The sequence below is a fragment of the Tursiops truncatus genome, chromosome 6 (genome assembly GCF_011762595.2).
Source record: "Tursiops truncatus isolate mTurTru1 chromosome 6, mTurTru1.mat.Y, whole genome shotgun sequence".
Taxonomy (NCBI): Eukaryota; Metazoa; Chordata; class Mammalia; order Artiodactyla; family Delphinidae; genus Tursiops; species Tursiops truncatus.
Window position 1 is genome coordinate 74,843,252 of NC_047039.1, and position 72,089 is coordinate 74,915,340.

The following is a 72,089-nucleotide window of genomic DNA, read 5'->3' on the forward strand; positions in this document are numbered from 1 at the left end:
ACCAAGACATTAAGTAAAAGAAAATAATCTGAAAAGGCTACATACTGTATGATTCCAACTATATGACATTCTGGAAAAGGCAACACTATGAAGACAATAAAAAGATCAGTGGTTACCAGGGACTTGGGCAGAGAGAAAGGGAAGAATAGTGAAGCATAAAAAAATTTTAGGGCAGTGACACTATTCTGTATGATACTATAATCATGGGTACATGTCACTATACATTTGTCAAAACAGTAGAATATACAACACACAGAGTGAACTCTAAGGTAAACCATGGACTTTGGGTGATACTGATGTGTCTGTTTAGGTTCATCCATTGAAACAAATGTACTCCTCTGGTGAGGGATGTTGATAGTTGGAGAGGTTATGTTTGTGTGAGGGCAGGAGGTATATGGGCTGAGCTTTTCCTTCCTTCAGATTTCAGCTGAAGCACCAGCTCTTTCCGGGTCTTGAGTCTGCTGGTTTTCAGGCTGGGACCACACAATCAGCTCTCCTGGATCTCTAGCTGGCTGGCTGACATCTTGGGGCTTGTCAGCCTCCATAATTGTATGAGCCAATGCCTTAAAATAAACTATTCATATATAACGTACATCGTATTGATTCTGTTTCTCTGGAGAGCCCTAATACAATTTCTTTTTAATAAAAGGTGTGTCATGGCACAGATACTAGCCACTCAAAACCTAACTTTTTAGAAAACATTTCTTTAACCTCATCTAAATTAACGTTAATTCTAATGTCACAGATACAGGATATATAGCTCTGAAATTCAGAAAAGCAGTCTGGGCTGGAGACTGTAAATCACCAGTCAAAAGTTCCAGCATCCACATTTTCCCTCTTTGGAGAACAATGTTTACCATCTCCATTCCACAAATTCTCAAATGTTCAAGTCATCTACAAGTTTGTCTGCCCCATAACATATAATTCAACTGGGCTTGGAAGTCTGAAACTCAGTTAGCATGTCCAGGTGCTTCCTTAGTCTACTCTTCTATTTAATACTTTAATTTCCTCTTTGAAATGCTTTATCTATCCTCCTCAGCTTGAAAATTATTCTCCCTCAGGAGAAGACAGAAGCAAAATCATGTTTTGAAAAACACATGGATTTTGAAGATAGAGAGTCATAACTTCAGGCCCTGGAACTACCGTTAACTCATTGTGTGATCTTCAGCAACTTATGCGGCCTTTCGGACATGCAGGTTCCCTACTACAAAGTTGCATCTAATAATATTCAGCAGCACGATGTTTAATCGGAACAACATTGCAATGAGCAGAAAGACACCAACAGACAAGAGAGTCAAGTTCCTTTAATGTTTCTGAAGAGTAAACACAATTGACTTAACACAGATGACTTCACAGGTCAGAAGAAATAGCATCAGTCCCTTTGGATAGGCAAGCTTCCCTGATCTTCAAAACCCCATAAAGACACCCTACCACCAAGATATCTCCTGATCATTGTGAAGATACTTTCAAGTTCTTAAAGAAGCTTTCTTTGCCATTTCCACCCTTTTTTCTTTTCTTTTCTTTTCTATCTTCTCTATGCCTTCCATCCACTAGGTACAAGTAACTAGTACCACCCATAACACATTACTACAAGAATAAGTCCAGGGGAATTCTGCTTCTCAGGGTCAATTTCCAAACTAGGCATCCCCTCTCAGGTTAAGGCTTTAGGTTTGCTGAAATTTATTGCTGTACTTTCTACTCTTGGAGATGCTGTGAGGATTCAGATGTTCTCAGAAAATTCAAAAGTACTCAGAAAATAAAACTTATCTCCCCAAAATATTAACTTCACCATGTTCCCTGTTTTCTGATCAGTTAAGATTTTGGTTGCAAGCAACAGCAAAATCTGACCCAATTCAAACAGTCTTTAATAATAAAGAGTATTTATTATCTCACAAAACTTAAAATTCCAGAGGTAATTCTGGCTTTAAGAGAGAAATGATCAGAAATTCACTAGATCCATTTTTTTCTCTTTTCTTTCCTTTCTGTCTTTTATGGTTTTCCATTCAACTTCAAGGCTCTTCCCACTATGATTTTTTTTTTTTTTTTGCGGTACGCGGGCCTCTCACTGTTGGGGCCTCTCCCGTTGCGGAGCACAGGCTCTGGACGCTCAGGCTCAGCGGCCATGGCTCATGGGCCCAGCCGCTCGGCGGCATGTGGGATCTTCCCGGACCGGGGCACGAACCCGTGTCCCCTGCGTCGGCAGGCGGACTGTCAACCACTGCGCCACCAGGGAAGCCCTATGTTTTTTGTTTTTTGGTTTTTTTTAATGGCTAGAACAGTTCAAGACTTCACACTGTTTTAACACCAACTCATCTAAGAGAAAGAGAGTGTCCGATGGCTCTCACATATGTCCTGGAATCCACACTTTCTCACTGGCCCTCACTGGGTCAGATCTCTATCCCTGAACTAAACTTTGGTAGTCAGAGGGAGGGGATAAATTGATTGGATTAAGTGAATCAGGACCCAGCTCTGGAACTGAAAATGGGATCATTCCTGCACAAACCTCCTGCATGAGAGTGAATTAAACAAAGGAAAATTAGGGTACTATTGAAAAGAGATGCAGGGGATAAATGTGAGGGAGACAACAAATGAATGTCCACTGCATGGTTATTTTTTCTCCAAATAAAATGGTTAAAGTACTTCCTGACTCTGGCTTCAGCCTTCATGACGCCTTTCTTATAGGCATCCTGTTCTCTTGTATTTCTCTTTTGGTTATCTGGCCGCCCTCTTTTGTCTGTTGTTTGTATTGAAAGCTGAATCTACTGGATAATTTTTATGCCCCTTTGTTGATTTCTGGAATTGCTCCCCCCTTCCCTTTCTTATTGGGTTAATCAGGATTTATGTGAATTACATTTTAGAATGACATCATCTCTTATTTGTGTTTTTTCTATATATTTCTCCAAATAACTGTATTGTTATTGGGGGAGGTATAGCAAGCATATCAGCTGGCTCCACCTCTCCTTCTATCAATATATTATACTTCGTAGGGATGGGGCATAGGTGTGAATGGATCATGGGAATAAGGTTAGAGGAAACGTGGTATTTTCTTTTTGCTAAAGGAATAAAATTTACTTAGCAGTCTTTACAGGGGTCAGATAAAAAAAACATCTGATTCCTAACCATCAGCCTACAAATCGTTCTCCAGATTGCTTCCCAGGCCCACCTCTCCTCTGATCAGAGTTTTCTATCTGTGAAAGAAAGACACTTTTGTGGTGGTGAGAAAAAAACCCTCAGGCTGATTGGCTGATTGTACGCCATTTTGTTTTATCCACACTTCATTAGCCCAGGTAATTGAAAGTTGCCTCCATTTTCCTCTCCTTTTGAGGCTCTTCATTCTCTCTCTCTCTCTCTCTCTCTCTCTCTCTCTCTCTCTCTCTGTCTCTCTCTCTCTCACACACACACACACACACACACACACACACACCATCCCTCTCACAGTCTACCTCTTTCATCTAAAAGTACAAGGTATTTTAAATATTCCTTTTAGCCAGGAATCACTTGACAACTCTTAATGCAGTGCGTTGGGAATGCAGGAAAACATGGCCAATGAAATTTTGGTTCAACTGAAATTTTTGTGGGTCTTAAGGAACTAGACTATGTGCATGTCTGTTCATCAAGGGTACTTTCATTATTTTTTTAATTGCTACAACTTAAAATCTTTAAAAACTAAGTAGTGAGTTATTTATAAGAAAGAAGTTAGAGGCAGGATTTGAACAACCATCTTTCCTGTATATGTGTTCAAGATATTAGGAATATAACCTTTAAAATTGTGAATCACTGTGCAGTACATATGAAACATATAATATTGTACATCAACTATACCTCAGTAAAAAAAAATCAGGAATATATCTTACATCATCAGTCCCCACCCTTACCCCACTCCACAAAATACCCTGAAGTTTCTGAGATATATATCTGATATTTGTTTCCATGAGATACTTAACCATATATTATGATGTTCCTCACAGACTTTGAAATTCACTAAAAACAACTATGAAATATATGTGTGTACCTTCCTCCTCAATTTTTGGTATAAATTTTCTTAAGATAACTTCAACCAGGATTTCATTTATCTCCTAATAAAAGGTTCAGTTTTCACAACTGAATTCTTATCATTAAATACCACTTTTTATTAAATTAGCACTTACTTTAGCTCAACAGATACCTTATAGTAACTAAATAAAACACTTTGCCGGTTCTTTTTATCATGACTGAGGCCACTTGGCCATATTCATTGTGCAGGTGCCAAACATGTGATTGCAATGGGAGGTTTGGTTCCAAGCCAATAGTTAACTGAGTCTTCTAAGAAATGACAAATATTAGGCCTTAACCTAATATACAAATATATGGCAAATTATTTCATTGATATTTTACTTTAAAAAAATAAGTGATTGAATGATAACACTAGGAATCTCTGTTTTAAGCCCTATAAAGCTCTGCTTAATTGTTTCCAGATAAAATGCGTTAACATAGCGTAATCTTACGGGATTGCATTTCCAGTAAAAAAAAAAAAAAAAGTATTGCCTTTGTTGCTTTTTTTAAAAAAAATAAAGTATTTTTTTAGTTTATTTATTTATTTATTTTTGGCAGTGTTGGGTCTTCGTTGCTGCACACGGGCTTTCTCTAGTTGCAGCGAGCAGGGGCTACTTTTTGTTGTGGTGCGCGGGCTTCTCATTGCAGTGGCTTCTCTTGTTGCAGAGCATGGGCTCTAGGCATGCGGGCTGCAATAGTTGTGGCACACAGGCTCAGTAGTTGTGGCTCGTGGGCTCTAGAGCACAGGCTCAGTAGTTGTGGCACATGGGCTTAGTTGCTCTGTGGCATGTGGGATCTTCCCGGACCAGGGCTTGAACCCGTGTCCGTTGCATTGGTGGGCGGATTCTTAACCACTGTGCCACCAGGGAAGTCCACCTTTGTTGCTTTTTACCATAAGTATTTTCAAAAGGCTCTTCAGAAATAGAAAGGAGTTGTATTCTAAGGGAGCCCATGAGACCTACCACATAATAATGGAAGCAAGACAGCGAAACTGGCTGATAAGATCAGCTGTCAGGGAGCTGGAACTCAGTGACAAGTCCCAAAGCCAAACTCCAGAAGATTTAAGAGGTAACCAGAAATGCCACATATGGGGGAAGCAGAGTAACATTTTCAAATCACAAAGCCGTGGGCTAACTCATCAGAGACAGATAGGCATGGGTTAATCAAAGAACATGGAAGAACAGGAAGTCAAATAGAGCCGCTTTGGAAGAGTGAGCTTCACCACTCCCTTACACATGTGCATTGTGCTTCATTGGCTACTTCTCGAGCTTCAATTTTATAAAACTAATTTGAAGAGCTTACTATGTATTATATAACTTGTTGCTAAGGGAAGTATCACAAATAAGTTTAAGATATTTAAAGATTGAGAAGCAGTTTGGGGTCAGTTCTCTCCTTCCCTCACCAAAAAACAACCCAAAATTTATAAAATGTATCACCCATACAGAGCCCAACCATCTCATGACCCCTTGTGGGCATAATTTCATGTTAAGAAAGCCTTAGTCCAACATCCAAAATATTTGAAAAATCATGTAAATTTTTATTGCCACCATTCATAAGAAATGCCTAAGAGGGAATGCATCCAGAAAAACTTTAGAAATACTCTTTCCTATCCTGTCAACTCTTTCTACATGTGGCAGCTTCTGCAAAGTCCCGGCTCTTCTCCGACGTAGCATCTCTTGTATCCTCCCTGATCTGTCTCTGGTGCAGCCTCTTGAATATGTGGCTCATTTTAACCTATCTGGTTTCTTTCAAGTCCCCCGTTCCTCCTTTACCAAGATTCTTTAGAGCAAAAGAATAAGAGCATAAGAACTCACACAGCAAGTAAAAAATTCTTCTTCCTGTTTTCCAAGATGGTTTGTTGAGGTTGGGGAGAGGTTGTAACTTGTAACTTCTTTCTTTTATCCTGTCTCACCAATGACAGATAGGGTCTTTCCTTTTAAAGTAAGTTTGTTAAGTAGCAAGAGTATAAAGGAAAACTAAGGTTTTACTTTTGATTTACAGAATGCAGGCAAAGCTTTCATATGAAAGACAGCAAAGCCCAAAATCCAGGACCATGTACATACACCAAGGAGACTTTGAATCCAACTTTACATATACAAGTTGAGAGAACAGTCAAGTCAAGCTCAGAGATAAACCAGGGTTAGACTTCACGGTAACTCAGAGCAGATCTAAATGTGTATATTTCCTTTAGGAACTTGTTTTTTGATGTTACAATTTTTTATCTTTCATGATAAATATTTTTATTTGAATTAACAGTTATCAAGTGGGCAGACTTACTCATTTATCTCAGTGTTACCTGTGCTTAAAATATGGCTGTTTGGACCACAGACTCCTAACTAGGTCCAACTACTGGCAGAACATTGTAATTTCAAGTAAAGAAAGAAGAATCAGAGTCACTTAAGTGACAAGTCATCCCCAAATCTGATAAAATACGTGCAAGAGTATGATAAGAATATTTGAAAGTTAACAAACTTTCACAGGGATCATTTATATTTTGTATTTCTAGCGGTGATGTTTCTTCTTTATTTCACTCATCACAACACTCTTCCTTAAATCATGTCACTATCCATCATTGTACATAGTGCCTCACATGGTGTCTGTTAACAAGGCATTTATGTCTAAAGTAGATAGGCAGAATGGAATCAAGGGTCATGATAATGAAGGCAAGAGTTTCCCATAGAAGAAAAATGTAAAAAAATAAAAAATGGGTGTGGAAGGCACATGATGAGAAGTGTTGTTATTTGATTGGTGTTTAATCAGCAAACCCAAGAGAAGACATGAAAAGTATGGGCAAGAATTAGTGAAGGTCTATGGCCAAGAGCAATTTGATTGTGCAGACAATGGGAGGGGCAAATTTAAGGTATGAGCAGATTACCAGCATCAAAGTCAGGAGCAAAGGAGATAGTGAAATTACAGTAACTGTATCTGTCTTTTGTTCTGGTATATTAATTTTGCCTAGCTCAATACCTGGAGTATAGTGGGTCCTTGGTAACTGCCAGTTCATTTTTCCTTCCTCTTTCTTATTCTGGATTTATTTCTATGCTTAAAAAGTGATCACTGATAATGTATATGCACCAATTTGCTGCCTAGCCAAAAGTAGATATGGTTCAAGTTACAAATTCCAAAAACTAAATTATAGTTCCACCAGTGCTGTGTAACAGCTTAGATTAGCCTCATGTACTCTGTCCAGTGAAATCTTCATCTTTCAATATGGGTAATGGCTGCATAGAACTACACATAACACAGTGCTTACAGCATGACTTTTAAACTAGAGTAGATAATCTTCTCTCTTCCCTCTTCCAACAGATATGGTGACTGGGACACATGAGACTACCCCCTGTATCAACTGATAAAGGGAAGGAGATAGATGATGGAAATAAGATGGATAAACTAGTGTGGCCAAGGTAGACTATACCTGACCCCGTCCCAGAAGCCTACCCTCTGGCACTATAGCTATTTCCACAAGCAAATATTTTGGAGGTATCTTCTACCTTGGCTATAATCACCTGTTTCTGTTTAATTCTAGCTGTTTAAAACAACAAATATTTATTACGACATAGTTTCAGTGCATCAGGAATTTGGGAGAGGCTTATCTAGGTATTCTGGCTCAGGGACCTTCTTAAGGTTACAGATAAGCTGTCAGCTGGGGCCGAAATCATCTGAAGGCTTACTTGGGGCTGGGAGATCTGCTTCTAATATGGTCACTCACCTGGCTGTCGGCAAAAGGCCTCACTTCCCCTCTAGCTATTAGAAGGAAGGTTCATTTCCTGGGCCTCTTCCTAGGACTGCTTGAGCATATCTCAGAATGGTAGCTGATTTTCCCCAGAGACTGATTGAGAGAGAGAGAGAGAGAGAGAGAGAGAGAGAGAGAGGGAGAGAGAGAGAGAGAGAGAGAGAGGTAGCACACAAGGTAGAGGATGCAGTGCCTTTTATGACCTAGTCTCAGAAGTCACATATCATTACTTCTGCCATACTCTCTTTGTTAGAAGCATGTCACTAAGTCAAGCCGTCACTTAAGAAGAAAAGAATCGGGTTCCACATTAAATTGGGAGAATAGTCAAAAATTGTATGGATATATTTTTAAACCACCAAACCTACAAAGAAGCGTGAGTCTTCGTACCCTAGAGTAATTCCTGATTCTGTGCCTTATACACATGGTCCAAGATTTCATCAAAGATAGAATTATAATACAGAATACAAGACAATATGGTAACTACAAGAATTTTTTTATGGTAAGGCTGGCATCACAAGTCAGTAGGAAATTAAGGATTATTTTAAATTATGTTATTATAAATATGTTGACGACATTATATGTACAACTTATTGAGCTTTTATTTTCTTAATACTTTTTGGAGTAAGAGCTAGAGCATATAGTCACATTTTTTTTCTCAAAGCAGCATTGTTTATCTTGTATTTTCTCTGTAATAAGTGTGAAGAAGCTTACACTTCCCTTTTTACAGTGCTTTTCACAGCAACATCAATTGACCTACATTTGGCATTCTTGGTAATGACCATGTTCCAGAGATTGCAAGTTTAGTACAGAGGAAGATGGGGTGGAAAAAAGGCAAAAGGTGAAAGAGGCATTTTACACTTTTTTAAGAGCGCCAGAAAATACCAGGTTATACAGAAAGGGAAAGGAAAGAAAACCCAGGAGGGTCTAGAAAGACAAGTCACACAGAGGAGATCCCTTGCAACAAGAGAGCACCAACCACCAGAGACAGGAGAGAATGGCCCAAAGCCACTGGGAGTACTGACAAGAGAAATTGGTGAAGGTAGAACAACAGAGATAACATTTGCCTTTGGAATCTAAATTAAGTATGTGAATGAAAGAAATAGTCATTCAAATTCAAACACTTCTCAGGATAAGAGAGTAGAAGCCGTCAATTCTCTGACTGTTCTAAGAAGATGTCATAGAAGAGGTGGGGTTTGGAAAACTAAGATACTGAAGATCTTGTTAGAAAGTACAGATTGGAGTCAAGCATGGATGGACATCAAAATTGCCCACATAATTTGGAGCTGTCTCCAAAATTACTGTATGTGAAACAAACTTGGAAAGTTGAGCCCTAGAGATGAGTCAGATTTGAAAGAACCACTTCCAAGTTCTCAAGCTTACTAATATTGAGATAGTAAAGAGGTTGCAGTGCTATTACGTCCTTCAAGAACTTTAGCAATAGCTGTTGGGACTTCAAAATCTGTTCTTAGAGTTCTGTAAGGCAAAGGGAGTTCACCCTGTGTGTACAAGTCACTAAAGAAGAAGAGAACCAGGCCAATGACTGTTTTTCTTCTGATCTAAGACACTATGTATTCATCATAAGATGCACCATTATTTTATGTAGTACCAATGCTAGCAATTAAATTTTAACACAATCTTTTTTCTCACTTAAGAAAATGTTACGCTTATTTAGACAGAAATTTTGTCACCATATTATTCCTGGTGACTTAAAGAGAATTAATGATTCCGAATTTTTAAAAGTACTCTGCTGCGCTCTCCAATATTTTCTTCCAGGGCACCACCCACTTTGTAAGTTTTGACACCAATGCTTTTCTAACTCAATTAAATCATTTTTTAAGCATAGAAATAAATCCAGAATAAGAAAGAGGAAGGAAAAATGAACGGGCAGTTACTGAGGACCCACTATACTCTAGGTATTGAGCTAGGCAAAATTAATATGATGCTGGAAGCTAAGCAGGTTCTGTTCAAAGTCAGCAAGTTGTTTCTGATCATTTAATGCTTTATGAATAGTCCTGCACAATACATGAACCAGTCACATATGTTCCTCATTGCTTTGAAACTTCTTACGTCTATTCCAGAGGATTTGGCAATTTCTCCTGTCTTTAATTGCATTGCTTAGTGCGTGATACACAGCCTTTTCCATGTGTGTAAGTGCTTCATCTGCTAGGAGGCATATTCCTTGCTTAGGTCACATAACGCACATAGGTGTTTCTCTTGCTAAATAATATGAAACCTAAGTCCCTCTTCCAATAAAAAAGTATTGTCTTCTGTTTGGTTTTCACATATGAATTTATACTAACTCCTTTCCAGTGCACAGAGTATAATCTTGAGAACATCTTAAATTGTACAAATTCAACATATGTAATATTAGCAATGCACAAAATGTAATTGAGGTGACAGCAATAGAAACAGCTATGACCACGTTAGTGCATGTACTTATAACTATTTCATGACTGCTGTTTGCTAACATTGATTGCAGGACAGATCTCAATTTCAGAGGTGAAATTCAAAATGAGTACATCTTCTAACTAAAGAAATAAAATTTTTCATGAAAGAATGTGAAATTTTTCATGTTGGAAATTCTGTAACATTAGCTACTTTGAGAACAGTATTCTTGAGGATGAGGGAGGAGAAGTTATTCAACTTGCTTTAATAAATGGATTATATTATAATGTCATAACTATTAAAATTCAATAACAATAAATAAGAAGAGTCAATAAAACAGCGTAGAGAGCCTCCAAAAAGACTTTGGCATATGTTCAAATTATGTACATGGGGACTTCCCTGGTGGCGCAGTGGTTGAGAGTCCGCCTGCCGATGCAGGGGACAAGGGTTCGTGCCCCGGTCCGGGAGGATCCCACATGCCGTGGAGCGGCTGGGCCCGTGAGCCATGGCTGCTGAGCCTGCGCGTCCAGAGCCTGTGCTCCGCAATGCGAGAGGTCACAACAGTGGGAAGCCCGTGTACCGCAAAAAAAAAAAAAAAAAAAAAAAATTATGTACATGGTAAAGATGGAATCATGAGGGAAGAGTAGGAGACAAGTTGATACAGAACCATTTTCAAAAGGTAATATTTTTTGAATGTTTGAAGTAATTATACTGTATTACAGGTAATTTTGATTTATTTCTGATACTTTTCTATGTCTTCCAAGATTCCTACAGTAAGTATGCATTATTTTTATAATGAGGACCTGGCAAAAAGGGGAGCACTTTGGTCACATAATAAGAAGTCAAAAGCAATGCATTCTTATCAGATAATGTAATAGGTAAAAGGCACATAACACAGATATTATGATAATTGTGATCTACAGCTGCTTCCTGTGCTTGATAGAATGAAAATATTATCACTCTTGTTTCGGTTTGTGAAGCGTAGAAAGACAGTATTTCATTGGTAAGCAAAGAATTCATTTAAGTATATAATTTGATGAGTTTACATAATTGCTATGAACTTTTGGACTTTAATAACATTATTTCATAATGTAAGGTCTTGAAATGACAATTAGCAGCCTATCATATGCTAATCTAAGACTCTTTCATTATCTAAGGTTTAAAGAAGCACCCAAATAGAAAAAAAGAAAATGCATTGTCCATCAGAGGAGTTTAGATATTTACTTGCAATTCATACAGACAGTCTGACATGTAATTATAGATAATTTTAAAATAAACCAAATCCTTCTGGTACCAGAATTGGGAATACGCCACTAGATACACAGAACTGGAATGCTCATACCAAATACAAGCAAGTTTTCTCTAAGACGGATTAGGAAATAAACTTGTCATCTTAAGGGGATGGCTTTTCCACCCCGTTCCTCAAAGGTACTTCAACTCTGATTACCTTCTCTGGGATGAAGGTAAGATTCAACCTACATACTCATTAAATTGGGAGATATTTTGAACAGCCTGCCACTTTTGTCAGCTGCTGGGAGAGACAAAATTTCTTTTACTTTTTACTAGATCACTGACACACAGCGAGAATTCAAAACCTCTCCCCAGAGGCTGGAGGTCGAATGCTTAGGTGGATTTTTGCTCTACTACCTGACTCTGAAAACAATATTTTTTTCTAAGTGGGTGGAAAGCTGAACGAACAATTCATCTTACTTTGACTGATGGATTTATCAATAGTCATATAGAGGTTATGTAAGTAACGCAGCTCCCCCAATTGTGTTATTAAATGACAAGTACTGGGGAGAAAAAAAAATCACTCTTAGCAAATATAAAACTTTAAAACTGTTTCAATTTCAGGGAAATTGAATGGTTGTTTACCTATGCCTCATGCTGCGAGATTTAACATACTTCTTTTATCCAAACTATATAATTTTAAAGTGATGTCTGTCTGACTGAATGTGTTTAAGTGTCAAAAGATTCCCCCAAACATATCTCATTTGAAACCACTATCCGGGTGGCAGGAACAATGGCATCAATTACAGAAATGTTACTGACAACAAAAACATTCAATTCACCAACAAAGGTCAGCAGTAAACCTCTTTAAAATATGTATAGCTCATAAAAGTAATGAGTTTGCAACTGTGATCCAAAAAGATGTTCATAAAATCAGCATTTAAACATGAAACACTGTAAAATAAATGAAGATGAGATTAATTGAGCAAGTTAATTCTAAAGCTGAATGGGGGAGGAAATTAACACTAAGGCATACTTTTCAACGTAAGATGAGTTGCATGGTGAAGACAAGAATACTGTAGTGAGTTAAACTCGAGAGCCAATGAAAGGTCTTATGTAAGGAGTGACTTGAATATGGCGTAGACATTTACTTTTTACTGTTTTATTATAGCAAATGACTTTGTATTCTCTGATTATGTCAATATATAAAACATTAAAAGATAGAGACGTTTGGTCAGTTTCTTTTCTTCATCAGTTGGAGATGAGAGAGTTTCATCTCAACTAACTGAATTCCAGTTTTGCTAAAATACCCATGAAAAAGAAAATAATACTAGATTTAACAATGATTATTTTCAAAAGCCAAAACTTGGGGGTGCAAAGGTAGCAGTACAACGAAAGCTGGAGTTCTCTAGAACACTTAGGGAGTATTTAAGAATGTCTTTCCCAAGCAGGTGCAAGCAATTATCCAAGCCTCATAAACATGTGCCTATAGCCCAGCTCTCGCTGTTTGCGTTTTCTTTCTACAAATCAAGGGATGCTGCAGAAGGGTCGTTTCTGGGGCAGAAAGGCCGTGCCCGCTGCTTTACATATCCACACACAGAGCACAACCCTGAACCCGCAGACATTTCCCATTATGCTCCTGGGTGTGAAGTAAATCTTGAAGGACTTCTTCAGTGTGTTCTCACCACTAGTAAGCGGCAGGCGGAATTTGGGTGGCCTGGCTGTGTTTGGGCCTCCTGCTGTTGGCTGCAGTCTTTCTTGTAGACACTGATGAAGGGCATGAGGTCAACACTGGCTTTAAATCTTCATAAAATAAAGACAACTGTGACTGAAGTTTGATTTGGCCTGCTCACGTAAGAGAAACGTGGCCAGAAGTGTTTTGTACAAACCTTCTGTCCCCACAAAGCAGACAAAGAAGTTAGCACTGGACTGGGGCAAAAGGACTTGGCCCCAAAAGGAAGTTTCTGAAAGTTATTCTCAATGAAAAATTGATTTATACTCAAATAATCCTTTCAGTGACCCCTATAAGAATGGCTCCTCCCAAGACTGTAAAGCTCGCTCCTACCATGACAGTAGTTTTAGTTGGGGTCTTTCTTTACGATTTTTGACATAATTCACCATATAGCTCAACTTGGCCAAATACATCGGCACAGATATAATCCCTCAAACAATTAAGATGCGCCTCTTTAAACAAAAGCCAGGTCTAAAGCCTTCAATAATTAACTATGTTGGACTTCTTCTTGAGTTCTTCTGTGTTTTACTGACTGATTTCTTCATCCATATTTTGACCATAAACTTGATCTCATTGAAACTGAACAAAAATACCAAATTGATCATTTTTCAATGTAACGATTTAAGTCGATATAACTAGCTGATGTCAGTTAACAGCATGTATTGATCTAGTACTATGAGTATAGCACTATGATAAATGATGGGCTGGACTGCTGGGAAGAAAGAAAACGAAAAGGAAGGAGGAACACTGTATTAGTCTTACCCTCAGGAAGCCCACCATATAACTGGTAGAAAATAAATAAATAAATAAGTGAACTGAAAATTGTTTCTTTTTTAACAAAATATGTACTTTTTAATATTAGAAAACATTTTTTCTGGTATTAGAAGTAATACAGATTCATTATACCTGTATTATCCAACAATTCAGAGCACTCAAAAATACAGAGAAAAAAATTTTTAATTACCCATAACACCAATACTCAGAAAAAAAACAGTGTTAATATTCTTAAATAAACTTTTTTTAAAAATAGTTTTAGATGTACAGAAAAATTGTGAAGATGCTACAGAGTTCTCATATATTCTACACTCCGTTTCCTTTATTATTAACATCTTACATTAGTATAGTATATTTGTGATAATTAATGAACTAATATTGATACATTATTATCAAATAAAGTCCATAATTTATTCAGATTTTTCTTTTCATTTTTGCCTACTACTTTCTCCAGTAGAGCCCTTAACATATTAATTCTAATAAATTTAAGGTCCCTGCGTGATCATTCTAACACCTGTGTCATATCTGAGTTTGGTTCTGATGCTTTCTTTACCTCTTCAGACTGTTTTTTTCTTACCATTTGGTATGCCTTGAAATATTTTGTTGAAAGCCAGACATTTTGTATTGGGTAACAGGAACTGAGGTAAATATGCCCTTAGATTGTGGCCTGTAGATCCCAGAGTCTTTACATTCCTCCTGTATCCTTGTTTTTGTCTCCCCTCTTAACTTTGAGCTTCCCTAAATATTCCTACTCAGAGAGTCTGTGTCTTGCAGCTTTGTCAGCTGCAATCCACTATTTTTAGACTAGAGCCCAGTTGGTGTCCTGGTAAGGTGTCAGGGCGGGGAAGTGTTCTATTCTATAATCTTATGATTGAATCTCAGTTTTTTAGTATGCCTCTTTCTCTGGTCCATGACCTTCCCAAATGTTTCTCGTGTGGGATAGCTTTTTTCTGTTAACCTACCTTAGGTGAAATAGGAAGTCTAGAGGGTGCAGAGTGGGAGGACATCTCTTCTCCCAGCTGGAATAAAGCTCTGGTAAAGCCTTTTTCCCAGGAGTGTAAGACTCTCTTATAGAGAAACCTCTGGGTGTATTTCACAATGATTACTTATAAAAAACATAATTTTGACTCACCTCTGATGTTTCTTTGACACAGATTCCTAGAAGTAGAATTTCTGAATCAAAGAATAGTCTTCAATTTGTTATTCGTGTTGCTGAAATCCCTTTCATGAGAATTGTACCAATTAATCCTCTCAATCTCAGGGGATTTCAATAGTGTCCTTTCTAACTTAAATATATATACATACCATATCTTCTTTATCCATTCATCTGTCGATGGACATTTAGGTTGCTTCCAGGTCTCGGATATTGTAAATAGTGCTGCAATGAACATTGGGCTGCACGTATCTTTTTGAATTAAAATTTTCTCTGTATATATGCCCAGGAGTGGGATTGCAGGATAATATGGTAACTCTATTTTTAGATTTTTAAGGAACCCCCATACTGTTCTCCATAGATAAAAAATCTTTGTATACCCTCTGACATCTGGTTGCAAAATTTTTTTATAGTTTGCCTATTGTTTCTTAATTTCATTTATGATGTATTTTGGATATACATAAGTTTTATATTTTATGTAGTCAAAATTATTTTCTGCTTTTCTCTTATGCTTAGAAATGCCTATATACTGACTAGTATCAGATTGTCACTACTGTTTTTTCTAATTGTCTAATAGCTCTATTTCTACATTTAACTTTTAATATGTCTGGAACTTATTTTGGTGTCACATGTGATATAGGGATATAATTTTTTTCCAAATTGTTAACCAACTTCTTGAACATTGGTTTTAAATATACTTCCTTTCTCCCCTGATTTGAAATGGTGCCATTTAAACACACTAGATTCTTTTGTATAAATTTTGTTTCTATAGTATCTCTTCAGTTCTGTGGGTCTGTTTGTTCTTGCACAGTACCCACTGCTTTAATTAACTATAGAGTGATTTTTAACAGCTGCAATCCTGTTCTGTTTCTGAATTCTTACCTGTTTATTTTTCTACGTTAATTTTAAAATAACTTTGACAGTTTTCCAGCCCCCAAGAAAGTCATTTTTAATGGGATTACATTCTTAAAATAAACTGGGGACAATTGGGAACTTGTGAAATATTGAGCATTTCCATCCAGGAACGTGAAATGTTCCTTTTATTAGACTCCTCTTTAATGTCCATCAGAAAAGTTTTTTTTGGTTTTCTTCATTGCTGGTTCCACATAGTTCTTCTTGGATTTATTACTAAGTGGTTTATATTTGTATTGTTTTGAAAGTCTAGAATGTAGTTTTTATATGTTCCATAGTCATTTCAAAACTATGTGTTCTTCCGTTACAAAGTGGAAGATTAAATATATATCTGTTAAATCAATCCTTTGAGTTAGAGTTCTCAAATTCTCTGTATCTTAACTATCTTTTACCTATATGGTATGGTTCAAGAACAACTTCATAACAATTTCAGGTCTAATATTTACAATCATGTGTGTCACCTCGTTGCTCTAAAACAGGTATTGAGTCATAATAGGTCTTAGAGATCTGGACCCTGGCTGCGATTAGAATCACCTAAATAGCTTTTTAAAAATATAAATGTCTGATCACCCATGCCACAGTGATTTAAAAAGAACTTCAGCAAGTGAGGCCTGGGCTTTAGTATTTTTTTTTAAAGTTCCCCCAAACAATTCTAATGGAACCAGAGTTGCAAACTACCATCCTAAATAATTATCATACTCATGTAAAATTTACTAAATAATTCAATAGCCAATCACATTAAGAAGTGGGTAAAATGATATCTGGACACTCAAAAAATTAACATATTAAGCCACCAGCAAGGTAGCCTGTGAATCTGAAAGGAAAACACTGAGCATTGGAAATCTTAGTTTTAATCCTGAGTCTCTAACAGGCTCTACAATTAACTTGAGTAGCTATTTTGTTGCTCTCCTCTGTGCCTTATTTTTCTCTCTTGTAGTATAAGTCAGATGAAGTAATTATTTCTAGAAGAAAGTTTAAGCTCAACCATTAAAAATGTTTCCATAAAAACAAGTCAAAAAACAAACAAATCAGGGATTAGATGCATTAAATGTATAATGTAAATGCATAAATAAAAATAATTATATTGGGAAGGGATGCTCAAAACTTTTTTACTTATTCAATACATGATTTTGAAAGAATGCTTAGACACAACTGACACAAACTGGTCATGCATCCTTGAACAATTACTTAACTTCTTTGAATTCCTAACTGTAAAATAGGAATAATAAGAGAAACTTTCTCGCATGATTCCTTGCAATAACAGAATCTTCTGTTCTCATCTGGCCTTCCTGTTTCAAATCCTTCTGCTATACTGTTAACTCAATTATTTTTCTAGAACTCAGCCTAACAACCATTCTGCTTAAAAAACACACCTGTTCATGCACACACATGTGCACACACACACAGATCAGATTCCCCCCCACCCCCCAAAGCAAACTTGGTAGCTAATCCAGCAGTCAGGGCCATTCATGAACTGGATCTTCCACACCTTCCCCGGTTATTTTGTCTCTACTCCTTGACACAACCCAATGTCCCATTGGCAGTAGACTCCGTCCCTTCTTCAATGTACCAAGCATTTTCATATGTCCTTATTTATCTCTTTTGGGAATTCCTTTCCTCTGCTTTCTTTTACCCCTAACGAAGTCCCACTGCTTGAGCTTGTTGATTGCTTAATGTCCCTAGAGCATGTCTGGTAGAAACAGGAATAGAAAAATCAGAACGTGTTTGGGATGTCTTGGAAGACATCAATACGTGCCAATTGTGCCTAGACAAATGATGAGTTCTCATGAGACTTTGAGAAAATCACCAAGCCTTAAACCATCCAGGTTGACATGATCACTGCCCAGTGGGCTTGACATTTACTATGACAGCCGAAGAAAGCTAGGATTAAGATAAAGGTAGGTGACAGGAAGAAGAACAAGGGCAGGGAAGAGGAAACACTATCTCTATTAAAATGGAAGGATTAGTGGGTAGGTTTTGAATTGCTGTGTGATCATCTGCAAGTCGGTCAGTAGTTCTTGGTCTCTTTCATCTGTAAAATCAAGGGGGCTGAAGTAGAAAATATATGAGATCCCAGTTTTAACATTTGATCATTCTCTTTACAATGAGCCAAAACTTACAACATGTAAGTTTACATTTGTGTTGTTCAACATTAATCTACTGTGTGTATGTTTAACACTGAAATCAAAGGGGAGATATGGTACATCCTTCACACTTTAGACATTGGAAAATCTCTGCACTGATCTAAATGGAATAGGTACCATTTAAATATCTGAATAAAGATAAAGCAATTATCTTTATTTTTTCTCTCTCACAGTGAAGAGAGAAGCACAATAAATAGGTATTCCAGGTGTTACATTATCCTGAATCATTTTTCACATCTTCTCTATTGCCCAGGAGGACTGAGGTTTGAATTACAATTAGATTCTTTTATTGTAAGGGTATACAGGTGTTTTTTGGTTTACACAGTGTTTGTGTTGCTCTTAAAATCTTGTCTGAAAATTACGTGTCTGTAAATTAAATCATTTTCAATAAACCAGAAGCTCTCACTCCTCAAAGGAAACCTGTGATGAATTGCTTTGTGAAGTAAGGAAACTTGGTAGGATAAATAGACAGATACACATTAACATCTGAACACTGAGCTTTTTAAAATTTAGAACATTTAGAAATGCATATATAAATATAAATGATATAAACAAAAATTTCATATAAATATATATAATTTGTTATGAAAGCCAATACAGTTCAAATGCAAATAGTCGTCTAATACTACATTTGCTGTCCAGTATGGAAGCCATGAGCTGCTATGGCTAGTCTGAATTGCAAGGTATTATAAGTGTAACACATACACAAATTTTGGAAGATTTAATGTCAAAAAAGGTAAAATATCTCATTAACAATTTTTATACTGATTACATTCTGAAATTATGTTTTTTAATATCTTAGGTTAATAAAATATGCTATTAAAATTAATTTTATCTATTTCTTTTTATTTTTTAATGTGGCTACTAGAAAAATTTTAATTACATATATGGCTCACATTGCATTTCTATGGGCAATGCTGATTTAAAAGCCTTAAATATGGAGTTTTACCTGGCATAATGCATGTATGGGACCTTTATACCTACATTTATCACAAGTACAGGAAAATGGAAATTATGGATTCTGAGTGATTTATTTTCTTATTTTAGTCGAACTTGTTTTTCCATTTTCAAAGTAAACATCTAATTTGGAATGGATTCCCCTGATGACACTTCTCCAAAAATTTTATATGTGAATATGATAAAACAAAAGTATTGTCAGTGATGTTGAAAGCCTTTCTTCATTAAAAGATTTTCTAGATGCTCGCTACATGAGTTTTATATAGCCTGCTTAGAAAAGAAAGTGCTTGAGGTAGCAGAATGTACAAAAATCAACAAATAAAATGCAAATATGGGAAGTACAGAAGTGGCTTCAGTTATCAGGCAACACTTTGCTGCTTCTAAGTCAAAAGTATACACTGTGTATTAAATTAGTGATTGAACACCAAGAAGTGGACTCCTAATCTGGCTTAAAGAATGACTTCCTTTCATTAAAAAAACAAAAAAACAAGAAAACTTCCTTGATATGTTTGTTTTGAGCCTCTTGCTTAAAGAAAGTCAGGCTTGGGCTTCCCTGGTGGCGCAGTGGTTAAGAATCCGCCTGCCAATGCAGGGGACACGAGTTCGAGCCCTGGTCTGGGAAGATCCCACATGCCTCAGAGCAACCAAGCCCATGCACCACAGCTACCAAGCCTTCACTCTAGAGCCGGAGAGCCACAACGACTGAAGCCCACACTCCTAGAGCCCATGCTCCGCAACAAGAGAAGCCACTGCAATGAGAAGCCCACGCACAGCAACAAAGAGTAGCCTCCGCTTGCTGCAACTAGAGAAAGCTCGCGAGCAGCAACGAAGACCAAACACAGCCAAAAATAAACAAATAAATAAATTTAAAAATAAAATTTAAAGAAAGGCAGGCTTTACTCAAACGTATAAATCATTCACAGATATTAATATCCTTTTGTGTAAAACTTCGAAGTGGGACATGTAATAATAGGTGGAGCTAAAATTTTTCAATCCCTGACTTTTTTTCCCACAAAGTTTTAGATCTGCAACTAATTAAAAATAAGACCTGTCTATGGAGATTCGAGTTCACAATAAAACTGTCCCAATGGCAAAGACCTTTCACATTTTGGAAGACATAACTTTGTTTTTCTCTTTCCCTGTTGTTTCCTTTAATGACTGGTAATAAAACAGAAGGAAATACATTTTAGCCCTAAGACACATCTGGAAATGATATTTCAAATAATCCTCCCATAGATCCTCCAGAATGGAGTTTAAGCACCCCAGTGACCTACTTCCCTTACCTCTGGAAATTCTCTAGATGAAATAAGAAGAATATTGACATTGCAATTTCCTTGGGGCTTGGGGAAAATAAATACACATTCCTCTCCTTTAAAACTCAGCAGTAGTTATACCCTTGTTCATAACACTGCTATTCACAATAGCCAAAAGGTAGAAGCAATCGAAGTGTCCATCAATGGATGAATGGATAAACAAAATGTGGTGTATACATATAATGAAATATTATGCAGACTTAAAAACAAAGGAAATCCTACAATATGTGCCAACGTGGATGAACCTTGAGAACATTACGCGTAGTGAAATTAACCAGTCACGAAAAAAAGACAAATAAGGTATGATTCAGCTTATATAAGGTATCAAGAGTAGTCAAATTCACAGAGACAGAAAGTAGAAGCATGGTTGCCAGGGGTTGGTTGGAGGAGGAAATTATTGTTTAATGGGTATAGGGTTTCAGTTTTGCACGATGAAAAAGTTCTGGAGATTGGTTATACAACAATGTGAGCATATTGAACACTATTGAACTGCACAATTAGAGATAGTTAAAGCGGTAAATTTTACGTTATGTTTAAAGTTATTTATGTTTCTGTTTATTTAATTATATTACAATTTAAAATGTTTTTAAAAACTCAGCTGTAATGCCCTCTTTAATTCAACTGTTTGTCTGATTGAGTCAATGATATTTATGCTCCTTAGAAGACATCAAAAATCCACTTTGGCAGGGAAGTTCATTGAGTATTCAGTGTTGGAACCAAAAGGCCCCAGAGACAGCTGACCCTCACCCCTCATTGTACAGGCAGGTAAGATGAGTGAGGTCCAGGGAGGCAAAATGGCTTTGACCTAAGACCGCAAAGTTAATTGGCAGTTCAACCAGAACAAAAATTAAGTTCATTCACATCACAGTGCTCTGTTTTCTTACCCATATGTGATCCAGCAAACTTTCCTGAAAAAAACATGTCATTATGAAACTTTTTTAAAATGAAAAACCAGCTTAGGTGTTAATCACTGCCAAGGTCTTGTTTTCATCAGTTGATTGCCTGCCCCAAAGTTCTTTAGCAAATGTGAACAGAGTGAAATGTAGAAATGATGAGGTATCATCAGTATAAAACTTCCCTGAATATCTAGACTTCAGCAGTGCAGTTTTCATGGTTTTGATCTTTGACACTAATGCCAGTTGCTGCTGAATCATTTGTTCAGAGAGCATCAAAACTGTGTTGGCCTATGGTGAGGTCCATATGACGAGCATGTCTAGAAGGCTAAAATTTTACACTTGTGATTAACCAGAATTATTTGAACAGAATACCTACCTGAAGAGATTGAGACAAAATATAAAGAGAAAGATAAAGAGAAGGGGGCATACCTGAATAGAGCTTGTACTTCTCACTTAGAAACTCCAGATTATGCATTCCTACACTAAAGTGTCTAATACACCCCTACTACATTCCTCATCTAGCCCTTCAGAAAGCCAGGCCGCCTACAAACACAATTTGTGTGTGTGTGTGTGTAAAGAAAATACACAGAATTTTTATTTTCTCCTACACAAAATTTTTATATTCCTGTACATAAAATCTAAAAATACATTTCTTTTATTAATACATTGTAGCAAAATAATCAGTACATTACATTTTACTTCTATATAGAATTTTCCCCAACACCTTCTCTAGCCATTCTTTATCTTCTCCTATTTCATGCACACGTATTTCAATAATTCTGACTATATTTTTTACTTAAAATAGTGAGTTAAAAATTCCAGAACTTAGCCTTGTTCTGTCTAGGTTATTTTAAAGGTATTGAGATCACATGAAAGGGACATATGAGAAAGAAAGAAAGGAAATATTTCAAGCAATTTAAGTTAAAGTGGCAAAGGAAAACCTGAATTGATTACACTTTTCTTACTGCCGATATTTCCCATGGAGTAATGCATGCACGTGTGTGCAGATACGAGTGGGGGTGATATCAGAGTGTGCTAAGGAGGAAGAGTGGAAAAAAGTACAGAAGAATGAGAAAGGAAAACAAGAGCATAAGCAATCATGAAAAAAAGGAGAAGGTTCAATTTCTCCAAAAAATGAAGCATTTCTTTCTTGCTTTACATCATTTCTCCTCACTTCCTTATGTCTGAACACTGGGAAACAGAAGTTTTGTCATTCTTGCCCTATAACTCCTGGATAGCCACCTTTGACTATGGAGTTACACGTGTTTTCTTTTGTTTTTTAATGCATGCTTATGTAGTATTATTTTATTTTATCATTATTTTTTAACATCTTTATTGGGGTAAAATTGCTTTACAGTGGTGTGTTAGTTTCTGCTTTATAACAAAGTGAATCAGTTATACATACACATATGTTCCCATATCTCTTCCTTCTTGCGTCTCCCTCCCTCCCACCCTCCCTATCCCACCCCTCCAGGTGGTCACAAAGCACCGAGCTGATATCCCTGTGCTATGCGGCTGCTTCCCACTCGTTATCTACCTGACGTTTGGTAGTGTATATATGTCCATGCCTCTCTCTCGCTTTGTCACAGCTCACCCTTCCCCCTCCCCATATCCTCAAGTCCGTTCTCCAGTAGGTCTGTGTCTTTATTCCTGTCTTACCCCTAGGTTCTTCATGACATTTTTTTTCTTAAATTCCATATATATGTGTTAGCATATGGTATTTGTTTTTCTCTTTCTGACTTACTTCACTCTGTATGACAGACTCTAGGTCTATCCACCTCATTACAAATAGCTCAATTTCGTTTCTTTTTATGGCTAAGTAATGTTCCACTGTATGTATGTGCCACATCTTCTTTATCCATTCATCCTATGATGGGCACTTAGGTTGTTTCCATCTCCAGGCTATTGTGAATAGAGCTGCAATGAACATTTTGGTACATGACTCTTTTTGAATTATGCTTTTCTCAGGGTATATGCCCAGTAGTGGGATTGCTGGGTCATATGGTAGTTCTATTTGTAGTTTTTTAAGGAACCTCCATACTGTTCTCCATAGTGCCTGTACCAATTCACATTCCTACCAGCAGTGCAGGAGTGTTCCCTTTTCTCCACACCCTCTCCAGCATTTATTGTTTCTAGATTTTTTGATGATGGCCATTCTGACTGGTGTGAGATGATATCTCATTGTAGTTTTGATTTGCATTTCTCTAATGATTAATGATGTTGAGCATTCTTTCATGTGTTTGTTGGCAGTCTGTATATCTTCTTTGGAGAAATGTCTATTTAGGTCTTCTGCCCATTTTTGGATTGGGTTGTTTGTTTTTTTGTTATTGAGCTGCATGAGCTGCTTGTAAATTTTGGAGATGAATCCTTTGTCAGTTGCTTCATTTGCAAATATTTTCTCCCATTCTGAGGGTTGTTTTTTGGTCTTGTCTATGGTTTCCTTTGCTGTGCAAAAGCTTTGAAGTTTCATTAGGTCCCATTTGTTTATTTTTGTTTTTATTTCCATTTCTCTAGGAGGTGGGTCAAAAAGGATCTTGCTGTGATTTATGTCATAGAGTGTTCTGCCTATGTTTTCTTCTAAGAGTTTGATAGTTTCTGGCCTTACATTTAGGTCTTTAATCCATTTTGAGCTTATTTTTGTACAAACACAATTTTTTAAAATAGTTCCTTTTCCCTTCTTGAGGACAAAAATGATTCCCAAAGTTCACAACCAGTTCTATCCATAACACCCACATCCTCTCTCTAATCCAGACAAGCTGTGATCTGAATACACGTTCAACATGGCTTTTGCTTTTAACTTGGTCAGTCTCTTGAGCACAATATCTCAAAAATAATGTTATTTTTGCTCACAGTTACTGTCACTACAGCTCTTTAGAACCGCAGCTCCCTACCTCTTAACCGAGGTGACTTGATCATGCTGCAGCAAACTCAAAGGGCACAGTAGAATATTTTAAATTGTTAAGAGACCATAGCAATACTTAGTCACAGGAAACTTGGACACCATGCAAACTACTAGCTCCAGGGAGTTGATAGTTTCAATATTAGATCACATTAAATTTCCTTGATGATATCCTACCTTTGTGTAGCTGGGTTATTAAGCAGTTGCTGTGATATAAAACAAGCCCTGTGAAAATCAAATGTGGACCCAGAAATGCGGGTGGCAGTGTCCAATTTGATTCCAAGTTTGAGAATCTGGGCAGTGAACAACAGGTACACTCACTCTATTAGTAAGTAACTCTGGTTACCTAAGAATAAAATTAAAATAGTATGTTTTCTTTCAGTATTTTTTTCAGATGGTTACCAAGTTGTAAGGACGAAAATGCATGTTGAGTTGTTCGGGCCAAAGTAGTTAATAAAAAATTGCTGAGGGTTTTTTGGCCTAGGGACACCATGAAAAAATTACTGAAACACTAGGGTCACCATGAACTGACAAAGTTGGGGAACTTCTGCTCTAGGAGAGCCTAGAGCTGATCTTGCAGTGATTTAGAGTGGTTTGAGTCCCCACAAAGAACTGCTTTGGAAGACCTGTGCCAGATTATTGACGCCCCAGCACACCTTCTGACGATGACGAGGAGGAGTTCTGTTACCAAAAAGAGCTGGACAACAGCAGAGAATGAGAAGCTACTCAGAAATACCACTGCTAAGCTATTGAATATGGCTTCCAACCAGAAACGTAAATAGATTTTTTGTTTAAATGATGATTCTAAAGCATATTGAAGACACAGCCATCAGTAGGTCTGCTTCCTGGAATCATATACTAAGAAATTCACATTCTGTTTTGCAGTAAACAAAGTATAGGAGCCCTAAACAAATTTCCTTTTAGCCTTGACATTCCTGACCCTACCAAAATGCAATCACTAATGAACACCAGTGGGACATCTGCAACAATCATCTCTTACTGAGACGCATTTCCAGTTAGGTACCTCCAGGTAAGAATTTTCATTAACTTGCACATTTTCCTGGAGATCTGGCTCTGAGGATTCCAAGTGTGACTACAATGTCATGAAGAATTTGGTGGAAAGAAGTCATGTATGGATTTCACTTGTCACTATCAAAGAAAAAACAAGTAATTTCTGATATAAGAATTTTCTTGATTATAAGACAGACTCAAATGCTTAAAATGCCCCTAACTTGATTTAAAAGTCCTGTTACAATCGCAGTTCTGTAGCCTTTGGTTGCAATACGTCGGCCACCAGCAGTGATCATTTTTCACCATCTTCAGATTTTGCCTTTCTTTCCACTTATGTCTTTTACCAGAAGCCACCTCAACTGTATTCGGGAAAAAAAAGTGGAGTGATACATTCCAATAAAAAATTGTGGTGATGCTTATTTGGATTTCCTTGAAGCAGATTTGTCCACAACACTGATTTCTCATCATTCACCATGTTTCTCCATGTTCAGCAATAGTAGCTATTCCTGCCAAATGGGGCAACTTTTTGAAACTTAATTATCTTCATCCATAATTAGCTAATGACCAGCAGACACACAAGAATGCATCGTAGATGCTCTTTTGCCTGTATCTAGTCTTCATTCATTTTACCCTAAGAGATTTTCCTTGTTAAAAGCCATGTGTCTGGCACAGACGGCCTGCATGTGTTATCTCCATCTTTATCAGCATTAGGACATTTCTTTTGGGGTGACTTGACAGTAGGAGAATCTTCCGGAGTATCTATGCTACTGCCATCTGGCATTGATTTTTCAGCCACAATCCCCGAGGTTTCATGAGTGTCTCAACATGAAGGAAGTAATAAGTCTCTGGCCACTGCAATTGCTAAAGTGAGTGGCCAGAACTTTCTATGCCTACCAATGTAAGGTAGAGATAATCTTGAAAAAGATGCTTCTCTTAATAGTCAAAAGACAACAAGATTCAACTGAGACTTTGCTTTATGTTTATAGGATAATATCCAAAGGGAAAGGACCTGAGTGCAGTCCTAGCCCCTGATTAGTAGCAGCAAAAGCTGGACTGAGCCACAGATATCCTTGGCCTCAGTTTCCCTGTGTGTAAAATGGGAATGATCTTAGCACCCAAGTCACAAAATGGTTAGGAACTAAATTTGAAAGTGATATTCAAATATGAGCTGTTCTAATTACCTAAGGGGAAACCGGTATTTTGAAGTCAACAGGGTTGGGTAATCTATTGGATTTTAGCATGTGTATTGTGTTTGTGTCTGTTTGTATTTTTTGATTGCGAGTATAACTAGTATAACTGTGATATTCAAAAGAATTCTTGCAGTAGAAAAGTGCCTCTGTTGAAGAGATTCTTGTTTCACCACTTAATACAACAGTTAAGTACCCATTTCCTTAAAAAGGCACCTGTTTAGCACTGGTAATATGTAACATAAAACTAGTGCTTAGATTATTTTAAAAACCTCATCCTTTTTACAAAGCTTTTAGTAATGACAGTGTTATAACGCCATAATCATCTTTCCTCTTAACCCTTGAAATTTTGACTTTTGGAAAATCCCAGTTTTAATTTCAATTTTTAATTTTATCTTTTTTTCTCAAAAGCTGAGAAATTTTTTCCCCAGCTTTTTAGTTTTTTTCTTGGTTGTTCTTAACCTGGTTTTGTGGGTACAACATTCTGAAAGTTGCTTACTTAATGGAAATTAGTGAACAAACGAAAAGAGGGAGGCATTCCAAGTGCTCAGCAATGTCCTTTTCCATTTGCCTTCATATTATACATCACTCAGGGACAGCACAGTTGCTTAAACAATTTCGGTAGAAAATGTACAATCCTTTTTTTTTTCTATTTTTTTTATTAAGTTGATTTAAGATTGACTCAGTCTGAAGCCTGCTTTGGATGCCACAGCTGACCATTCTGTTCCTGTCAGCATCTTGCAAAAAGGGGGGCTTTTCCTGCTTGTCAGTTAATGCAAATCACTTGAATTACATTTTCTTCCCTTATTGCTGATGCTTGCCTGGCAGATGCAAAGATACTGATAAGGACTGATCTCCCACAGTTGAATGAGATGGAGGTGCTTCTGTACTCTTGACATCAGCTTGGGCCCACTTTACCTTCTGATTTACTTCTGAGAAATGGTCCCTCTTTTATCCCCTCTCTGTGGTAGTTGCTTAATTTTATTTTGCTTTTCAATCATAAAGATTTTCATAATAACACCTTTATCGACCAAACGCTCAACAATTATTTAAGATGCCCACCCAGCGTGAGATACTGCTCAGGTAGCCAGCTTATCTCAGTTTGCTTGGTACTGTCTTGGTTTTAGCACTGAAAGATCAGCATCCCAAGATCCCAGGGAAACCAAAATAGTTGGTCATCCTAGCAGTAATGAACAGTGATTAATTTGGCCTAAATTTAGATTCTCTTAACTTTCTCTGCTATCATTTCCAAGCAGAGCTTTTTTTATGGATACGAGCTCTGTATACAAACAAGTTCAACTTGTTTCATAGTGATTTAGAGTCAGAGAACTCTTTGCAAGTCTGCCCTTCATTTATAAAACACCCTCTTTTTCCTAATTCCCAGCATCTTATTTTTATCTGTTTTCTTGTTGCTTTCACCCATGAGCGTTGAAGGATTTTATGAATTGTGAGCTCTTGAACTCTGTTTTTATGAATTAATTGATTGGTTTTAACCTAAGCAGTTAGTTCATTTATAGGAAAAATAATAAATAATGCAATTTAAAATATGAACTGTGGACTCATAGTAGAATTGTGGGCAACTTAATTTTCTTCTTTTCTAAATCACACTGTTGCATGTATTACTTTCACAAAATAAAATCTTTTTATTTATTTTATTTATTTATTTTTGATTGTTATAAAGAATATATTTATTAGGATACAACCTATTACATGTATGAATACACATTTATTTGGTTATAAATCCTACAGACAATAGGGTTTTTGGCAAGGATATGTGAGTGCACTTTGCTTTTTCTTTTTTTTTTTTTTAATTGAGGTATAGTTGTTTTACAATGTTGTGTTAGTTTCTACTGTACAGCAAAGTGAAGTAGAGTTCCCTGTGCTATACAGCAGGTTTTCATTAGTTATCTATTTTATACATATTAGTGTATATATGTCAATACCAATACAAAATCTTTTTAAAATAACTTTAAAGTTAGGTTTTTAAATACTTTCAATTAAACAAAATTTATAATGTTCACCAAAATCCATTCCTAAGACCTCACTATTTCTGGTCAGGGCTGCCCATGGGAATATACATAGAAAATTACCTAGATCTTCTGTCCACAAAGACATCTTGCCAGGAAAAAAAGACACTAATCAGGGTCCAAGAAATTGAGAATTGTGAGGCAGGTCAGCCATGTAATAAGCTGACAAGGTCAGGTGAAGAATAATGAAATTCTGGGACAGCTTTGCCATTGGCAAAATGGAATTTGGAAGGGGGAAAAGGGGGTGTTAGGAAAATAAGTCTTAGAATATTTTTTCTTGAACCAGGGAAACTTTCATCCATTCATTTACTCATTCATTCACTTGAAAGTATTTATTGAATACCTTCTAGGTGCCAATGTTTATGTCAATGAACCAAAGCTATTAAAAAAACATTACCCTTACAGAACTTATATTCTAGTGTGGTAGTGACAGTAGAGAGCAAATATAATAGGTACATAGTATTTTTTAAAGTGAAAAGTGCTAGGGAAAAAATAGAGTAGGCTTAGGGGCATCAGGGAATGCAAGGCAGTGTGGGTAAAAGAAGGATTATAATATTAAATTGAGAGCAGAGAAGGATGCAACTAGTAAAAGTTCTTAAAAGGAACCAAGCTTTACCTAGAGGAAACAGTGAATGAAAACACTGACTTTGCAAAAATGCATTGCGATTCAGAATGCTATTTGACATCTGACCTTAAACTTGGTAGGACAAAGGTGGGGACAGTGGGTTAATGTCAACCGAATCCTGCCCAGCTGGGGCCTCTTTACCTTCAAATGTGTCTGTTCCTATTTGTCTTTACTACAGATGAGATCAGCAAGGCAGTGGTGCTAATAGTTTCCAGGATAGTTCCACTAGAAACTATAGAAAGGTTATTTTGTGTAGATAAGCATCCCCTATCAAAATTTTTCTGCTGTGATCTAGGGTAAGATGTAACCCGTTATGTTACATATTCCCCAATGCAGCAAACAGGAGAGATTTCTTTTTTTTTTTTTCAAATGCTACTGAAAAAGTTATAGTACTTTAATTAACGATTGACTTTATGGTGTATGTGAACACGTTTGTGTGCTGTATAAGTGAATGACAGAATTTAAAAGATTCTAAACTTCATAGATAAATAAAACCATTAAGCCAATGATAACAAGAAAGCCTTTTAGGGGGGAAAGTTATGTTGCCTGGAACCCAGCATTCTATAATGTATTTAACTTATATATCCTTTTTTTAAAATTCAGTCTTGAACTGAGTGAAACTCAATTCTGCAAAAAAAGTGCAGAAAGAATACATATAAATGCAATGAATGAATGAAGTGGAGATGAATATCATCGTGACTGCAAACCCTCATGCATTACGAAAACTTAGTCATATATCCACTGTTGCCTTTTATTAAGAAAACTAAGCTCCCAGAGGAGAAACATTATATAAATTGTACTGTTTAAAAATTGCTGCGTTCATTATGAGAAGCTTAATTATGGTCATCATTTACCCCCCAAATCAAAGTCTTGTCAAAGAATTCATAATAATGAATGTTTCTCATTAAAAATTAATGAACAAGTGGCTTATTCTAAAGGTATCAAGTCTGTGGAATATCATCATTTTCCTTTCTTGTTCAAAAGAATTAATATTCATGCAAATTAGATCCAAATGACTACAGTTTAGATGGTTACTTGGTACTACAGATTATGGATTTGTTTATTACCATAGAAGCCAGTTATATTTGTCAGCATAGTCTAGATTATGCTATGATAAACAAACCTTGGAATCTCAGTGGTTTCATAAAACAAAGGTTTCTTTCTTGCTAATGCAAAATGCGATGTAAGTCAGAGTACCCCTCACAGCAGCTCTCCTCTCCGCAGTGACTCAGCAAACCACGCTGCTTCCATTTTGCATCTCTATCATTTCAACCTTCTAGATCATCATGGAACAAAGAGAGGTAGAAGGTTGTGCATCAGCTCTTAAATGCTTCAGCCTGAAGTAACACACATCATTTCTGTTCATAGCCCAATGCCACGTGGTTTTGACAAACACATCTGGGACAAGTGGGGGAAGCAGTTGAATATTCAGTGAATATTAATGTGCCTGCAACAGCAGTAGCAAAACCAAAGGAAGAGATTGGTGAATAGCATATTACCTAGTAAGTACTGTTTGGATATTTTGCATAACATTGGGAGAAGGGAGAGGGCAAATATTCTAAAACACAGCCAGAAACACCTCTGTCTCTTGAAAACAGTGAAGTAACGTACGAATCCATAAGTTAGTAATATAATCACCCTTGTATTCCTGTGATCAGAATACTACTATGATAATTGCTCACAGTGCAAGAGCGATCAAACCATCAGTGCAAAAGACATTTGGTAAATCCCTCTCTTGAAGGAAAACGGAGTTACTTCTTTGAGTGTGGGGTTATAAATGGCACAGACAAAGCCCCACTCTTCAGATGGATGGACTATTCTTTTAAGATCTGAGGAATGTTTTCTTGGCCAGATTAACAAGGGAGACAGTGCTTTGACTGAGAAGGAAAAACTCTCAGTTCTGAAGTCTTGTTTGAGAATACACACAATTTAACTTCACTCTCTTCTTCATCCCTAGGCTAAAATAGCAAATAAATGAAGAACTGAGTTAATTACATGCATATTTTAACAGCATTTATCTGACATTGATTGGCTGAGGCCACTTACAGTAAAGTGTGGAATAGTTAATACAAGTGCTGGCCGTCTCCTAGAGGAGGTGACCTCAAGGTCATGTAATTGTAGCAGTAATTTATTTAGCTTAAAATGAATGTGTTCTCAATTAGGTTGGTAGGCATTATAATAACACAAGTGGGATTTATATTTGCTTATGTCTTGGTTGTGAGGGTTTAGTTATTGGATTTGTTGGCCTATATTTAGTCCTCTAATTCATGATCCCTCCCAGTAAAGATCAGGAGGCTTGTTCAGGCTGATTAATAGGGACCCGGTCCTAATGTTGCAGGTAGTGGCCTGATCTTGCCAGAGGCAGTAGGGGAGCAGACACAGAGCACAGCTGCCAGAAGACAATGTTATCTGGGGGCGCTCTGCTCATGGGAACTATCTCTTCCCCCCGGTACAGATCCATCAGCATCTTAAAGTTGCCCCATAAATCAGTGCTTAATATGAAAATAAACCACCACTGGAGCACTTCAATATTTATTGCAGGATTTATTTTGCTGGAATTCATATTTTACACACACACTTCTCTTCCTCTAACCTGCTGGTCCTCTAAGGTGGAAAAATGGTTATCCCTGGTGCTCCACTCTCAAATTTGAAAACTGAAGATAGGGGAATCATTCTTTGGGCAGACGTGGTAACGAAATTTTAAAAGTCAATGTGCAGGGACTGATTCTTTACCAACCCTGCCCACCCAGACCTCTGTGAATTTTTCAGTCTCCGCCGGTATGCCAAATGTGCAATGAGTAATTGTGTATGAACAAATACAATAATTATTATTGTCATCTTCCTTTATTTACAAGCTGTCAGAGATGAGGGGTTGGTCAATCACAGGATCCAGCAGAGACTGGTCTGGAAGCAGAGGACTCAGCCAGTAGATGTGTCTGTTAGACTCATGATAGGGAAGTCTTCATGCCCCCTTGGGAGGGCACTGGCCCTCTCAGGACAAGTGTAGCCTGCGCACAATATGTGTATTTCTGTCCAAAAATTTAAAAAATCTAAAAAGGAAGTCTGGCAATGTTCATACTTGTGTTCCAGTTCAGACTGTCAACTTCACAACATAGTTCCTGTTGAAATTGCCCAGAGGGACTTCCCTGGTGGCGCAGTGGATGAGACTCTGCGCTCTGAATGCAGGGGGCCTGGGTTCGATCCCTGGTCAGGGAACTAGATCCCACATGCATACTGCAACTAAGGAGCCCATGTACTACAGCTAAGGAGCCGGCGAGCCACAACCAAGGAGCCTACCTGCCACAACTAAGACCTAGCACAACCCAAAACATAAATAAATAAATATTTTTTCAAAAAGAAACAGGGCTTCCCTGGTGGTGCAGTGGTTGAGAGTCCGCCTGCCGATGCAGGGGACGCGGGTTCGTGCCCCGATCCAGGAAGATCCCACATGCCGCGGAGCGGCTGGGCCCGTGAGCCATGGCCGCTGAGCCTGCGCGTCCGGAGCCTGTGCTCCGCAACGGGAGAGACCACAACAGTGAGAGGCCCGCATACCGGGAAGAAAAAAAAAAAAAACAAATCGCCCAGAGAAGTGGAAGGGCTCACTCGTTCTCTTGATGGAGACAGGTTTAGTCTCCCCTGTTACAGCCCCTGCATAAAATACAACCCATGCACAACCTTCCTTGTCCAGAACTGAAATCAACCCCCACCTTACCGTCTGCTCAGAGGCCATCGGCTTTGCTCTGTGGGCTTTCACCAGCACAAATTTATGGTCCTTGGGAATAACAGAGGCTCTTTTTTTTTGGTCTCTTATGCAACAGTTGCAAGTAAGTAATCAAACCTGTGAAACTGCTAGAGATGAAAACTGTCACCCAAGCAAGAAGGAAGGTGTATAGATGTGTTCTCCAAAGCAGAGCACTCACTACTGACTTACTTTTGTTTGATGTACATCAGTGGCTTTGCAACTCAGAAAAGCAGTCTCTTCAAGTATCTCCCAGCACATCAGTGGTGGATGTGAGGACTTTATATTTAAGTGTCATATACCTGAGCCTCAATTACTATGATGCTTCTAGTCTTAGGAAACACTGTCCAATGGTAAGAAAATTGGACTGAGCATTAGGAGACCAGTGTTGAATTCCAATTCTTCTCTTCATTCTCTGTGTGATGTCAAGGTACTTAACTTTTCTAATCTTGCTTAGTTCTGTGTGGCATAGGAATATTAACCAGAACAAAGGAAGACAAAGTTTTTGGAAGACATTGAAAAATTCTTACTTCTCAGGATTGTCCCAAGGCATAAATAAGATAATGTCTATAATACTCCTGAATTATACTCAGTTACTGTTTATTCCTTTTCTTCTCCTCCTCCTTTTCTTATTGATCTGATCAACAGGAAGGTTAAGAGTGCTTTTTAGGGCTTCCCTGGTGGCGCAGTGGTTAGGAGTCCACCTGCCGATGCAGGGGACGCGGGTTTGTGCCCCAGTCCGGGAAGATCCCACATGCTGCGGAGCGGCTGGGCCCGTGAGCCATGGCCGCTGAGCCTACGCGTCCAGAGCCTATGCTCCGCAACGGGAGAGGCCACAACAGTGAGAGGCCCGCGTACCGCAAAAAAAAAAAAAAAAAAAAGAGTGCTTTTTAAAAAAATTGATGAGGACATTAAGTAGCTAAAATGAAGTTTGGGATTATTAGAGCATATCAGAGATTTTAATTTACCGTGTTCTATTCCTTTGAACATAGCACAGGTGTTCGGAGACAGAAGAATAGCATAGATTACGTGTCAGATTGTTAATGTATCCTTTGGTTTGAAAGCTATTGATTAAGCTATGTTTTCTCAGTTATCAAACTGTGATAAAAGAAGAAGGTCATTTGCACCAACAAATCTAAGGTACCAGAAGCAAAGTATGGATAACATTCATGCATCCATCACTCGATCCTTTGTGTGTTTATCGGGCACCTCTTTTATGCCTGGCCATCTGCTGATGGAAAGATGACTCCCAGATCATGGTCCCGCCTGTCAAGGGCATCACTCTACAGTCTGGGAGGAATATCTCTAAATGAATATCTCCAATGCTAACTGATAAATTGGATACTAAATAGAATTTAAAGCATTAAGAGAACCCAAATAAGGAGATTTTGCATGCTTGAAATAGTGACGGGAGCTTGGGTCAGAGAAAGTCTTAAAAAAGGACTGATATAACAGGTGGGACTCAACTGATAAGAGGAACAATAGCTGGACAATAGATGGGGGAAGAGGAGGGTGACGTCTTAGGTCCTGGGAACAACGAGAACAAAGGAAGACAAATTTTGGAAGAAGGTGAAATCTGGTGACATCTCCCCTCCCCCCCGCCATACTTCACTATAACAAAGTGTCCTAAAGTTGCAAGTGTGTTCACGCTAAACACAGATGTGCAGAGGAAATGCAGATCTTATTCCCTAAAGCTGCTATGACCTTTGTGGGTAGTGAGGGGAGGAAAGCTTAACTGTTTAAAACCTGTTCCAGCCCAGTATTTCAGCAGCCTCCTTTGGTTTGACTCGGACTCTTAGTGGTAGCTGGTCGGTCCTCCAGAACGCTCCTCTCTTCCCTGATTCTCTCATTTCCTAGGCTCTGATGCAGGATTCCTTTGCTCAGCCACAGAGGTCCCTGATTTTTGATTCAGTGTCTCCCTCTCAAAGGGCAAATCAGACTTCTCTGTTCATCCAATAAAGCTCTAAAGGCAGGAGAGCCAGGCACAGTTCTGACCCTGTCTGTCTGTCCACTGCCTCAGTTTCTTCTCGCCCCTTCTCAGATCATCAGATTGCAGAGCGACCTCTGTCCTCCTTGTTTTCTAAGGTATATATATATATATATATATATATATATATATATATATATATATATATATATATTCACGAGATGTAGTGGGAGAGAAGCTGACTTGCCCACCAAAGAATATAAAGTGAGAAGCCAAAAATATTGTATTTATTTCAAAACCACACAAATTCAACAGAGGGTTCTTGTGTGTATGACTTTAAAGCACTTTTTTTTTTTTTTTTTTTTTTTTTTTGCGGTACGCGGGCCTCTCACTGTTGTGGCCTCTCCCGTTGAGGAGCACAGGCTCCAGACGCGCAGGCTCAGCGGCCATGGCTCACGGGCCCAGCCGCTCCGCGGCATGTGGGATCCTCACAGACCGGGGCACGAACCCGTGTCCCCTGCATCAGCAGGCGGACTCTCAACCACTGCGCCACCAGGGAAGCCCTAAAGCACTTTTTAAAATTTCTCTTTCAGCACTGCAGAGGGACCCATGGTCAAGACTTCATCTTGTTCCCATGTCAGATAATCAGCCTATAGACACGATACTTCTACTCTCATTTCAGGTTTTTGGCTCCTGAACAATAGATGGAAACTGGTTCATATTATATGGAAACATATCTTTCTCTTCAGCAATGATATGGGAATGCTATATAAAGTTTACACCTCCCACAATTAGGATAGCACCAAATATTTGAATCCATTTCATGCTAAAGATTTTCCCAATATCCAGTTTGTAATGCTTATGAGCCAGCTCGAATAGAAACATTGCAGAAAGACTACAACTGCAAATGTAGCCTCTCAGAGAGTAATAACATTTGTTTGAAATGTCTGAAAGAGAAGCATGGTAGTCCCCCCCTTATCCGCGGTTTTGCTTTTGGCAGCTTCAGTTACCCACAGTCAACTGTAGTCCAAAGATATTAAGTGGGAAATTCCAGAAATAAACAAGTTATAAGTTTTAAATTACGTGCTCTTCGAAGTATCATGATGAACTCTCATGTCTTCTGTCTCCATCCTGCGACGTCCCACGCAGGATTCCCAACCATCCTCATGGTCTGCCCGTTATGGCTCTATGATCCAGGCTGACTGGACACAAATGATCCTTCTTCTGATATATCATCAGAAAGTCAGTAGTAGCCTAACAACACAATGTCACAGTGCCTATGTCACTTCATCTCCCTTCATCTCATCATGTAGGCTTTTTTTTTTTTTTTTTTTTTTTTTTGCGGTACGCGGGCATCTCACTGCTGTGGCCTCTCCCGTTGCGGAGCACGGGCTCCGGACCCAATCATGTAGGCTTTTTATCGTCACAAGAAGAAGGGTGAATACATTACAATAAGATATTTTGATCAAGAGAGAGACCACATTCACATAACTTTTATTACAATATATTGTTATAATTGTTCTAGTCTATTATTAGTTATTGCTGTTAATCTCTTACTGTACCTGATTTATAAATTAAACTTTATCATACGTATGTATGTATAGGAAAAAAATGTAGTATATGTAGGGTTCAGTACTATGCGTGTTTTCAAGGCATCCACTGGGGGTCTTGGAACATGTCCCCCATGGATAAGGGAGGGCTACTGTATCTAGAAAAGCGAAACATCAGGGCAGATACAGCTCTAAAATACATGTGCATTAAGTCTGTAAAAGAGTCTCTGATCAATGCAGTTTGTGTAGTTTTACTCTTTGAAAGTGAAGGTTTTCCCCTGAAGGCAATGGAGACTGGCCTTGTCCTGAAGCTGTTTTATAAGAACCTGGAATACATTAAATTTTCAATTTTAGGGGCTCCCCTAGTGGCACAGTGGTTAAGAATCCACCTGCCAATGCAGGGGACACGGGTTCGATCCCTGGTCCGGGAAGATCCCACATGCCATGGAGCAACTAAGCCCGTGCACAGGTAGCAACTGCTTTCCCCATAAGGGAGACCACATGTTCCCATAAACCTTAAAGAAAGAACATAATTTTACTTTTCTCTCATGCAGTATTTCTAATGCTTAAATGTACGACATGACCCAAGCACATTTGAAGTACATTTGAAAGCTGGACAAAACTGAAAATATGCATGGATTCGAATAGTTCTGCATGTTCATAAAGGGCTGGTCATTCATAGAACTCTGATTTTATGACTCTTAGGCATACATTTCTCTTGCCTTTGAGAAAATGACTTGTAGGCTATTGTAAGGAAAGAGTTTTCATTCTGCAGACACCAGCACTAGCAGATAAAGATCTAACCCCCAAAGAAAAAATAACTATTATATCATAGAAAACACCACATGCCCTTCACCGAGCCACGTCTGAATTATAAGAACTCCACTGAGCTCTTTGGTTGGAATGACAGTGTCACCAGCTATTTCAGTACATTTTTAATAAAAATTCTTCTACCTTGATCAATCCATGCTCTTCAATTTAGAGCTGAGATTAATTCTCCAAGACACAATATGGTACAGTATTAACACTTGAAATCATCTTATAACTGCTTGCTTTCATATTTGGCATAACTATTGTACCACCTTAGAAGCTGCTTCTATTGACCTTTAGATTAAAAATATGTTGGATTATCATGATTGACACTTTTAAAATGACTCATTCTTGCCAAACACAGCATAACAACTTTTTAACATTCCCTTTTCTTTACGACCGCCTCGCCTTTCATTATATGAAACATGGCTGGATCCTACATGACCTCTCATTGCCTAACATGATTTTTGTCAGAGTTCATGAAGATTTACACTGGGAGCTAAATGTTTCAGTGATTGCTCTGTTGGGTTTCATTATACCACTGTAGTTAATCAAAGCAAGTCTGGCCTTGCTACCATGATTCATTGTATGGTTTTTTGAACTTAATCATTTACACAGAATGAATATACACATTATCACCAGGGCTGGATTTCTTTAACAGCCTGCATGACACAGTACTGTAATGCCTTTGCCGACTGCTCATTCCCAAGAACTCCATAGTTACCAGAGTTTTTTGTTAAGACATTTCAGTGATGGACTTTGGATTAGAAAAAAGTACATTAGGAAGCCTCTAGGTGGAGCTACAGAGGGCAGAGGAAATACGGGCTGACTTATCTCCAAGTTGGGCTAACTGGGAATCCTTTCATTTGTACAAAATGTTTCTTTTCATGGTGTGTGGTCTTCACAATCATAATTAACAAGCAACCTTTCTTCACTCTCATTCCTAATCCCGTCATAAATTATTGGCTGCTGGCATCTGGGTAGGGTTTGGCAGATCTCAGATTTTATGTATAGCCTGAGGGAATTACTGCGATTGTTGTTTTTAAACTGAAGAACTTAATTGTGTAAGTATTAACATATGTGAACTAGGTCTAACAAGTCTAGTTTCTGTGTCTAACAAGTCAAGTCCAGTGATGTTCCCATTGACAGCTTATTCCTCAACAAAAAAGCAGATTCACATTTAACCACAGCCATTGGAGTACGGGAGCTCGCTCCCGGCTCATGGGAGTCAATTGTCAATTTCTCAGGAATTTTATAAACTGGTTGTTAAGCACAGCCAGTATTTATAATCAAAGTATGTAAACTTTTAATTAAATAAATCGTATTTTTAAAAGGTAATAATAAATACTCAAAACTCAACTCTTCCTAAATATTTTACTCCATTGTACTATTATCTGTGCTCTTGAGGTTATTTGTGTCTAGAGTATGTGTACGCTTGGTGGAAATACCACATGGTGTGCTACTGTACATCTGTTCCCAACTCTACACTCAGGGACATCTCGTTGGTAGCCTGATGGGAGTATTCACATCATGGAAATCACAAACACTACAAACCAAGCCTTGATTTCTTATTTTGTCTCCTTCTTGTGTATGAAGGAATTTTATTTTCCCTACCAGAAAACTGAGTCTCCGAGAAGTTCAGCAAATGATTTGGCCATAGGATTTTTTTACTTATTGAAGTATAGTTGATTTACAATTGTGTGTTAGTTTCTGGTGTACAGAATATATATTCTTTTTCATATTCTTTTCCATTTTAGTTTACTATAAGATATTGAATATAATTCCCTGTGCTATATAATAGGGCCTTGTTGTTTATCTATTTTATATATAGTAGTTTGTATCTGCTAATCCGAAAGTCCTAATTTATCCCTCCCCTCACCCCTTTCCCCTTTGGTAACCATAAGTTTGTTTTCTATGTCTGTGAATCTGTTTCGTAAATAAGTTTATTTGTATCATATTTTTGATTCCACATATAAGTGATATCATATGATATTTGTCTTTGTCTGACTTACTTCACTTAGTATGATAATCTCTAGGTCCACCTATGTTGCTGCAAATAGCAGTATTTCATTCTTTTTTATGGCTGAGTAATATTCCACTGTATATATATATACCACAACTTCTTAGTCATTCATCTGTTGATGGACAGTTAGTTTGCTTCCATGTCTTGGCTATTGTAAACAGTGCTACTATGAACATTGGGGTGCACATGTCTTTTCAAATCAGAGTTTTGTCCGGATATACGCCCAGGAGTAGAATTGCTTGATCATATGATAGCTCTATTTTTAGTTTAAGGAACCTCCATCCTGTTTTTCATAGTGGCCGTACCAGTGGACATTCCCACCAACAGTGTGGGAGGGTTGGCCATAGGATTTATTGCAGGTGTTTTCTGAGTTCAAAATTCATTCTCCTAAGTCTTGTGCTCTATATATCCCTTCTAGTGGACTTTTCATTGCCACTGTATTATACACTCATAAAAACTACTAATGGTGTTAACTAGTGTTTGGTTTGTATAGTCACTGTGTTCCCTGAGTAAGGTACAACTTAAGTACATTTAAGTCTGCAATTCTTTTTTTTCAGAAAGCCAGTTGTTATTCATTTACCAACACACCACTATTCAGAACTGGAGGTTGTATTTACACAAATCTAATAAGGACTTACTGTATAGAACAGGGAACTGTACTCAACACTCTTTAGTGACCTATATGGGAAAAGAATCTAAAACAGAGTGGGTATATATATATACATATATATATATATGTATATGTATAACTGATTCACTTTGCTATACACCTGTAACTAATACAACATTGTAAATCAACTATGCTCCCATAAAAATTATTAAAACAAACAAGCAAACAAACAAACAAAAAAACAAATTACCCCTAGGAATAACCAAACTCAGCTGCAGCAATCCTATCACTTAAATTTCACATCCTCATGGACTATCTTCCACACCGTCTCCTAACCCCAGAAAACACAGAAAAGCACTTTCTAGAAACAACTATTTTTTCCATTTATAAAAAAAATCCCAATTACTAGAATTTATTAATTGTCAGAGCTCTCACTGCTCTTCTTCAACCATTCTTCAGGACTCACTGTTACTACTACAAATTTTATTTTCTAGCATTAGCCAGAATACTCCCATTTGATTTCAATATGTAAGCAACATGAAGGCGACACAACTAGAAATAAAAAAAGGAGGCAGTTACACAAACATGCAAAGAGGCACCAGCCCAAGTGCCAGGTTTAATGGGCTTTGAAAGAATCAGGTATGAGACTACCTGAGCCTGTCCTCTCTCTATGCCTCTCTCTAAGCCATTTGTTTTTCACAGAGAAAGCAATCTCTCAAGGGGAAATTCAGGATAATTTTTCAACTAAATACTACCTGGCTAATGTCAGATGAAAGAACTGAGTGGAGTGGTAGCTGAGAAACAGAGACTACAAGTCTGATAAAATTATATGGGGCTCACCCACTTCTGTTTCAGATTTTCTTAGCATTATTGTTGAGTACACTCACCAAAGAAGCACTAAGTCGCTCTGTGTGTGTGTTCAGCTATCTTACCAGATTTTTCTGATATTCAAATTTTGTGTGAGAGTGAGGATGAAACACGCACATGCTCTGTGGCTGGAGCTTCTCTACTGGGATAATTTACCCCCAGCCCAAAGTGTTTTATTTTTATTTATTTATTTTTTAACATCTTTACTGGAGTATAACTGCTTTACAATGCTGTGTTAGTTTCTGCTGTATAACAAAGTGAATCAGCTATACATATACATACATCCCAATATCCCCTCCCTCTTGCGTCTCCCTCCCACCTTCCCTATCCCACCCCTCTAGGTGGTCACAAAGCGCCCAGCTGATCTCCCTGTGCTATGCGGCTGCTTCCCACTAGCTATCTATTTTACATTTGGTAGTGTATATATGTCCATGCCACTCTCTCACTTCGCCCCAGCTTACCCTTCCCCCTCCCCGTGTCCTTAAGTCCATTCTGTATGTCTGCATCTTTAATTCCTGTCCTGCCCCTAGGTTCTTCAGAACTTTTTTTTTTTTTTAGATTCCATATATATCAGTTAGCATACGGTATTTGTTTTTCTCTTTCTGACTTACTTCACTCTGTATGACAGTCTCTAGGTCCATCGACCTCATTACACATAACTCAATTTCATTTCTTTTTATGGCTGAGTAATATTCCATTGTATATGTGCCACATTTTCTTTATCCATTCATCTGTCGATGGACACTTAGGTTTCTTCCATGTCCTGGCTACTGTAAATAGAGCTGCAATGAACATTGTGGTACATGACTCTTTTTGAATTATGGTTTTCTCAGCATATATGCCCAGTAGTGGGATTGTACCCCCAGCCCAAAGCTTTTTAAGTGGTGACTCCAAAATCTGACCTCCTGACGACACGTTTCAGTCTTTCCATTCATTACTGGTACCATATGCAGCCAGAATTACCTTCAGCTTTATACTGACCGTGGAAGTCATGGCTTTCTCACAACTTTATCTACTGTGGCATGAAGATTGTTTCTTCAAAACTATTAGTCACAGTGAATACTTTCCTCCTGTGTACCATCATCAACATCTTTGCCTGTTTGGTAACTTCTGAGGGAGAGAAACTGACGACTTTCTGCCTCACTGCTGTCTCAAAGAGGCTTGTAAATAGCTCATAATGGAAATTGTTTGGTGTGTTGCAATTAGATACAATCGCACTTTAACTTTCCAAGAAGAATTGTTCCCAAATGCAAAAAAAAAAAAAAAAAAAAAAAAGATAGCAAAACTCTTTTTTTTTTTAATTTTTTTAACATCTTTATTGGAGTATAATTGTTTTACAATGGTGTGTTAGTTTCTGCTTTACAACAAAATGAATCAGTTATATATATACATATGTTCCCAAATCTCTTCCCTCTTGCGTCTCCCTCCCTCCCACCCTCCCTTTCCCACCCCTCCAGGCGATCACAAAGCACGGAGCTGATCTCCCTGTGCTATGCGGCTGCTTCCCACTAGCTATCTACCTTACGTTTCGTAGCGTATGTATGTCCATGCCTCTCTCTCGCTTTGTCACAGCTTACCCTTCCCCCTCTCCATATCCTCAAGTCCATTCTCTAGTAGGTCTATGTCTTTATTCCTGTCTTACCCCTAGGTTCTTCATGACATTTTTTTTCTTAAATTCCATATATATGTGTTAGCATACAGTATTTGTCTTTCTCTTTCTGACTTACTTCACTCTGTATGACAGACTCTAGGTCTATCCACCTCATTACAAATAGCTCAATTTCGTTTCTTTTTATGGCTGAGTAATATTCCATTGTATATATGTGCCACATCTTCTTTATCCATTCATCCGATGATGGACACTTAGGTTGCTTCCATCTCCGGGCTATTGTAAATAGAACTGAAATGAACATTTTGGTAAATGACTCTTTTTGAATTATGCTTTTCTCAGGGTATATGCCCAGTAGTGGGATTGCTGGGTCATATGGTAGTTCTGTTTGTAGTTTTTTAAGGAACTTCCATACTGTTCTCCACAGTGGCTGTATCAATTTACATTCCCACCAACAGTGCAAGAGGGTTCCCTTTTCTCCACACCCTCTCCAGCATTTATTGTTTCTAGATTTTTTGATGATGGCCATTCTGACTGGTGTGAGATGATATCTCATTGTAGTTTTGATTTGCATTTCTCTAATGGTTAATGATGTTGAACATTCTTTCATGTGTTTGTTGGCAGTCTATATACCTTCTTTGGAGAAATTTCTATTTAGGTCTTCTGCCCATTTTTGGATTGGGTTCTTTGTTTTTTTGTTATTGAGCTGCATGAGCTGCTTATAAATTTTGGAGATGAATCCTTTGTCAGTTGCTTCATTTGCAAATACTTTCTCCCATTCTGAGGGTTGTCTTTTGGTCTTGTGTATGGTTTCCTTTTCTGTGCAAAAGTTTTGAAGTTTCATTAGGTCCCATTTGTTTGTTTTTGTTTTTATTTCCATTTCTCTAGGAGGTGGGTCAAAAAGGATCTTGCTGTGATTTATGTCATAGAGTGTCCTGCCTATGTTTTCCTCTAAGAGTTTGATAGTTTCTGACTGTACAATTAGGTATTTAATCCATTTTGAGCTTATTTTTGTGTATGGTGTTAGGGAGTGTACTAATATCAGACTTTTACATGTACCTGTCCAGTTTTCCCAGCACCACTATTGAAGAGGCTGTCCTTTCTCCACTGTACATTCCTGCCTCCTTTATCGAAGATAAGGTGACCATATGTGTGTGGGTTTATCTCTGGGCTTTCCATCCTGTTCCATTGATCTATCTGTTTTTGTGCCAGTACCATACTGTCTTGATTACTGTCGCTCTGTAGTATAGTCTGAAGTCAGTCTGAAGTCTGATTCCTCCAGCTCCGTTTTTCATTCTCAAGATTGCTTTGGCTATTAGGGGTCTTTTGTGTTTCCATACAAATTGTGAAATTTTTTGTTCTAGTTCTGTGAAAAATGCCAGTGGTAGTTTGATAGGGATTGCATTGAATCTGCAGATTGCTTTGTGTAGTAGAGTCATTTTCACAATGTTGATTCTTCCAATCCAAGAAAATGGTATATCTTTCCATCTATTTGTATCATCTTTAATTTCTTTCATCAGTGTCTTACAATTTCTGCATATAGGTCTTTTGTCTCCTTAGGTAGGTTTATTCCTAGATATTTTATTCTTTTTGTTGCAATGGTAAATGGGAGTGTTTTCTTGATTTCACTTTCAGATTTTTCATCAGTTGTGTATAGGAATGCCAGAGTATTCTGTGCAATAATTTTGTATCCTGCTACTTTGCCAAATTCATTGATTAGCTCTAGCAGTTTTCTGGTAGCATCTTTAGGATTCTCTATGTATAGTATCATGTCATCTGCAAACAGTGACAGCTTTACTTCTTTTCCAATTTGGATTCCTTTTATTTGCTTTTCTTCTCTGATTGCTGTGGCTAAAACTTCCAAAACTATGTTGAATAAGAGTGGTGAGAGTGGGCAACCCTGGCTTTTTCCTGATCTTAGTGGAAATGCTTTCAGTTTCTCACCATTGAGGACGATGTTGGCTGTGGGTTTGTCATATATGGCCTTTATTATGTTGAGGAAAGTTCCCTCTATGCCTACTTTCTGCAGGGTTTTTATCATAAATGGGTGTTGAATTTTGTCAAAAGCTTTCTCTGCATCTATTGAGATGATCATATGGTTTCTCTCCTTCAGTTTGTTAATATGGTGTATCACATTGATTGATTTGCATATATTGAAGAATCCTTGCATTCCTGGGATAAACACCACTTGATCATGGTGTATGATCCGTTTCATGTGCTGTCGGATTCTGTTTGCTAGTATTTTGTTGAGGATTTTTGCACCTATGTTCATCAGTGATATTGGCCTGTAGTTTTCTTTCTTTGTGACATCTTTGTCTGGTTTGGTATCAGGGTGATGGTGGCCTCATAGAATGAGTTTGGGAGTGTTCCTCCTTCTGCTATATTTTGGAAGAGTTTGAGAAGGATAGGTGTTAGCTCTTCTCCAAATGTTAGATAGAATTCGCCTGTGAAGCCAACTGGTCGTGGGCTTTTATTTGTTGGAAGATTTTTAATCACAGTTTCAATTTCAGTGCTTGTGATTGGCCTGTTCATATTTTCTGTTTCTTCCTGATTCAGTCTTGGCAGGTTGTGCGTTTCTAAGAATTTGTCCATTTCTTCCAGGTTGTCCAATTTATTGGCATAGAGTTGCTTGTAGTAATCTCTCATGATCTTTTGTATTTCTGCAGTGTCAGTTGTTACTTCTCTTTTTTCATTTCTAATTCTATTGATTTGAGTCTTCTCCCTTTTTTTCTTGATGAGTCTGGCTAATGGTTTATCAATTTTGTTTATCTTCTCAAAGTACCAGCTTTTAGTTTTATTGATCTTTGCTATCGTTTCCTTCATTTCTTTTTCATTTATTTCTGATCTGATTTTTATGACTTCTTTCCTTCTGCTAACTTTGGGGGTTTTTTGTTCTTCTTTCTCTAATTGCTTTAGGTGCAAGGTTAGTTTGTTTATTCGAGATGTTTCCTGTTTCTTAAGGTAGGATTATATTGCTATAAACTTCCCTCTTAGAACTGCTTTTGCTGCATCCCATAGTTTTTGGGTCGTCGTGTCTCCATTGTCATGTGTTTCTAGGTATTTTTTTATTTCCTCTTTGATTTCTTCAGTGATCACTTCGTTATTAAGTAGTGTATTGTTTAGCCTCCATGTGTTTGTATTTTTTACAGATCTTTTCCTGTAATTGTTATCTAGTCTCATAGCATTGTGGTTGGAATAGATACTTGATACAATTTCGATTTTCTTAAATTTACCAAGGCTTGATTTGTGACCCAAGATATGATCTATCCTGGAGAATGTTCCATGAGCACTAGAGAAAAATGTGTATTCTGTTGTTTTTGGATGGAATGTCCTATAAATATCAATTAAGTCCATCTTGTTTAATGTATCATTTAAAGCTTGTTTTTCCTTATTTATTTTCATTTTGGATGATCTGTCCATTGGTGAAAGTTGGGTGTTAAAGTCCCCTACTATGATTGTGTTACTGTCGATTTCCCCTTTTATGGCTGTTAGTATTTGCCTTATGTATTGAGGTGCTCCTATGTTGGGTGCATAAATATTTACAATTGTTATATCTTCTTCTTGGATCGATCCCGTGATCATTATGTAGTGTCCTTCTTTGTCTCTTCTAATAGTCTCTATTTTAAAGTCTATTTTGTCTGATATGAGAATTGCTACTCCAGCTTTCTTTTGGTTTCCATTTGCATGAAATATCTTTTTCCATCCCCTTACTTTCAGTCTGTGTCTCTAGGTCTGAAGTGGGTCTCTTGTAGACAGCAAATATATGGGTCTTGTTTTTGTATCCATTCAGCCAATCTGTGTCTTTTGGTGGGAGCATTTAGTCCATTTACATTTAAGGTAATTATTGATATGTATGTTCCTACTCCCATTTTCTTAGTTGTTTTGGGTTCGTTATTGTAGGTCTTTTCCTTCTCTTCTGTTTCTTGCCTAGAGAAGTTCCTTTAGCAGTTGTTGTAGAGCTGATTTGGTAGTGCTGAACTCTCTCAGCTTTTGCTTGTCTGTAAAGGTTTTAATTTCTCCATCAAATCTGAATGAGATCCTTGCTGGGTAGAGTAATCTTGGTTGCAGGTTTTTCTCCTTCATCACTTTAAATATGTCCTGCCAGTCCCTTCTGGCTTGCAGAGTTTCTGCTGAAAGATCAGCTGTTAACCTTATGGGGATTCCCTTGTGTGTTATTTGTTGTTTTTCCCTTGCTGCTTTTAATATGTTTCCTTTGTATTTAATTTTTGACAGTTTGATTAATATGTGTCTTGGCGTGTTTCTCCTTGTATTTATCCTGTATGGGACTCTCTGTGCTTCCTGGACTTGATTAACTATTTCCTTTCCCATATTAGGGAAATTTTCAACTATAATCTATTCAAATATTTTCTCAGTCCCTTTCTTTTTCTCTTCTTCTTCTGGAACCCCTATAAATCAAATGTTTGTGCATTTAATGTTGTCCCACAGGTCTCTGAGACTGTCCTCAGTTCTTTTCATTCTTTTTTCTTTATTCTGCTCTGCAGTAGTTATTTCCACTATTTTATCTTCCAGGTCACTTATCCGTTCTTCTGCCTCTGTTATTCTGCTATTGATCCCATCTAGAGTATTTTTCATTTCATGTATTGTGTTGTTCATCATTGTTTGTTTCATCTTTAGTTCTTCTAGGTCCTTGTTAAACGTTTCTTGCATTTTGTCTATTCTATTTCCAAGATTTTGGATCATCTTTACTATCATTATTCTGAATTCTTTCAGGTAGACTTCCTATTTCCTCTTCATTTGTTAGCTCTGGTGGATTTTTATCTTGCTCCTTCATCTGCTGTGTATTTTTCTGTCTTCTCATTTTGCTTATCTTACTGTGTTTGGGGTCTCCTTTTTGCAGGCTTCAGGTTCGTAGTTCCCGTTGTTTTTGGTGTCTGTCCCCAGTGGCTAAGGTTGGTTCAGTGGGTTGTGTAGTCTTCGTGGTGGAAGGGACTAGTGCCTGTGTTCTGGTGGATGAGGCTGGATCTTGTCTTTCTGGTGGGCAGGTCCACGTCTGGTGGTGTGTTTTGGGGTGTCTGTGGACTTATTATGATTTTAGGCAGGCTCTCTGCTAATGGGTGGGGTTGTGTTCCTGTCTTGCTAGTTGTTTGGCATAGGATGTTCAGCACGGTAGCTTGCTGGTCATTGAGTGAAGCTGGGTGCTGGTGTTGAGATGGAGATCTCTGGGAGATTTTCGCCATTTGATATTATGTGGAGCTTGGAGGTCTCTTGTGGACCAGTGTCCTGAAGTTGGCTCTCCCACCTCAGAGGCACAGCACTGACTCCTGGATGCAGCTCCAAGAGCCTTTCATCCACACGGCTCAGAATAAAAGGGAGAAAAAGTAGAAAGAAAGAATTAGTAGAAGTAGAAGGAAAGAAAGAAAGGGAGGGAGGGAGGGAGGGAGGAAGGAAGGAAGGAAGGAAGGAGGGAAGGAAGGAAAAAAAGAAAGAAAGAAGATAAAGTAAAATAAAATACAGTAAGATAAAGTAAAATAAATTTATTAAAATTAAAAAAATAATTATTAAGAGAAAACAAAAAAACGGACGGATAGAGCCCTAGAACAAATGGTGGAAGCAATGCTATACAGACAAAATCTCACATAGAAGCATACGCATACACACTCACAAAAAAAGGAAAAAGGGGAAAAATCATAAATCTTGCTCTCAAAGTCAGCCTTTTCAATTTGTGATGATTCGTTGTCTAAAGGAGGGAAGGAAGGAAAGAAAGAACGAAGATAAAGTAAAATAAAATAAAGTTATTAAAATAAAAAGTAATTATTAAGAAAAAAATTTAAAAAAACCAAAAACGGACAGATAGAACCCTTGGACAAATGGTGGAAGCAAAGCTATACAGACAAAATCTCACATAGAAGCATACACATACACACTCACAAAAAAAGAAAAAGGGGAAAAAATCATAAATCTTGCTCTCAAAGTCCACCTCCTTAATTTGGGATGATTGGTTGTCTATTCAGGTATTCCACAGATGCAGGGTACATCAAATTGATTGTGGAGCTTTAATCTGCTGCTTCTGAGGCTGCTGGGAGAGATTTCCCTTTCTCTTCTTTGTTCTCACAGCTCCCAGGGGCTCAGCTTTGGATTTGGCTCCGCCTCTGCATGTAGGTTGCAAGAGGGCATCTGTTCTTCGCTCAGACAGGACGGGGTTAAAGGGGCAGCTGATTCGGGGGCTCTGGCTCACTCAGGCCGGGGGGAGGGAGGGGCACGGAGTGCAGGGCGAGCCTGCGGCGGCAGAGGCCAGCGTGACGTTGCACCAGCCTGAGGCGCGCCGTGCGTTCTCCCGGGGTAGTTGTCCCTGGTTCCCGGGACCCTGGCAGTGGCGGGCTGCACAGGCTCACCGGAAGGAGGGTGTGGATAGTGACCTGTGCTCGCACACAGCCTTCTTGGTGGGGGCAGCAGCAGCCTTAGCGTCTCATGCCTGTCTCTGGGGTCCGCGCTTTTAGCTGCGGCTCGCGCCTGTCTCTGGAGCTCCTTTAAGCAGCGCTCTTAATCCCCTCTCCTCGCGCACCAGGAAACAAAGAGGTAAGAAAAAGTCTCTTGCGCCTTCGGCAGGTCCAGACTTTTACCCGGACTCCCTCCCAGCCAGCCGTGGCGCACTAACCCCCTGCAGGCTGTGTTCACGCAGCCAACCCCAGTCCTCTCCCTGCGCTCGGACCGAAGCCCGAGCCTCAGCTCGCAGCCCCGCCCGCCCCGGCGTGAGAGGAGACAAGCCTCTCGGGCTGGTGAGTGCCGGTCGGCACCTATCGTCTGTGCGGGAATCTCTCCACTTTGCCCACCGCACCCCTGTTGCTGTGCTCTCCTCCGAGGCCCCGAAGCTTTCCCCTCTGCCACCCGCAGTCTCCGCCCGCGAAGGGGCTTCCTCGTGTGTGGGAACCTTTCCTCCTTTACGGCTCCCTCCCACTGATGCAGGTACTGTCCCTATCCTTTTGTCTGTTTATTCTTTTTTCTTTTGCCCTACCCAGGTACGTGGGGGGTTTCTTGCCTTTTGGGAGGTCTGAGGTCTTCTGCCAGCGTTCAGTAGGTGTTCTGTAGGAGTTGTTCCACGTGTAGATGTATTTCTGGTGTATCTGTGGGGAGGAAGGTGATCTCCGCGTCTTACTCTTCCGCCATCTTCCCGGAAGTCTCGCAAAACTCTTTTAAGTCGTTACAAAAATTCCATGCAGAAGTTATATCAAGGAAAGAATTCATTTAACTATAAAACCTAGAATTAAAAAACTGAAGACAATTTATCACAAAATTGTCAATTGTTGGGACTCTTTTTATTCTCTCTTATCAAAAAATGCACTACAGGGAATTCCCTGGCGATCCAGTGGTTAGGACTCCACGCTTTTACTGCCGAGGGTGCTGGTTCAACCCCTGGTTGGGGAACTAAAATCCCTCAAGCCATGCAGTGTGCCCCCCCCCAAAAAAAATTGCACTACAGCACTTTTTCCTATACATGTATTCATTTTCCTCTGCAGTTGGACTAATAAAGTATTTTGCAAGCAAGCGTTGCTTGAAAACACTAGTCTACTGGCTGACTTCAAAAGCTGTGGGATTAAAAAAAGAAAAAGAAAAAAGAAAAGCTGTGGGATTATACACACTGACCCGTGAAGCAGCTGTTCCCACCTAAAAGTCCTATTAACACTAAAATGCAAGATTAAACCTCACATAGGCTTGGTAATGACAATCTCACCTAGTGTGTAAATCCAAAATGTCAAAATTCCTATCAGGTAGCAGGATGCTGGAAACATAGGTGCTAAGGGGCCTGAAGATTTGACCTATTCCATCCTATTTTATTAAGGAAAGCTTCTAGCTAACCTACCTTGGGGTTGAACTGGAATAAAAAATAATTATTATATACAGTTAAACTTTAGGAGAAGAAAACGTTAACAGTGTACTTTGGTATAATTCAATTTGGTTGAATGAGCAATTTGTATTCTGGAGTTTTGCTTTAGATTGCTAGTATGTTCTTCAACTTTAACAATGTCACTTGAACTCGCCGGCTGTCATACCTTTGGTGAAACGGGGGCAATAATGTTTTCTTAGTCTGTTCAAGCTTTTATACCAAAATACCATATGTGACTTATGTGCTATGACAGAATACCTAAGTGACTTTTAAACAACAGATATGTTTTTCCTCACATTTCTACCAGGCTAGAAGTCCAAGATCTGCTTCCTAGTTTATAAAGGGCCATCTTTTTTACTGTGGCCTAACATGGTACAAGAAGTAAGGAGTTTCTGGGCTCTCTTTCTATAAGAGCACTAATTCCATTCATGAGGACTCCACCCTCATAAACTAATCACCTCCCAAAGACCCCCACTTCCCAATACCATCACATTGGGGATTAGGTTTCAACATATGAGTTTGGTGGGGGGGGGGGGGCGGAAAGGAGGAACACAAACATTCAGTCTGTAATGAATGCTCATTGGAAAATTTCCCTGGAGTTGCAGAAGATGAGAATTCTGGCCTTGATACCTGCAAGTGCTCAGAAGGCTTGGTCTAAGATACTATTGCATTTCTTGTGCAGTGGCAGGGGGTATAAAGAAGTCAATCTGAAGGAGAGAGGCATAGCTGCAGTGAGAAGCTTTCTCAGCACATAGCAGGATTCTGGCCTCCTGAGTCTCTGAAACACTCAAATTCACAGAACACAGAGAGGAGGACTGTATATATTTATATATTGATCTGCATGCTGAGGTTTCATATGTGATTCATTATGTACCATTTCCTTTACCCTAATCCATCTGCTAAGGTTTTCTTCTGCTGTGCAGAAGGAATTTGAAAAAGAAATGCGACTTTAACTGAGAAGAGAGTAACAGCATGACATAGTTAGAACCACCTGTACTAAGAAAGATTCAAGATGGTATTTGTCAAATATTGGAAGATGTGTGTCTGCTAGCTGAGGGATAACGGGATGTTTTCAGAGACTGTTTTAAAGTTCTATGGCCAAGAAAAAAAAAAGCTGCATTTGCTTCTCATAATAGTGGTTATCATTTCTCTTGTGAAATATTTATCTACTGGTGATCTCACTATGGCTTCCTTTGGATTGTCTTGTTTTATTTTCTCTCACCAGAAAAAGCAAACATCTTGGTTCCTGTCTCTTTCTAAGTACCAAGCATGTGCAAAGTTAAAACAAAGGCTGTACATTTCCAAGGAACTGGACAAGTACAGTCAAGTGGATCCTAATGGGAATGACATGGTGTGGGAATTCAGTAACGCATGCTTGTGGGTTCTGAAAGAAGTGGAGGAGAGATGGATAAAGAGGAGGGGGAGGGGCAGAGAGAGAAGCGAGAATAAACTAAACACTTAAGGACCTAGCCTCTTGTATGGGAGTGAATAAAGCACTCTTCAGCTCAACTTAGAGCTGGTCAACTATGCTTTATGTATACATCGTACTAAATTTCATCTGTTGAAATCAGAAAGATCTTCAGTCAGGGATAAGCAAAATGATGTATCATACCTAGATGGGCATACGTGATTTGTTTATTATCCACACACATTGGAAGATAAATTAACTTCACAAAATTGCTCTTTTTGAGCTTGACCAAGACATTTATTGTAGCTGCATATTTTCCTTTATTCCTGAGTCTAAAAGAAATTTTTTCTCATAAAAGTAATTTAACCATGTAACTAAAAGTTTGCACAGTAGTGAAAATGAGAACAAAAAAGTATCCAGAATATAACCCCATGTTCACCATAAGAATGTTGGCATATGCCTTTTGCTTTTTTTTTTTTTTTTAATGAAGTATAGTTGATTTACAATGTTGTTAGTTTCAGGTGCACAGCAAAGTGATTCAGCTATACATACACATACATCTATTTTTTTCATATTCTTTTCCCTTATAGGTTATTACAAAATACTGAGTATAGTTCCATGTGCTATATAGTGCGTTCTGGTTGTTTATCTATTTTATATATAGCAGTGTGTATACGTTAATCCCAAACTCCTAATTTATCCCTCCCACCTCCTTTCCCCTTTGGTAACCATAAGTTAGTTTTCTGTGTCTGTGGGTCTGTTTCTGTTTTGTATATAAATTCATTTGGTTTTTTTTAGATTCCACATATAAACGATATCATATGATATTTGTCTTTGTGCGGCTTACTTCACTTAGTATGATAATCTCTAGGTCCATCCATGTTGCTGCAAATGGCATTATTTCATTCTTTTTTATGGCTAAGCAGTACTCCATTGTACATATTTGACACATCTTCTTTATCCATTCATCTGTCGATGGACATTTAGGTTGCTTCCATGTCTTGGCTATTGTAAATAGTGCTGCAATAAACATTGGAGTGCATGTATCTTTTCGAATTATGGTCTTCTCCTGATATATACCTAGGAGTGGGATTGTAGGATCATATGGTAACTCTATTTTTAGTTTTATAAGGAGATTCCATGCTTTTTTTGCTCTTGTGTTTTTACTTTGCATTTTCACATTATATTGTAATCATTCACAATCTATCTATATATATCATATATTTATATATATACAGATTTCATATATATACAAATTTTCTCATATTTTCTCCATAAAATTATATTTTCATGCTATTATATGCTTTAAAAAATAAAATTTAATATTATTTCTAAGTGGATTATAATTTATTTAAATTGGCATTAGATCCATGGATTATTAATATATGTTATTTCAAAAACTGGAGTCCAAAAGTAAATAGATTAAAATTCACCTTGTTGGAAAAAGTTAAAGATGTTACTTTATAATATCTTCCCTGCATTATTTTGTACTGTGAAGCTCCAGGAGAGAAGATTAGAGTGCTCATTTCTCAAACTTAATTAAACATAGAACTGTTTTCACCATGGAGCATCGTACAATGTTGGTGTTCCCCAGAGCATACTTTGGAAAACAACGATTTCACCGTTTCCTTGTTTTTAGATAGCTAGGTTGTAAGAAATGTTCTACTATAATAAATAATAAAGAATTTAACATTATACACAAACAGATGTTTTCATATTTAGAATTATTTCCTAAGGATTAATCCACAGAAGTTAAAACAAGTGGAACAGTTTGTGTATTTTTAAGGTCTTTGATCCATCTTGCTAAATTTGCTCTCCAGTTGCTTCACCAGTGTATTAAATATCCTTTTGGCAAGTATAACAGCAATCCACAGAGCTGATTATGAGAACATGGATGACCACTGCTGCTCTTGGATTTGGGTATGGTTGAGGAAACCATCCAATATACAATCAGCAACATATTTCCACACTATACTAAGTGCATATACTGTTATACTCTCGATGGATATGCCCTGCGAGACAAATTTTATGAACTGCAAAGTGAGCTACTATCATACACTCAGATTGGAGGCTGAGATTCTTTTCTGCTGTTTATAAAAGGGCTGAAGATTGTGTTGTATTTTGAGATACCTAGAAAGTTGCTGACATGTGGTCAGTGTACATTTACCAAGTGAAGGAATGATTAAACGCATGACTGTACACCCATATACCTGCAAAATGTTTCCTTCTAACAAGCTATCTTGAAATAGCCCCTAATTCACCCATTATGCCCTCACCACAGACCTCACCATAGAACACTTAGCCAGTGCTCTATACCATGGATGATCCAGTTTGGCATTGAACTTAAATACGGCCAACAGGAAGTTGTTGAGCTACTTGAAAATGATTATTGAAAGGGTGATGTGAGCAGCAGGCCTTGGGAGCTACAAGCCATTTGCTGGCTGTAGGATCTCTTCAGGAAATCTTAGCCTTCTCTGAGTTTCCATTTCTTCTTATCAAAATACTGTTAATAATACCCTTTCCTGGGTGTCTGGAAGCTCAAATAGATACAAAAGCACTTTGAAAAGTTAATACCACATTGAAAATATGAGGTGTAATTATTATCTTTACCAACTCTATGGTACCCGTAGAGTTAGAAACAGTAAGAAAGTCTGGAGAATGAAGTGTTAGGAGTTTGTAGATTAAAGAGAAAAAGTAATGGAAGCCCTAGGCATTCATTTTCCTTCAGGTGGCAGACCTAGAGACAACACCAGTGTTTTCCCTAAAAGAACAAAAGTCTTCCCTCATGCTGGGGTTTCCAGATTCTTCAGAAGTTGCTAGCAGGAGCAGACCTCAGAGTAATTTGCTGACTTTGCATTGTTGACAAATGGGCTTATATGGTATCTCTTTTATCCTAGACTTTTTCCTGGTACTAGTTTTATTAGGTTTTAATCAGACATGATCTGGTTAAATGCTTTGAAATCTGATTAAAAAGCAACATGAATAAAGGTGAAGGAGAAATAACAGCAGTGTTGCAGACCTAAATAATAAATTAATGAAAATACAGTGGTAATTATATGTAATTAGAGTAGGCACTTGACATTCATGAGGGATACAGACTGAGACCTTTGGAATCCCCAAATCTGTGAATTCAGAAATATTAGTACAGGCATTTCTGTTGAGAGTCACACATTGCTTGAACATATCTTCATATCAAATTAACCACTCTTTCAAACTTTGAAATTTAGATCCCAGTAATCTTGGCAGTGGCTGGCACATTTTTCTGAACAGTTCCATGAATCTACTTTCCTGGTTTCCAGATAGAGTTAATGATCTCTTGTTTAGCTTACTTACTCAAGTCACTGACAAATAGATATTGCGTTTATTTTTTTCCCTAAAACTCCTAGTTTTTGTCCAAGAACCCATTATTTTTTCCCTTTCTTTCTCTCTCTCTCTTTCTTCCTCTTTTTCTCTCTTTCTTCTTTTTTGAAATTACTACAACCCTGAGACCTGTTAAAACTGTCAGGCATATAGCAAGAGTGGTCAATAAATATTTATTTGCTGAATGCTTTCTTATACTTCTTCACTTCCATACCAGTACTAATTGTTGGATATGGGAGAGAGATAATTTTTCCACAAAGAAACAAACTGGGTTTGTTTCTTTGTTTTGTTTTGCTTTATTAATTTCATGAAAGTTACTGTAAGCATTCCCACTCTGATGTTTCCTGCCACGTGGAAGCCCTAATGGAATAACACACTTTTGGCCTCTCCCTTTTATTCTAGGGTGGTGGTTCTCAACCAGGGGTAATTTTGCCTTGGCCAAATCACATCTGGAGACATGTGTCACTACTGGAGGTAGGAGGGATGCAACTGGCAACTAGTGGGTAGAGGCCAGGGATGCTCCTAGGACAGCCTGTTATGACACAGAATTATCTGATCCAAAAATGTCACTCATGACAAGCATGAAAAATCTTGATCTAGGGAGAGTTAGAATAATGTGAAGCTAAGGAGTAGTTGAGGATTCTTTTTTTTTTTTTTTTTTTTGCGGTACGCGGGCCTCTCACTGCTGTGGCCTATCCCGCTGCGGAGCACAGGCTCCGGACGCGCAGGCTCAGTGGCCACGGCTCACGGGCCCAGCCGCTCCGCGGCATGTGGGATCTTCCCGGACCGGGGCACGAACCCATGTCCCCTGCATCGGCAGGCGGACTCCCAACCACTGCGCCACCAGGGAAGCCCAGTTGAGGATTCTTAAGCTAGTTCCTTGCCCTTTCTTTTCCTCTTTATGATTTGCCTCTTATAGAGAAGACACATTTCCATCTGTCTGCAGTATTCCGTGGGGTAAGTTTAGTGGGACAGGATCTGCCACCCACAGGGCAGACCTGCAGTTTGGAGGTATATGTTCTACTCAGGGGAGTGATAGCAAGCCCATATATCTGCAGTCCCTACACCTCATTAGCTAGAAAGGGAGACATTTTAATCTCTTTCTGCTCAAGTCCTGAATCTCTCTTTTATTTTTGTTTTTGTTTTGTTTTTGTTTTTGCGGTACGCGGGCCTCTCACTGTTGTGGCCCCTCCCGTTGCGGAGCACAGGCTCCGGAGGCGTAGGCTCAGCGGCCATGGCTCACGGGCCCAGCCACTCTGCGGCATGTGGGATCTTCCCGGACCGGGGCACGAACCCGTATCCCCTGCATCGGCAGGCAGACTCTCAATCACTGTGCCACCAGGGAAGCCCTGAATCTCTCTTTTAGTTCTTTCGAAACTTGGGTATGAAAAGTTACTATGTGGGGGGCTCCCTCAAGCTCCAACATTATATAATGAAGACAACATGCAATACAGATGCTTAATGGCCACCTGGGTTTACTGACTAGCTACAGCTCTGCCCTCCTCATACCAGCTCTGCTAACAAAGAGTTGAAATGGTGATGGTTACAGCAGTGGATGCTAAAGGGTTGACAGTTGGGAAGATTAAGGTCCTGACAGGCAGGGAAATTGAAGAGCTTTTTTACTTAAAGATGAGAATGACTATGAATGGAAACAAAATATATAGACGTGGTGCCCATTTGGGTTAGGTCCACTAATATATCTGTCTCCAACTTGGATGCTAGAGAAGACATGTGTTATTTTTGTCCGTCCAGAATACATCTTTTCAGAACAAAACCTACATTTTCCTTGGGGAACCATCTTTCTTACACTCTTGGTCCATGTAGGCCAACACCATACCTGGCTCCAAGGATAGGCATGAAACACAGGCCTGACCCATGACAATCTCGATTCCCCTAGGCCTCAGTGAATAGATCAGCAGTGGGCACATGCCCCAGTCAGAGTCAAACTGATGCCAGGATTTTGCTGGAACAAACAGGAGAGAGACATGTTTTATTTCTGCTGGACGTGGGGCTATGAGTATGTTAGCCTGAGCTGCCATAAACAGGATGCATGAAATAGAAACCAATACACAGAATAAAATAAACCGAGAGATGGAGAGAAAGGATCCTAATGGTATCATTTGATCACTCAGACCTAGTCCTGCCTAAATCTGGGATTCCCCACTTCCATGAGACAATAAATTCCAAGATACCACCCTAAAAAAAAAAGACCAAAAAAGTTTTACAATAGAGAGAGTCTTGAGTAATAGAAACATCAGCTTTGGACTCACCACCTCAATCTGTCCCTCAATAAAATAATTCCTCTTAATTCTGGATACTTACCTTGACCATTATCTTCTCAAATTATACTCTTGATTCCCCTCTTGATTTCATTTGTTCATCTGCTTTAGTAACATTTGAAAATATTTCCTACTGGTCACTGGATACCCTGACAACCAGGGGTAAATTGATGCCATGAATCAGGTTATAGGTGAAACACCCTATAAAGAAGGGGTCTTGGCACTCACCTAACCAAACCCTGGGAAAAACCCACCTTAACCAAATGCTATTCTACAATAATGACTAAAATAACAACAAAACTAATATTAATAGCACCTATCTTTGATTAGCACTTTACTGCTTTTCACATACTATGTTAAGTGCTTTGTGTATTATCTCATTTAATGCTTCCACCAACTCTGTATTGTAGTCCTAATTGTCCTACTTTATGGAGGAGGAAACAGAGACAGAGAGAGGTTCCACAACTTCCCTGTAGTAACAAAGCTAGCAGAAAGTGGTAGGATTGAGAATCAGATCAGACTCCAGACCCTGTGGCCCTAACCACTGTTCTCTCCTACTTATCAAGCGTACTTCCTGGAGGATATCTTTGTAGTGAAGTTTCACAAACCATCAAGAATGGGAATCGATGATAGGCCCTCTTACTCATTTTTCCCAGGAAGTTCATTCATAAAGTGGTTCCTTTATGGCACCTACAGAGAACAATTTTAAAATAAAAAATTTACATGTTAAAAAAATATAGTAGGAGATGTGATGCCCACATCAAAGACAGACTCAGTGGTTCTTCCATGGTAAAAGTCAGTAACCTTGGTCAACTTTCCTCTCTCAGTCTCAGTTTCCTCCACTGCAAACAGAAGAGGCTGTTGTAGAGTAACCAATAATGGCGGCCGTTGATAGAGGACCTACTATGCCCTGGGCATTATACTGGCCTTTTATATCCATTGACTCTAAGCAATCACTTATGCCTTTTTAGTTCTAAACCTTCTGTGATTACAGGCTTCCTATGAATTAAAATGTTTTTGAAAGGGACATGTGAGAATATGAAAATGCAGCTGCTTGAAAGAGTTGGATTAAAAATTCCAAATAATACAGTTCCCGCCCCCTAAAGTTAATTTTTACTTCTGTTCTCCACAGGGCGGCATTGTTTGTACTTGGCAAGCAGACACACTGTGGCCATTATCCTGGTTCAGGGCAGTCACCAATAGATGGGGTGTGACTAAGAAATCAGATTCCGAGGGCTGAGCTCCTGGTGGCCTGCGTAGCCTTTGGCTGAGTTCTCTTGCCCTGCTGACACCCCAGTGGACACGTGAGAAGCCAGAGCATTTTGTTAATATGCAGAAGTTCCCTCTGAGGGCCAGGAAAGGCCTCTATGACTCAAAGAAAATGAGGCTCCTCAGCAGTAAACTGCCCTTTGGGGAAAAGGAAGAGAAGTTCCAGAGGAGGGAAGGAAAAAAGAAAGAATAAATGTCAACGACTCCTCTCAATTATAATTAAAAACAACGAGGGCAGTAAATGACAACTGCTCATGTCAGATGTTCGCCTGTCTCAGAGTCATCTTGGAACTGGTTTCCTCAGTATATATTTATTTTTCTTTAAATATCCTGGGACGTGCACATTATTATCTTCTGTGGACATCTTTAGTAAACAGGGAGCTTAGGCATGTTTGCATTGTTCTGGCTTGTTGCAGTTGTTGACCTGATTGGATCATGCACTGCTTTGATCACTTAAAAATGAAAGCAGTTTTTACTGCAAATTGCACTGGAATGATTAGAAAACTAAACAAACCAAAAGGACATGTTCTATTTATTCTCTATTACTTACACATTTAAAAGAACACACAGACCTCCCTTCTCTCACTCCCCAAAACATGAATGTGTTTAGAAAGTACTTTTTAACCACCTTCCCTTTGAACATTCTAGGCAAAACCCTCTGGATTGGCATTTCAGTTTGGAAAAGCACACTTTTTTTTTCACCAGACCCTCCTGGCAGCCCTGTTGTACAGGCTCAGGAGTTTTTGTCTTCACTCCAGCACTTACTGGCTGTAAAAACTTGGACACAATAGCTGAAGTCTCTGAGCTTCATTTTTCTCACCTGTAAAATGGGGATAGTAGTTTAAAATCACATTGAAAGGATTAAATTATTGAAAGTACCTGGTAGGTATTCAAGGAAAGATGGATACCATTTTAATTTTGGTGTTATTTTCAATTTACAAATGAGAAAATCGGATCCCAAAGAAATTAAATGACCTGCCCAAATACTCGCAGCTGACCAGTGGAGAGTTTAGAAATGAACCCTATTCTTAGGCAGTAAAATTCACCTCTTCCTATTTTCCTCATGTAATAGAAACAACCGAAGTAAAAACTCTGTGCTTGCTCTATACTCACAGCTTTAAGATGAATCCACCCCTTGTCACCACTCCCCAACTAGACTGTCAACTCAAATTCGTACTGTGAAGACATTCTAAAGTTGCCATTTTCTCCATCGTAGTTTTGTGATTAAAATGCCCCCTAATTAGAAAAATACTATTAGGAAGTGAATTGAGAGGCAATGGCTTTAAAACCACTATTTGCATAACGATGTGTCTGTTGCTGTAGTTGCCTTTTCTTGTCTTTTTGATCAACAGCCCTGATAGCCTTATCTTTTCAATGCTACAGTCATAAGGTTATTAAAAGGCACCAAATACCCTCACAGCCTTGTACCTTTGAATTTCTTCCACAGACTCCAAGTTAATGAGTAAGGGGGTCAAGGGAATTTATTCCTGTGCTTTAGGAAATCTACAAACAATATTAAAAGAGAAGTTGGTGGCAGATTAAGAAACTTTTAATAACCTTGTGCAAACCTTCCAGACACTCATTACTCAGCTTCAGTTAGCACATATAGGTGATTGAAATATGCAATTTCAAAATATGCTGTGGGAGCTAGGAGAGAGCCAGAGGCTGACAGAGAGGTAGTTTGGGCAAGAAAAAAAGAGGTTTCAGGGCCAAGGACTTCAGTGAAAAAGTTGGCTCTTTTACTTTGCTGTATTTGTAACTAGAATACCACATAAGAAGGAATGTTGAAAGCTGCAGAGGGTCTTGCATGCACACCATTTTGAAACCCACTAAAGACCACTGATTAATTTATGTGAGGCAGGTATACTTTGGTTGAAAGAGAGCACGGTGTTCTCCTTCCTCTCTCCCTTTCTCTCTTTTTCTTAAGATGCTATTTTTCTAGGCAAGCAGGTAGCCTCCTAACTGCTTTATCAGTTCCAGTCTAAGAAATGGAAATTCTGAGATATTTTCCCACTCATCTTTGAACAGGTATTTATCTTCCTAATGTTGTTTCTCAGAACCAGCTGTGAATTTGTACATCGCTTGAGATTATCAACTGGATTCCAACTTCTAGCCTTAGCTCTTTCTAGTTCTGGGACTCCATGCCAGCCACGTAATTGTTTAACATAGAGTACATGAAGTGTATTATCTACATATGACTGATGAAAATCTGAGGCTCAGAAAAGCTAAGTGATTTGTCCAAAGTCACAAAGCTACTGAGTGGAGTTTTGGACATTTGACTGAGATCAGTCTAGCTCCAAAATCCTTGCTACTGGACTGCATGCACCCTGGCATCCGTTTCCTCTCCATAATAATAATCTCTGCTTTATCTTCTCAAAGAACTTTTTATTCAAGTAAAATGATATTTGTGAAAGTGTTTATAAATTCAATGTAGTGATATATTCAGAAAGACTAGAGAAGGACATTTCCAACAGAGAAAACCCCATGGTCAAGGGCATGGAGGGAAGAGAGCATGACATGACTAATATACAGTCAAATCACACTGACTTGAATCGGGCTTCATGAGGAGGGATCTGCAAATTTTTTCTATAAAAGGCCCAGGAGTAAATTTTATGCTTTGTGGCTCATCTGTTCTGACTCAAATACTCCTCTCTGCATGAGAGCAGCCATGGACAATATGTAAATAAATAAGCATGACTGAATTCCCATAAAACTTTACTTATGGACACTGACATTGGATTTTTATATAATTTTCACTTATCACAAAATATTACTCTTGTTTTGAATTTTATTTCAATCGTTTAAAAACGTAAAAGCCATTTTTTTATCTCGCAGGCCATCCAAAAGCAGGCAGCAAGCCCACAGGACATAGTTTGCAGATCCTTGCTACAGAGCAAGAAACTGATGAAGTGGCTGACTCGTCTGTATAATGTTTGATAGGCCACACAATGTCACTGAAGTTCATTAGCAAGAGGAGTGCAAGACTATATTAGTTTGGAGTGCTTTGGGCTGCAAGAAACCAAAAAAGTTGACTAATATCAGATTGAACTACAAAGAATTTTATAGTAAACAAGAAATCTGAATGTAGAGATTCCAGGGCCTGTTCAGACATTTCACCGTGTCATCAGTGACCCAAACTCTTTTCATCCTTTTGCTCCTCTATTCTCAGCATGTTGGCTTTCCACACTTATGCTTCCTCCTTCACAGTCTTAAGATTGCTGCTATGGCTCCAAGCATCATGTCCTCACAATAGCATCCCCAGCATGAAAGAAGGGGAAGATTATTTTCCAACAAACTCTCCTCCCGTATCAGTCTCTTTTGTCAGAAAGCAAATGCTTTCCCAGAAGCCCTTCAGCAGAATACCCTTAGGCTAAAATTGGCCCACGTGGCCACATCTTTGAATTGCAAAGGAAAATGCAATTGTCATGAGTGGCTTACATCAGTCATCATTTGCCTTAGTCTGTTTCTGCTCCTATAACAGAGTACCATAGACTGGGTGGCTTAAACAGCAGAAATTTATTTCTCACAGCTGGAGATGTTAGGAAGTCCAAGGTCACAGTGCCAGCAGATCCATTGACTGGCGAAGACCCTTTTCCTGGTTTGCAGATGTTGAGCATCTCTCTCATGAATCTTCTTATAAGGACACTAATCTCATTCCTGAGGGCTCCACTCTCATGATATACTTACTTCCCGAAGGCTCCACCTCCAGACACCACCACACTGGAAATTTAAGCTTCAACATATGAATAGGGGCTTGGGTGGCGACAAGCCTTCAGTCCATAGCAATCATTTATCACTTTGGCCCAAGCAATATTAGGATTCCATTAGCAAGGAGGAAGTGGAGTGATGACTGTTGGATATGCCACTGACAGTGTGTGTGCCTCAGTGAAAGAAGCAGTGTCTAATGGGAAATTGAGCTAGAAGCCAAGTTGAAGTAGGATGAAATTTCTGGGTCCCCACAAAATTCTCTCTTACTCCTTACCGTGTAATATGCAAAGTAATAATACATACTTGCATTTTCTAAATCAACCATAAGACTGCTGAAGGCCAGGACCATGCTTTATTCATTATGGTGCTCTCAGTGTCTGGCACATGCCTGCAATTTGGTTCACTTTGAGAATACTTTCCAAATTGAAATGTTAGAGCTTGCAGACAGAGTTAAAGAAATCCTCCAGTTTAAAAAAAAAAAAAAAGGAGTCTGAATTGGGAGGAAGAAGAAGAAATGGAAATAAGGAAAAGGAATGGTCCTGAATTGAAGCTTATGTGACCTTAACTCTATTCTCCCCATGGGAAAGACTGATCTCCCCCACCCCCCGCAGGAATACCTGCTCCTTCCCATGGCTTCCTGGTGCATCCTGAGTACAACGGAAAAGACTAGATCCAGTCTTTTTGCATCACAGTCAGTTAGCCAAAAAAGGTATCAGTGCCCCACTGAGAATTGGGCCAAGGAAAATCTGAAAAAATGTAAAAGAAATGTCAGTAAAAATGAGAAGATGGACTCATAGTATGGGTACTTCACCAGTAAAAATTGGAGGCTAAGATTCCAACTGCAGAAAATTAGGTTTTTCATCTTCTGCTCCCTCGTTTTATGAGTGATACATTATAATGTGTTATAGTCTCTTCTAACTGGTAAATTGGTGGCCATGTTCTCCGAGCATGTGGCAGCACCCCAGTAAGGTATGCAAAACTCTGTCACTAGCAAGGAGAACCAAAAATGCCTCTGTTTCTAATTTTTGACATCATGTATTGTGTGAGTTTAATATTGTCAACAAATAAAACGTACAGCAAAGTTAACCTACTACACCAATAATATGCTTACTTTTTGTCATGCCACATAGATAAAAAGACAAAGTTAGTAAGCAGTTTCACATACTCGGTTATAATTATTATTCATCTTAGGTAGCAAAGCTAAGGTTTCACAATTTACCTCTCCTTTATTAGTTTACCATTATCTATAACCACGTCAGTGTTTATTACTTTTGCTAACATTTTGTGTAGTTTGATCCCCATCACATCTACGGACACATGTTCTCACATTGCACAGTTCATACCAAGAGATATGCATGCTCATCCACAGACAGATGTCTGAGGTCTGTTTCCTTCATAGCTGAAGTTTTCTATATGCTCTACCCTCTTAGCCTCAGGGCTAATGCCCCCTGATCTACCCACCCCTCATACTCTTGGTTACTTCTCCCACCCTTCCCACTCCTCCCCATTTCCCATGACCTCAGACAAGGATGACAAAGGAGTCTGATCTGGGGCGCCAACTCCAACTCAACTGCAGTGGTGGCTAGAGAAGCTCTGTTTGGAGAAATTGTGAGCATGGGACATAAAGAGAGCCAGGTGTCTGTCTGTCCTAGCTTCAGCAGTTCTTAGGAGGTATTGCTTCATCCTCCCCATACCTAAGGAGGCTCTGCCCTCAGCGTCACAGTCACTGCAGGACTTAAGACAGCAAAGACTAAGGGGCATGAGAATGCGGTGGCCCAGGCCAGCAAGAACATTCTTTCAGTCTGCAGTAAGAGAGAGACGATGGCCAAATTATGGGCTGAAAGCCAGCGTGGGCAGCAGGAATTGACACAGAAAGAATGGACTTGAGAAAGAAGAGGAAAGAGTGAGAGAACCATTTGAGCAGAAGGAACTATTTACAGGCACATCATCTCATGCCTGCAAAATCCATTCTCTATGCCCTTAATCTGTTATGGGAACAGCTCTTAAATAAACCAGGTCTAAGGAAAAAAGTATCTAGTGACTGTACCATTCCCTCAATGTGTGTGAGAACAGTCCTACACACACACACACACACACACACACACACACACACACACACACACACAGAGTCTTATGTTTTTCCATCATTCAAACTGCTTCTCCTTGGATCTTCACTCTTCTTAGGAACATCATCCTTCTCTTGGATTCTCCTGTCACCATGGACGAATTGGTTGTGCAGCCCCAGAGCTGAAAACTCAGCTGTTTTCTTATCAGTATGCTGTACTAGCCTAGAGGCTTATTTTCATTTTAGGTATGCGTGTTGCCAGGAGAGCTGAGTGGGCAGCAGATTACAAATAGAGGGCTTAGGCAGTGGTACTTGAGGGCTGGTGCAAGCACAGTGGCTCATGGCTTAGAGAGAATATTGCTCCTGACCAGGTGGGGAGAGGCTAGAATTTTCTTATGGAAATAGGAAGTGCAGACAATGGATAATGACTTCAGCAAGTGTCAAAGTATCTATATGCAAGGTTGCTGTTAAAGTCGGGCTGCTGAAATTCATCCTGTGTGTTGCTAATATTGACTGTGTTGTCCTCACCTGGCATATTACCTGAGGTCATTTGAAAGGCCATTCTCCCACCCCCATCCCACCCCATTCATTGATACCCGGGATTTTCTAAACAGAAACTAAAACTTTTCTTCCACAAATTAGTTCACATCCAGGGACTGTCTGTCATGTGGCAGGTTATTTGGCGCTTTGGGAGATGAACTGTACTTACCTGAAGAAGTTTACAATCTGGAAAATTAGATTAAAAAAATAAATTAGACAGAAAAGTAACATGCTGGCTTAAATTGGCACTCAGTCATTTATCTCTCTCACCATCAGAAATGCCCTTTGGGGATGTATCTCAAAATTGTCCACAAAAGAACCTCAGTGATGAGGCGAATGAATGTATATGACTGACACTCTGGAGACAAAGCCCCAAATAACCCATCACCACCCCAAATTTTTGGAAATGTCATGGCATATATTAGTGGTTTTCAACCAAGTGGGATTTTGTTCCCCACCCCCAGAGGACATCTGGGTATGTCTGGAAACATTTTTGGTTGTTATAGCTGGGAAGGGCATGCATCTGGTGAATAGAGGCCAGGGTTGCTGCTAAACACCCTACAATGTACAGGACAGTCCTCCACAACAAAGAGTTATCCAGCCCAAAATGTCAATTGTGCCGAGGTTGAAAAGCCCTGCCTTAAATCAAAATTCATGCAAATTTTGCACTCCAGGCCATGTTGGTAATAATATTATTTTACATGGTTTTTTTTCCTTTGAGTAAAACTGACACTGAAAAAAAATGGAGTCGTGTTTTTCGGATGCCCTGGCTTGGGCTCTGGCCCCTGGCGGTGCACCAAGCGTTGAAAAGCATGGCCCCTTCCCGGCCTCTCCATTGATTCCAGTCATCCTTCAGCTCAGTTCCCACCTCTTCTGTGAATACATCACCAAAGCTGTCCCTAAGGATTGCCAGATTAAGCAAATAAAAATACAGGATGCCTGGTTAAATCTAAATTTCAGAAAAATAGTAATTTTTTATTGTAAGTGTGTCCCATGCAACATTTTAGACAATTGCAATTCAGAATTTAGTTTGAATTTGGGGTTTGAATTTCAAATAAATACCAAACAATTTTTACTATGTGTGTCCCATGTGATATTTGAAATAGATTTATACTAAAAAGTATTCACCTTTTTAAAATTTTTATTTTATACTGGAGTATAGTTAACAATGTTGTGTTAGTTTCAGGTGTACAGCAAAGTGATTCAGTTATACATGTACAAAGTATTCATTTTTTTTAATCTGAAATTCAATTTTAGCTGGGAATCCTGGCAGCCCTACCTACCCCAGCTTTAAGAGCTTGCTGTGTCCTCTCAACTCCTATGGTGTTATGGGTTGTATTCCTCCTTAGGTAGAAACAGTTCAAACCTTTGTTGTTTTTAATGCCACCTCCTTCACCCAGCTTTCTCAGGTTCTCCTTCTCACTTGTCTGCTCCTCAGGCACTACCCAAGCACTTTATGTTCCTTTCTTGGGCATGCACGATTTTTACCTTGCTTCATAGCTATTTCTGTGAGTTCACATATCCCCCACTAGATTGTAGACGTCTCGAGGACTGAGTCAATTTTGAAATCATGCCTGTGACCTCTTTATGTCCTGCATACACCAGGGGTTCAAATATTTGTTTCATGGGTGAATGACAGTCTCATACCTGTGGGTAAGAAATGACAGCCTGGCAGAGATACACAGGCACACAGGGAGACATCCACGTTATCTTTAATGGTTGCAAAGATAATGTATTGTGGAGATTATTTCATTTATTTAAGCGGATTTGGAAAAGGGGAAAATGAGTTTATTTGGAGACTCCCGGGACCTTTTTAATATAACCGATGCTGAGAGTCTCTAGATTCGGGATAAAATCCTATCCCAAACTGCTAATGAAAGCAGCACATCTACAAAATTTGCCATTACTGAATGACATGGTATAGAAAGGCTGTTAGTGAGGGCTAATGCCCATACAGATGGTGTAATGAAGAAATGGGAGGTTTAGGCACAGGAAACCACAGCTCCAACAGAAGGAGCTGAAAAGATATAGATAAGATTAGTGACATATGTAAAGGCCCAGATACTGTGTGACAAAGCCTACCCAGCTGAATAGACTGAAGCCAGAAGTAATAGCAAGGCCGTGTTCTCCCTAATCCTCCAAGATAAGCTGTTGCATCCAGAATTATCAGCCAACGATCTTCAGGGTCTCGGGCGGAAAACGAAGTCTCAGCCTGCTTTGATTCCTCATCCATAAACGAGAAAGTGCCTGAAGGATCTTTATTTATTCTCACTCCCACCGAAACTCTCTTCGAGAAGTGCCAATATACTAGCAACAGATGCATAAAGCTTCCCTTCCTTTGATTGACAGAACATGATATAAAGCAACCCTCACTTGACATTTGAGTTTCATAAGTCTCTTGGCAGGGGGAGGAAAAAAAAAAAATTCTTGAAAAAAATCCACTGGAAAATAAAGAGGATTTATGCAAACTCACATCAGTGTTTTCAGAATCAAATTTAACAGTTATATTTCTCTCCAGCCCTTATTTGATATTTCAGGTTGCAGATGAATGATTTCAGCAGGAGTAATTTCAGCCATGTGCTTATTAATGTTTATGGCTTATTAAAACAAAGTATTTACATGTTAATGTTTGTTGATTACTGGCTGTTTAAGTTGCTTAGTTATAAATGATTGGGCTGTTCACTCTGGGGAGGAGATATTTAATTTGGTGCTGTGTGTGCTTTAATTTAGATTTCAAAATAAGTAACTGAATGAGAAAATGTCATCCACACCTATGCATTTCAGTTTCGAAAGGTCATCCCGTGGTTAGTTTGTACATTTAAAAATTCTTGTCACATTGTTCAATAAGGTATTAAAGTCAGCTGGCCCCTTCTACATTTTTCTTGCAATTGACATATAAATGTTCTGTTTGAAATAAGAACTGAATTTAATGCCTACATATTTCTTAAGGAAGAAAGATTGAAATATCTTCCAGAGGAGCCTTTAAGAAAGACACTAATTCTTTTCTGTTATCAAAGGAATCTCTTTTTATATTTAATTTCTCTCTGAGTTTTTGCAAAGGTTACCTGGAGTTAAGTTGTTCACGTTCTGTGGCAATCATGGTGTACTAGAGCTCTAGCAGGCCAACATTTTCCTGACAAACGTCAAAGCTGCTTTGGATCCCAGGGTTGACTTCACATCACTCGAAGAGCATTTCAGGGCTTCCCTGTGGCGTAGTGGTTGAGAGTCCGCCTGCCGATGCAGGGGACGCGGGTTTGTGCCCCGGTCCGGGAGGATCCCACATGCCGCCGAGCGGCTGGGCCCGTGAGCCATGGCCGCTGAGCCTGCGCGTCCGGAGCCTGTGCTCCGCAATGGGAGAGGCCACAACAGTGAGAGGCCCGCGTAGGGGGGGGCGGGGGAAGAGCATTTCAGATGGTATCTTCAGACTCCCAAGACAACTCTGGGAGTGAAAGAGCAAGAGGAAGAATATACGAAATCGGACAAACCTTGGCTAGATGGAAGTCAGTTTTATTTCAAACATAATTTACTTCTCTGTGTCTCCTGCTTTCCCTACTTTCCAACAAGTGGAACAGTAAAGAGAAAGCAGCTGTTGCTAATAACTGTATCACCACTTTTTGTCATGCGATGGGTGGTATTAGGGGTGGAGTAGCTTAAAATCTTGGTTGTTTTACCAGAAGGAAGTAGAAAATTGAGGAAAGCAGGCAGGGTGGTAATGTTCCTTTTATGGACTGCATGTTTGTGTCCTGCCAAATTCATATGTTGAAGCTAAGTCCCCAGTGTAATATATTTGGAGATGGGGTCTTGGGGAGATGATAAGGTTATAAGGTGGAACCCTCATGATGACATTAGTGCCCTTATAAGAAGACACATCCTCCTCCTCTTCCCTTCCCCTCCCTTTTCCTCTCTCCCTCCTCTTCCTCTCCCAGCATCTTCCTCTCACATGGTGAGGATACAGCAGGAAGTTGTCCTTGCCAGACATCAGGTCTGCCTCACCTTGATCTTGGAATTCCCAGCCTCCGAAACTGTGAGAAATAAATGTGCATCATTTAAGCCATGCAGTACTTTTGATATAGCAGCATGAACTAAGACAGTTCCTAATGATAGTACATTTGTTGGCACAGAAATACTCTCAGATAAGCCAGAAATGAATTGTTGAATTGCCCCCCACACCTTTTTTTTTGATTGGATGAAAGATTCTGTAATGTTTCCAGATTTCAACCGATGACCAAGGAGCACTAAGAACTCTTTATGAAGAACAGTCTTCACTTTGGAAAAGAAAGCTTTGTCTGAATTACTATAGCAGGAAAAGAGAGGAATTAGCTTGAAAAGACTGAACAGAAAGTATATAGATAGAAGAATTTACATAGATTTAGGAGAATTCATTTTAAAAAATACACTTCTACTCCTCTTTTCATTTAGGATCCAAATATTCATCTTAGGTACGATAATTCAAATGATACATGAGAAATGGATGAAGAGCATGGGCTTGGGTGGAGTATTGGAGCTACACAATTTAGCCCCAGAAAAAAGGATCTGATTAAATTTTGCATATATGCTCAACTGTGAACCCCGAATCAGAAATAACTTGTTAAATTTAAAAAATATATATATAATTGGTTCCTAACAAGTTTCAGGCTTGACTACCAAAGCCTGTATATTTTGATTAACTGTAGTTGACAATGCCTCTACCCCCTTCAATCTATTTTATCAGTTCACTTGATGATTAAATAAATTATACTATGGCATAAAGTAACTTCTCTTTCATTTAAACCTCTAAGAGACACCCAGGATAATACAGGTTAGGAGTCGGGATGTAACAGTAGGAACTTCCATCCTCTGGGGGAAATGTGAAGATATCCCAAAGCATTTTAGAAGTGTTTTATCATAACTGAACCTTAAATAAGGAGAGACACTTAAAATCAGCAGACAGTATTAAAATAGATGGTTGGCACAGAAGTTTCTCCTAAAAATTAAAGGAAAGTACTTTTTTAAAAAATTCATATCATAAGATAGGAATTCTGTATACTTTATCTCATTTATGTTTAATGGCAATCCTACAAAGTGAGTACTATTATAATCCCCATTTTACATAGAAGAAAACCGAGGCTGCTTTCTGAGCCTAACTGAGCAAGGTTCCATAAATTGGTGGAGACCACACAGCTCATGAGTGGCTGAGTCCACGCCATACTCAGCTCTGCCTGACAGCAAGCCGAGCCTGTGATCACTTTATAGGGCTAGTTTCCGATTCTTTTGGTTGGGAGTCCCTTCTACACATCTCTTGCGCAAACACTTATTTTATATTGTAATGAAAAAACACCAACCATAGCCTATGTTTTACTTGCAAAATCTCTGGCAAGATGAAAACTTCAGAATATGCAGTATGCACAGGATTGCCACTGCATTGGTTATAATTAGTGGTGTGTGTGTGTGTGTGTGTGCGTGTGTTTAAAAGAGTCATTCTATCATTCAAAAATATATTTTCCATACATCAGAATACATGCTTTGCTAAAGGCAGAACGTCAGAATGACACATAATTTCAGGATAAGCACGAATTAAATTTACCACTTAAAATACAAAAACCTCAAATATATAGACTAGATTCCAAAAGCGGCCATTTAACACAGAATTGTTGAATAATTCATTGTGTGCTATATAGGCAAATCCTGCATTCAGTTGGGAATGGTACAGGTCACGTATAAGATGATGCATTTTACTGTAACTCATGGCCACTATTTATTGTCCAAATTTCTTACAAACACATAATGTTGCTTATAGAGGGGCCAGATAAGGATGTGAATGAATCAATCCAGACTCGCTTACTCCCTGACCATGTCTTCTATACAAGTCAGCAATAGAGGGTGTTTAAAGATAAGGACTGTACTTTTTTTTAAGGTAAATATAGGCATATCCTCGTTAGCACAGGAAATGCATTCCCAGAAATGGGTATGCTAAGTGAATCAGTACCATCCGTTCATTATGGCATAGCCATAATGTGAGGATGTGGTCCCCACGTGGCATTTGTTCAGTCACTAACAGTGCCTAGAATAGTCCTTGTTCAAGAGCAGACACTCAATAAGTATTTGTTGAATGAATGAATGGTTTATCCATTCACTTCAGCGTCCCTGAAGTCATCACATGCCTTTCAACATTGTTTCTTCTGGGTACTAGCCACACCACGGCAGCCCGTCTCCCTGTGTGCAGAGATGTTTATCTGGTTGAGGGCTTCCGTGCAACCTGGTTGTGGGTTGATCTTTTTACCCTGTTACCCCACCTGCAAGCTTGTCTCTTGAAGGCACCTCAAGCCACTGTCACCCTCACATTTGAAAATCCCGCTTGGTAGTCTTATTGGTACTGTTGCCCCACCTCTGGCCTATTTACAGACACACTTATTATTAGCTGTTCTGAGTCAAAGTAGTTCAGCCGAACATGAAGCAACAGCAGACTCAGAGAGTCGAGAGTAAATAAACTGACTGACAAGCCTTTTTCAAACTGAACCCAGTATCTCATGTCTGTCACCAGTCATGGGTGGGGCCTGGCATCCAATGCTGTCTTCTGTACCAGCGGCCCTGTCATAAGAAACTTAGATATTAATTACATTATTCAGTATATATGTCTTCAATAAAAGTATTTCAGAGACAAAGAGTAATAAAGCAGATCGGTGGTATAGAAGGGATTCCTAAATACACAGCTACATTCTAGTTAGAAAACAACAGATTTGGGACTTCCCTGGCAGTCCAGTGGTTAAGACTTTGCTTTCCAATGCAGGGGGTGCAGGTTCAATCCCTGGTCAGGGAGCTAAGATCCCACATGCCTCCGGGCCAAAAAAACAAAACATAAAGCAGAAGCAATATTGTAACAAATTCAATAAAGACTTTAAAAATGGTCCACATCAAAAAAGAAAAAGAAAACAACAGATTTGTTTTACTCTTTTTTTAATTCATATCATAAAATGTACAAATCTAAAATATAAATTTTAATGGATTTTACAGAAAAACTAGCCATCACACAACCCAGATATTGATCACTATCAACAAACCAGAAGCTTCCCACCTACCCCCTTCCAGTCACTACTTACCTCATTCTGAGCAAAGGAAGTCTGGAATCAATTACCAAAGATTGGTTTGCCTATTTTTTACTTCTTGTATATGTGTTGTATAGGGTAGACTCATCTGTGTCTATCTTCTTTCATTCAGTCCTTTTTCTGTGAGATTCATCCACATTGTTGCAGGTAGCTGTAATTCATTCATTCTTATTGCTGTATAGTGTTCCATTGTATTAGTAAATCAAAATTTATCCATTCATTTTTAATAGACATTTGGATTTTTTTTTCCTAATTTGGGGCTGTTATGAACATTCTCATATATGTTTTGGTGCACATATGTAACATTCCTATTGGGTCTATATCTAGGAGGAAAATTATCAAGTAACAGGATAAGCAAATTATTAATTTTTAGAAGGTATGCTATACAGT